General features: G+C 42.5%; 10 protein-coding genes across 13 annotated transcripts; 5 read left to right on the forward strand and 5 right to left on the reverse strand.

The window, feature by feature from the left end:
* The first annotated feature begins 5,967 nt into the window (after window positions 1–5,967).
* On the forward strand, window positions 5,968–10,937 carry LOC104456751 (caffeoylshikimate esterase). Its single transcript, XM_010071608.3, has 8 exons — window positions 5,968–6,312; window positions 6,479–6,572; window positions 6,700–6,732; window positions 8,944–9,090; window positions 9,187–9,317; window positions 9,448–9,585; window positions 9,701–9,799; window positions 10,276–10,937. Exons 1-8 carry the CDS (start codon window positions 6,283–6,285, stop codon window positions 10,672–10,674), a joined length of 1,071 nt encoding a protein of 356 aa, XP_010069910.1. The 5' UTR covers window positions 5,968–6,282; the 3' UTR covers window positions 10,675–10,937.
* A 1,137-nt stretch (window positions 10,938–12,074) lies between these two features.
* LOC104456752 (small nuclear ribonucleoprotein Sm D2) lies at window positions 12,075–16,926 on the forward strand. 2 transcript variants are annotated; one of them, XM_010071609.3, is made up of 6 exons: window positions 12,075–12,227; window positions 12,407–12,436; window positions 15,055–15,079; window positions 15,663–15,740; window positions 16,411–16,515; window positions 16,602–16,926. In XM_010071609.3, exons 2-6 carry the CDS (start codon window positions 12,432–12,434, stop codon window positions 16,716–16,718), a joined length of 330 nt encoding a protein of 109 aa, XP_010069911.1. In that variant the 5' UTR covers window positions 12,075–12,227; window positions 12,407–12,431; the 3' UTR covers window positions 16,719–16,926. The 2 variants fall into 2 exon arrangements, with proteins under 2 accessions (XP_010069911.1, XP_010069912.1); XM_010071610.3 differs by having other exon boundaries at window positions 12,085–12,227; window positions 12,347–12,436.
* Window positions 16,927–18,197: 1,271 nt separating this feature from the next.
* LOC104456753 (UDP-glucuronic acid decarboxylase 2) lies at window positions 18,198–22,473 on the reverse strand. Its single transcript, XM_010071611.3, has 7 exons — window positions 21,584–22,473; window positions 21,299–21,446; window positions 20,585–20,664; window positions 20,321–20,404; window positions 19,971–20,045; window positions 18,851–18,943; window positions 18,198–18,683 (listed from the first exon to the last, which is right to left on the reverse strand). The coding sequence occupies exons 1-7, from the start codon at window positions 22,208–22,210 to the stop codon at window positions 18,459–18,461; spliced, it is 1,332 nt and encodes a 443-aa protein (XP_010069913.1). The 5' UTR covers window positions 22,211–22,473; the 3' UTR covers window positions 18,198–18,458.
* A 12,291-nt stretch (window positions 22,474–34,764) lies between these two features.
* Window positions 34,765–37,276, reverse strand: LOC104456756 (transcription factor AS1). Its single transcript, XM_010071612.3, has 2 exons — window positions 36,911–37,276; window positions 34,765–35,668 (listed from the first exon to the last, which is right to left on the reverse strand). Exon 2 carries the CDS (start codon window positions 35,617–35,619, stop codon window positions 34,996–34,998), a length of 624 nt encoding a protein of 207 aa, XP_010069914.2. The 5' UTR covers window positions 35,620–35,668; window positions 36,911–37,276; the 3' UTR covers window positions 34,765–34,995.
* Window positions 37,277–39,038: 1,762 nt separating this feature from the next.
* LOC104456757 (pectinesterase inhibitor 6) lies at window positions 39,039–39,992 on the reverse strand. Its single transcript, XM_010071613.3, has one exon. It carries the CDS (start codon window positions 39,867–39,869, stop codon window positions 39,288–39,290), a length of 582 nt encoding a protein of 193 aa, XP_010069915.2. The 5' UTR covers window positions 39,870–39,992; the 3' UTR covers window positions 39,039–39,287.
* Window positions 39,993–41,096: 1,104 nt separating this feature from the next.
* Window positions 41,097–43,719, reverse strand: LOC104456758 (mitochondrial zinc maintenance protein 1, mitochondrial). Its single transcript, XM_010071614.3, has 2 exons — window positions 43,408–43,719; window positions 41,097–41,469 (listed from the first exon to the last, which is right to left on the reverse strand). Exons 1-2 carry the CDS (start codon window positions 43,646–43,648, stop codon window positions 41,393–41,395), a joined length of 318 nt encoding a protein of 105 aa, XP_010069916.3. The 5' UTR covers window positions 43,649–43,719; the 3' UTR covers window positions 41,097–41,392.
* Window positions 43,720–47,972: 4,253 nt separating this feature from the next.
* LOC104456759 (phytochrome A-associated F-box protein) lies at window positions 47,973–49,552 on the reverse strand. Its single transcript, XM_010071616.3, has one exon. It carries the CDS (start codon window positions 49,315–49,317, stop codon window positions 48,286–48,288), a length of 1,032 nt encoding a protein of 343 aa, XP_010069918.2. The 5' UTR covers window positions 49,318–49,552; the 3' UTR covers window positions 47,973–48,285.
* A 673-nt stretch (window positions 49,553–50,225) lies between these two features.
* On the forward strand, window positions 50,226–53,786 carry LOC104456760 (pentatricopeptide repeat-containing protein At1g09220, mitochondrial). 3 transcript variants are annotated; one of them, XM_039300668.1, is made up of 6 exons: window positions 50,226–51,892; window positions 52,010–52,076; window positions 52,603–52,663; window positions 52,810–53,009; window positions 53,121–53,216; window positions 53,383–53,786. In XM_039300668.1, the coding sequence occupies exon 1, from the start codon at window positions 50,310–50,312 to the stop codon at window positions 51,858–51,860; it is 1,551 nt and encodes a 516-aa protein (XP_039156602.1). In that variant the 5' UTR covers window positions 50,226–50,309; the 3' UTR covers window positions 51,861–51,892; window positions 52,010–52,076; window positions 52,603–52,663; window positions 52,810–53,009; window positions 53,121–53,216; window positions 53,383–53,786. The 3 variants fall into 3 exon arrangements, with proteins under 3 accessions (XP_039156602.1, XP_039156600.1, XP_039156601.1); XM_039300666.1 differs by having other exon boundaries at window positions 52,010–52,663; XM_039300667.1 differs by lacking the exon at window positions 52,603–52,663.
* Window positions 52,038–57,933, forward strand: LOC120287008 (pentatricopeptide repeat-containing protein At1g09220, mitochondrial-like). The gene is made up of 7 exons (XM_039299637.1): window positions 52,038–52,076; window positions 52,188–52,268; window positions 52,603–52,663; window positions 52,747–52,813; window positions 53,121–53,216; window positions 53,383–53,446; window positions 56,663–57,933. The coding sequence occupies exons 1-7, from the start codon at window positions 52,038–52,040 to the stop codon at window positions 57,920–57,922; spliced, it is 1,668 nt and encodes a 555-aa protein (XP_039155571.1). The 3' UTR covers window positions 57,923–57,933.
* Window positions 57,934–61,236: 3,303 nt separating this feature from the next.
* Window positions 61,237–65,163, forward strand: LOC108954886 (blue-light photoreceptor PHR2-like). The gene is made up of 4 exons (XM_039299427.1): window positions 61,237–62,590; window positions 63,132–63,331; window positions 64,462–64,557; window positions 64,723–65,163. Exons 1-4 carry the CDS (start codon window positions 61,415–61,417, stop codon window positions 64,793–64,795), a joined length of 1,545 nt encoding a protein of 514 aa, XP_039155361.1. The 5' UTR covers window positions 61,237–61,414; the 3' UTR covers window positions 64,796–65,163.
* The last annotated feature ends 3,179 nt before the right edge of the window (window positions 65,164–68,342 follow it).

A 68,342-nucleotide genomic window follows, 5' to 3' on the forward strand; every position in this document is an offset into this window, starting at 1 on the left:
AGTGAAGGTTGTAGATTTCTCTCCTCTCCGTGATTGCACCATAGCTTCTAAGTTTTGCCTAACAATTCAAAGATTGTATTATAAATTGGAATAAAGTTTATAAATTATTTATGTCATTTTATCAATTATCAAGGAATGGATTTCAGACATCATTGCATTATGTTGATCACTTCACTTGGGGATCTCCTTTGCAAATGATGTGCTCTCCTGTTAACTCGGGGCTTTAGCCAATGTACGGAGGAAGGGGAACCATGGAATGAAGAAAGGTTAGCGGGGATCGTTGAGCAGGAGTAAAAGTGCATCGGTCGCAATAAATTATCTTGTCCGCTGGCAGTTGGAACTGCCTGGAATTATGGTCGATTGCACCATTCACACTACGAACTACATCGCGTCAGATTTACATCACTTGATGCGAGGACACTGGCTGTGAAATAAATGATATTTTCATGGATATGTATGTATCCTCGCGAATTTGATATAAGGAGCCCAGAAAGAAATACTAGATTCCAAGATTGTAGATGTCAATGTTTACAGGATGTACTTTTTGTCTAATTGGACGGGGGAATTGGTTTATAAGCGCTTTGGCAGGTCCATCTAGACGACTCTTTTCCGCGTCTTTGATAGGACTATGGTGCGTTTGGTATAGCTTTGTAAATGGATTTTGAATGTAATGCAAATATTGAAAGTTAAAATTATTTGGGAAAATACAAATTGTGTTTGATTAAAACATCTTTGCAAATGGATTATTTTAAGTTGCATGCGTGTTTGTTAAAAAAACTTTTGTAATGGGCTTTGATAGTCTATATATTATTATTTCTTTTTTTGAAAAATGACCAAACCTTTTGTTGGACCAGCGAAGGGCTACAATCATTGGCTAGCTAGATTTGGGGTCAACGGCCATCAATCAAGGTCGCCCGATGTCGGGGACCTTTGGCAAGGGTCGTGTGACTCGACCGATGGCTACTGGTGCTAGATCTGGCTCATTGGTGATCGTAGCCCTTCATCAGTCCGACAAAGGGTTTGGTCTTTTCATAATTAAAAATAATAATAATGAAGGACGAGATTGGAATTTTGAAAAATTGGTGATGATAGTTTTGGAAGAAAAAAAGAGTTTTAGTATTTGACCAAATACTGAAAACTCAAAGCTAGTCTCTACTAATATTGGGCTTTAACTTTTTCAATACTAATTTTGGAGTGAAAGTTCATTCAAAATGGTTGCTAAAAGGTTTATTATATCCCTAAGGAACTTTGGAGGTTGAGACCCCATTGAAAATACCAAACACACTCTACACTAAAACTCAAATGCTGAAAATGTGCAAAAACTAGCTAGCCCGCGTGACGTTCATTCGGATGAACCTGGTGAACAAGAAAGGTATATGTGCTGCATCATCTTATGCCGTTGATCATGTCGGTTCTTATTAGATAACATTATCATTGTCGACTGATTTTCTTAATCGACTTTCACCCGGCGATCAATTACAATCTTCTCTTGTGGTCAAATGAGTTATGACATTGAAACAAACATATTCCTTGCTTGCCCCATCGCATGGGCTATGATCTGTTAGTACAAATATAATTGGATTTGGTACAACTGATCGTGAAATTACTCGAGGATCTTTGATGAAAATCGCTGATTTTTGTTGGGTTTTCAGGCATCATGTTTATTACACGAATAAGTTATTTCCACCCAACAGCCGAAAGTTTACGTGCCGCCATATTCCGGTTTGATGCTTCTAGTGAAGTCCATTAAAGAATGAGTCAAAGAATTGACATCACACAATGAGGAGGACCGATGTTCTTGTCTAATTCCAGTCAAGAGAATAAATGGCAATGAAAAATAGAACGATTGAAAATATAAATAATTTTTTTTTTTGTCAATCCTATTCTATTCCCTACTCTACACTCACTCTCAGACTTTTACTCTGTTTCGTGCAGGGTATAGGAGTCGAAACCCACTCTTGAAACTTACGCATCCCTACCCCATCCCCCTGAGAAGGTGGAGATTTGAACTTTTCACCTCCTCCTTCCATGTTGGAAGGGTGGCCATTGGGGCGAATCACAATGGTTAAAATATAAATAATATGAAGTAGCAAAGATCAAAGACAAGAGGAGGGGAAATTTAGGGGGGAAAAGAGGAAGAACTTCATAGAAAGCAAATGTTAATATCATTGATAAAATAGTGCAATGAAAGCACCCATGGAGCACCTATTAAGCAATCAAATGAGAAAATGCAGTAATCTTCAATAGACTAACCGAGTGAAATTTGGGATCGGTTGGGTAACACTTCTGTTTTGGGGAACAATTTCTTTTCAAAAAAGTTTTTTTTTTCTATTTTTATTATTGGGAACAATTTTTGAGTAAAATAAGATGTTTGGTAACTACAACAAATATTTATTCTTGGAATAAAAAATAATAGGAATGGGTTTAGTACGATCAACAAATTTTTGTATTTTTTTTGCTTCTTATTCACGGACGGCCAAACTTCGACCGCCGCTCACCTACTGCCTATCGCCACCACCCGATCACCGCCCACAGCCCATCGGCTGCTGGAGGCGGACAAGTGGCCGTGAGAGGGGCGGCGGCCGGTGGGTTGTGGGTGGTGGTCGGGCGACAGCGGTGAGCAATTTGAAGATGGCGATGGTTGACGCTGGCAGTCGGCGGCGGTCAGCAAGCGGTGTAGGTGACCAACAGTTGGAGGACGGTGGTGGCCGGTGGCAGTCACTGGCGATGGCGACACCGGTCAACGGCTAGCAGTTGACTGTGGCCCCAGGTGGTCGAAGGTGGCCTGCGGTGGCTGCGGCAAGAGATAAGAACAAAAGAAAAATAAAAAAAGAAAATTAGCTTATTTCTAGAAATTGTTCCCATGAACAAGAAGATACTTTTTTTTTTTCTTGTTTTTGTTCTAAATCTATTCTCTTGCTACTTTTCTATCCTAGGAAATAGAAATATAAGTTGGCGTTATCAAACAGATTTTTGTTCTTTTTTTTTATTTGTGCCAGGGAATAAAAGAACAAAAAAACGAAGGAACATAAATGTTTCCAAAGAGGCCCTTGGTTTCCCAACCTTCCTTTTGCAAATTTTCAGACTTAGTGAAATTTGGCTCAAATGCTTTTAGAATAAGAATCTAGTCTTTGCATGGTGTAATATGAGCCTTTACACACTTAAACAACTTCAGTGGATATTTGGATTAAGTTTTGTTATCATCAAAATCACTTGGAGAGATTATCCAATGGACTTGAATGGAGGAGTTGGCTAGTTTCCTTTTTAAAATTTTATGGAACCACTATTAATTGTTTTAAAAGTTTAAATTATTATATGAAAAAGCAATATAATATTTAAATACTCTTTCACCTATTACTTATAGGTCCAGTTCTGATTAACCATGACTACTGCTTGGTTAAAGGTACATGTGCAAATTGGGATTGCTTGCAAGTGGTTGATAGGTCACTATTTGCCATTCATTGGAAAAGGATACTAAAGGATACTAGAAATACCATAACCTCTCTATAAGACTTTCACTTTAATGTCGAAACTTTTCAATAATCATATAGTGCAATTTTGGTAAATAATAATAATTATCATAATTATTATTAAGTGCCATCATCCATTTGAGACATTGAAAATCTGACCTAGCAATATTCTATTTTCTTTTCTTTTTTGACAAACGTGGCTCACCAGCATAACAAGTCAACATCATTAAAAAAAAAAAAAAATCGATGTCCTTTGATGCATGATTACCTCAAATTCAGCCTCTTCTTCAAAACCTTGCCTCACGATCCATGATCTATGACAAAGTCAGCCTCTTCTTCAAAGCCTAACTCACAATCGAGGATTTGGGGCAAAATTAGTGCCAAGAATTTGCAATGGAGGTATGCTGCTTCATTTTTGGGATTTCTTTTTTTTCGGAATTGAAAATATAACACTAGGTTTTGAGGGTGGATAGTAATAAAGATGAAGCGATGAGAGTAAATAAGGAGCCGGAGGCAAGGGAGTCAACGAGCTGCTAGAGCTCGAGGAAGCGGATGTGGAGGCCGAAGGAGGCGTCGATGAAGGCGGCGGAGCTGCGGTGGGAACAAGAGGAGATGACGGTGGTGATGTCGAAAGGGGGAGGAGGAATGGCTTGCATTTATAAGGTGGAGGTGGAGCTGCAAAAACCGCTTCTACCTTCGATTTGGACCGGGTTGGTCCCATTGGAGAAGAATCGTGACTTCCTGTGAGCTTAAGCTTTCAAGAGCCGTGATTTGTCTATTTTGGCATTAGAAAGAGAAAAAAGGAAGTCTCGGACTTCCTATTTCATAATAAGTCCATGTCGATATTAAAAATTTATATACAAAGTTATATAGAACAAATTATCAGAACTTAGGCTCCGTTCGTTTCGCGGAAAATAACTTCCAGAAAAATATTTTCCGAAATTTCTGGTGTTCAGATGGGCGGAAAATCACGGTCAAGGAAAACATTTTCCGGTCAACGGAAAATCCCTTCTTGACATCTTGGAAAATGATTTCCTCTTTTGAAAAAAGGAAATCATTTTCCCGGCCTCTCGCCTCTCGCACAAGCTCTCGCGCGATTTCCTTCCTTCAGTTCTCATTCTCTCTCTCTCTCTCTTGCTCTCCCTACTGCAATGGCTTCGACGACGTCCTTCTCCGGGATTAGCCTCCGCCCTCCCCGACCGCTCCTGCCCGCCTGCTCCGGCCGGGGTGCCGCCGCCGCCGCCGCACTCCGCTTCCCCGGCGGCTCGAAGCCGCTCGAGAGGATCCGGCTCAAGAGGGAGCATCGCGGCGGCGCCGAAAGGCTCGCGGGGAGCCCGCCGTCCAGGCCGCTCGTCATGTGGTGGCGAGCCGTGAGTTCGTCGGATCGGCGGCGGAGCTCGCGGCTCGCTAGATCTAGCGGCAGAGCTCGGGCTCCCGATCCAGGCGAGCTCGAGCTTTGTCATTAGATCTGGTGAGCTCGGGTGAGATCAGCCGAGCCTCGAGCTCGCCGGATCTAGCGGCGGAGCTCGCGGCTCGCCGGATCTGGCGGCGGAGCTCGCGGCTCACCGGATTCAGGCGAGCTCGAGCTCTGTTGCCAGATCCGACGAGCTCGGATGAGATCGGCCGAGCCTCGAGCTCGCCGGATTTGGCCAGGGTCTTGGTTGTTTGGGCGGCCGGCCATCGTCAAGCGGGAAGGAGGTGGCGGCGGCGGAAGGAGGAGGAAGAAGGAGGAAGGAGGCGACGGCGGAGGAAGGAGGAGGAAGAAGGAGGAGGAAGGAGGAAGGAAAAGAATAATAAATAATAAATAATAAAAATTTCGATTTTTAAAAATATAAATAAATAAAATAAATTTTGTGGTCAATTAAAAATATTAAAATTTAATTTTTGATAATTTTTCCTAAACAATTAAATGAGCTAACGAACGGCGGAAAATATTTTCCACTTAAATTTTAGATTTTGGCCGAAGACCGGAAAATAGAGTCATTTTCCTGGAAAATGATTTCTAGGAAAATGTTTTCCGAAAACATGATATTTTCCGCGAAACGAACGGAGCCTTATTGTTGGATGTATTTAAGTAGTCATTTTTCTACCGGCATGATATCAAAATAATCGCTCAAAAAATTTTTAACACAAAAATGAAAGTACCGTACAAAAGTTTCGATATTCTTAATATCATTTTGCCATTGCATAGAAATGGCATGAAAATTACTGTTACCAACGAATTGAGCGTTCTCATTATCGGTCCGTTCTCATTATCGGTCCGTTTTCAATATTTAATGACGGACCCTCACCTCATTTAATAAAACAGTTTTTGCAAGGATTCCGAGGTAGCTATTGCTTTCTTCTTTTCTTTTTCCCAATTAAATGAGGTCAAGACAGATAGAGAGAGAGAGCCCATATATATTGGGATACGTGAGATAAGGATGGCGGGACCCCGACGGGATAATGATTTTTAGACTTCGCTCGGTCGCGACCCCCATAACCCAAAATCTCATATAATCTTCCCCCCCGGTACGACAAGCGCCATCACCCTCCCCATTTCTCCACACCCACCACCTCCTTTCTCTCTCTCTAGATTCTCTGCCTGCGTGCGTCTATCTAACCAGCTTTACCTCCCCACGAAGTTCCCATTTACTTTTTCCTTCTTGGGCAAAAAAGCACTTATTGATATCTCTCTCCTTCCAGCCTCTGAAATCGCTCATCCAAGACCCTGCTGAGAGGAGTTCCCAGCTCGGTCCTCGTCGCCCCTGCATTTTAACATCGGCCGCTCGATCCGCTGGACTGACATAATCTTTATGTTACTTGCTCGCACATGAAGATGAAGGAGATTGTGTACCAGGAGGTAATATACATATATGCCCGCTTCATCGCCGACTTTCTTCGTTGTTTTCTTGCATTTAACCGTGTCCCATGTGGTGCAACGTTGGCATTTTCGGGACTAACTTTGTGAGCTGATGCGAGTCGTGTTTGTGATGAAATGTGGTGGGGTGGTGCGCCCGCGCGTGCAGGAGTACATAGAGAACGCCAGAGGGGTTCAGCTCTTCACCTGTGGCTGGTGGCTATGCTCGTCCTCCCCGAAAGCACTGGTTTTCATTTGCCACGGTCTCTCTCTCTCTCTCTCTCTCTCTCTCTCTCTCTCCCTGTGTTTGTGCCCTTGCCTGTGAAATTTGGTTGGTGGGGTTCGATGGAGTGGATCAAATAAAGGCGTGTCATTTAATGGTCTTTGCAGGTTATGGCATGGAGTGCAGTGGCTTCATGAGAGGTAATTTAATGTGAATGGTCGCTGATCAGAAGACCTTTCTTCCCTTTTCCTCACGGAAACTTTCTTCCCTCTTCTCTCTCTGCTTGAGCTTTTTCTTTCTCTGTTGATGATTTAGCTTGTTTAGACGATCCATATGTCTGCATATCTCTGTTGATCCTTAGAAAAAATCTGGTGCGGTTGTTCTACGCGCACGACCTTTTGGTCCTAGCTGGAGACAGATTCTCCGGAGGGGAGATGGATGTCGGTGAATGTCTGAACACGTCGCTATGTTTACCACCCTGGCCTTGGTAACCTTTCGTAATTTCGATACTAGCCCTAGCCCTAGCCCTGGCAAGCCTGCTAGAATCAACATATAATTATAACCTCGTTGGCCACGGAAAGGAAAACGCAATAAAATTGTCTTGTTCTTATCTAGACATTTCGTTTCGTTTGATTTGCTTTATGATCTAGGACTGCCATTGTAGCTTCGACTAGACCACAGCCTACCCCTTGACACGTCAAAGGAAAATGTCTTAATCCGTACCCAAATAAAGAATTTTGTTCACGAGTATTCTACAATTATTAAGTAATTAAATGGGAAAGAATTACAGTTATGAGGGGATTGTTATGCATAATGAATGCTCTATCAGTAAAAAAACGTTCAAGCAAATTCGAGAATAGTCGATGCGACCCGATTGGTCTTAATTGGTTCGAGAATCAACGATCTTAATTGGGTCCATCTTTAGTCATAGTCAAGAGGGAGGGGAGAACCAACCACTCCCCCTTTCTCCTCCTGGAGAAAAGGATGGTTTGTTGACTGTCGGCCAACTCCCTTAATCATCCACGACCACAATTTTCGGTTTGGCCATCCGTCGTACGATGTTTGTTCACCCACATTGCTCATCGGCCTCTTAGATTTCTTCAAAAAGAAAGGTCTGATTGAAAAGTCAAGATCAGCGTGTGCACGTTTAGGTTGAGTTACCATTGATTATTCGATAAGCCCGTCGATATGTCGTTTTTATCCGGTTCAATTATTGGAATCAACTCATTTTCCTACTTTTTACGGTTCATTCAAGTCCCTTGCGTCATGCTGGGTATGGCTTGGGCCACTAGAAGAATAGTCTCTCGAATGTACCTCGGTCGCCGTGTGTCTCGATTGATGTCCACTGTTGTAGCATTCAAAACTGCCTTTCTAGGTTCATCTCCTCAGACATCTCCTTCACCAAAACCGAACAGATGTGATAGGATATGTTATCTTCCTCCGTGGCATGTTTGGTGGGGCTTTTGAGGTTGAAAACGAGAAGGGTCTATGATTGGTGCCCTCATCTTATATTCCTCATCCTTTTTCTGGTCCTGCTCTGCCTTTCTCCCGGGCATGGGCATGGGCATGGGCGCTGGTTGTCCTGTTCTTTCTCATCCCATTATTGAATGGACTATATACTTTTTCCTGCCATCATTCTGTCACTTTGTTCATCATCAGCCTCATCCAATTCAGAGCTTTTTTTGTTGTACTCTACCTCATAATTTAGACGAACCCAATTGGCCTTAGCGATCCGAACCTAACTGGGACTTTTTATTCTGTCCAACGTCGCTTGAAGATGATCATATTCACGAGCCGACTGGTTATAGAAGTTCCCCCTTGACTTTTGAGATGGAAATGTAAGTACAGACTAATTGGGACGGTGCGGGTGGACAAATTGAGCACTCCCTGTTCAACTGATCTTCTGTATTAAGCTATTCATGTAGCTGAACTGGGCTGGTCTAATTCAGTTCAATTTTAAATACAGTGCAACGAAATTGGTCGACTACTTAAATCAGAGGAAACTCATATTTTGGCCATTCAATTGCATAAGAAAGTTCCCCCTTGAGTTTTGAGATGGAAATGTAAGTATAGACTAATACGGATGGTGCGGGTGGACAGATCAAGCACTCCCTGGTTAACTGATCTTCTGTATTAAGCTATTCATGTAGCTGAACTGGGCTGGTCTAATTCCATTCAATGTTAAATACAGTGCAACGAAATTTGTTGACTACTTAATCAGAGGAAACTCATATCTTGGCCATTCAATTGCATAAGAAAGCATACTGCAGATGTTAATTAAATAGGTGGTTTTCTCTTTCGTTTCTGTTTGGAGATATGTGGATTGTAATGTACACTGCAAGTGATCTGAAATAGAGATGCTGTTCTGGAGCTCAATCCATTCTGCGTGGTTTTGGTTAAATGATTGATAGAATGCGGAACGAGATTGGCCAGAGCAGGATACGGGGTGTTCGGGATCGACTATGAGGGTCATGGCCGTTCCATGGGAGCCCGATGTTACATCAAGAAGTTTGAGAACATAGTCAATGACTGCGACGATTTCTTCAAGTCCGTTTGCGGTAAAGGCACAATCGCTTACCACTCGGTTCTGTTTGAATGAGGCCTAACGCAATGCGTCCTCCTCAACTTTGGCCAAATCTGTGACGTTGTTTCAGCTCAAGATGAGTACAGAGGCAAGAGCAGGTTCCTGTATGGAGAGTCCATGGGAGGAGCCGTCGCGCTGCTTCTACACAAGAAAGACCCCGCCTTTTGGACCGGCGCCCTTCTTGTGGCACCTATGTGCAAGGTAACGACAAGTGCTCGCGTGGATGACCATTATAACTTGAATCCAATCATGCAAGTATCGGGTTTCTCATTGATTCGGCCAATCTGACATGGTGACGCCTCTCTTGTTTCGGCGACATTAAAATGTGCAGATATCAGAGAAGGTGAAGCCGCACCCAGTGGTAGTGAACCTGCTCACGAGGGTGGAAGAGATAATCCCGAAATGGAAGATAGTCCCAACAAAGGATGTCATCGATTCCGCCTTCAAGGACCCTATCAAGCGAGAACAGGTCGATACCATTGCCTACTTCCACTCCTGCTCACTGATTTTTTTTTTTTTTTTTTTTTGGTTCGGTCGAGCGGATCGGCAGTGACATATGCTTGTGATTCCAATGACGATCGCAGGTGAGAAGCAACAAGTTGATATATCAAGACAAGCCACGGCTGAAAACAGCATTGGAGATGCTCAGAGCCAGCATGAGACTTGAAGACACCTTACATGAGGTAACATCTAACATTTTCAATTTCGCTGCAGTCTCATCATACTTAGTATGTCTCTCTTTCTAAGTCATCCATAACAGATAAACAGAAGTTTAGAATCATTTCCGCTGAATTTGGACATTCTGCGCATTCATTTCCAGGAGGCGCTAGCCAACATTTGATTAGATAGATTGACTTCTGGCTTCGAAATGTAGAATGAAACCTCGATACGTTCGTGTCTAATTTGTAAGCAGGACATTTTCAGACTCGTTCTGATGTTAATCAAGATTTTGAAAACAAGATGCACTCCGAACGGTAGACATGTCCACCTCTCGTTATGTCAATAAGACCCAAGTTTTCGCAGGTTGCGGTTTCAGAGAACCTCACGAAATATGTCGCGGTATATCGGCTTGAAATAGCGATGTTGAGTGCGCACAACTGCCTTCTCTGTTGCTGCTCGAGCTTTGATTTGGGTTGGTGATTGACTCTTTGCGATGCAGGTGACTCTGCCGTTCTTCGTGCTGCATGGGGAAGCGGACGTGGTGACGGACCCGGAAGTGAGCAAGGCCTTGTACGAGCAGGCCAGCAGCAGGGACAAGACCATCCGGCTCTACCCGGGCATGTGGCACGGCCTCACCTCCGGCGAGCCCGATGACAACATCGACATCGTCTTCTCCGACATCATCGCCTGGCTCGACAGGCGCTGCAACACGGACACCGACATGGATTCCTTCCCTGCAAAGCCCGTCCTTCCATCGAGCAACAACGGCTTCATCGAGAGATTCGTGACATCCTCGCCGGCAGCAGCTGTGATGATGAATGGCAAGCAGAGGCAGCGGAACAGGAGTTACTTGTGCGGATTGAAGGGACGGCGCTCGTTCCAGCACTCCGCCATGTGATCTTGGTCCGAAACTCCGGTGCTCGGACAGAGAGACTTGCAAAGATGTTCACAGAAATGTTTTTCGTGCGAAACCCGATCCGGCTTCTCCAGATGCGACTCAACTTTCGTTGGTGATGTTAACGAATAATTGAGGTTGTATGATCTTGATGAAAACTTGGAAAGCTTTCTATCGGGTCATCGGTGAAGTAGCATGAATTCTTCGTAACTGATTGAGTTTACACATAATTTCCAAAGTTTGACCCATGTGACATTTCCTTACAAGAAGAGTTTTAGTAAGATGTAGTTTAGTTTTGCGGTAGAATCGGAAAATCGAACCAGTGAGAACCGATCTGATTCTAAATTTTAAGGTGACTCGGTTCGGTTTCACTCTTTTAAGAACTGCTGATTCCTAGTTCTCGAGAGAACCGAACCGTAACTGCGAACATCCAGGCGAACATCCAGGTCGATCGCTTTTGAAGAATCCTTCAGATCATTTTCATCTGGCATTTGGCGGTGCACTTTTAGACCAAATTGGGGTGGATAAAACGTGGGATAGCTTATTTGGACTATAATGTCCGGTTTTTTTGGTTGCTAACCGGAGCGGTCAAAGAACCGATGAGCGGGTTAACTGGATCGGTCAACCTCAAACATGCACGCCAAACTCCCACCTAATTGAGCTATAAGAGCTTTTGTTTACACGTTAAAGCCCGAACCAGAAGCCGCACCGACTCTTTGCCTAGGTCCAGGATTAGATCATTCAACGGAAAACGGAAACTTTTCCCGTGAAGGAAATGGATTTGATCCCTTATGTGGCCCCGTTAATTGGAGGAGCAAGATGAACACAAATGTTAACATATCGGGTTTGTGACTAAAAGTGTGGTCCTCATTATAAAAAAAAGGGCCATAACTTTTAATTCCTATCTTGTTAATCCACCTCAAGTACCCTTTAGAAAAAAGTTATCTAGCTATCTTTCTTAGCATCAGTCGAAATAACATAAATTCTAAACTTCCCTTTCTTTTCTCTAGGCAAAAATTTTGGAATTCTCCCAAATTTTCGTTCGAATTTACACAACTTCTAATTTTCTTAGATCCTTTAAATAGAGTCGGCAATTGTTAAATGAAGGTGGTGGTAGGACATGTATCGTATCATTTTTTAGCAAAATTCAACCGGTCATGCACGCTTAGTCACAATTTACTCATCAGTCATTACTTAGGTTCTTACGATCTAAATAGTATAAAATGTTTATGCCATAAGCTTATGGTTGAAATTCAATTCTTCAGAGCGTTTGCTTCGGGTCGGGCTCGAAAGGCCCAAACCCGTCCCAAATCGGGCCCAATTAGCTGCTTCGCCCTCCAAGGTAGGAGCAGTTGTCCGCCGTCGGATTCCATCACTGCCTACCTCCATCCACTGTACACGTGCACAGCATCTAAAACCCTCCGATTTCAATTTTCTTCTTCGCCTGGGCTTTTCGCACTAGCTCTTCTTCTGCTGCAGTAGCCTCTCCTCTCCACCGCCTCGTCGGAGATCGAAAGCTCCCCCAAGAACCTCTGCGCAAAACCCTAGCCGCGGCGGTGATCTCTCTCTCTCTCTCTCTTTCTCTCTTTCTCTCTTTCTCTCTTTCTCTGTCTGTACGTACCTTGGCCTTGCCATTGGGTTTCGAAAGATCTGATTTTTTTTTCTTTTGTTTTAGCTTCGTTGAGTCTTTCGTGCCGTCGAAAAACCCTAACTCCCGCTCTCCTCTCCTCTGCAGGTGCGCTCTGTTTTCCTGAGCCAACATGAGGTACGTCCACCTTCCTGCTGCTTTTTTCCTCCGTCTCGGTTTCGCGATCTTCGATTGTTTTCGTTCGCAGCCGTTTTGTCGCCTGAAACCCTAGTGCGCTTGCGGTTGAGGGTTTAGAGAGGGCACGGTCAGTCGGCGAATGGTTTCTGTCGCTCAGGGAGCTTGTGTTTTTGAGAACGTAGAGCTGTGACTAAATTGAATTATTTGCCGGCGCTGCGTGTTCTTTCTTCCCGGATAGTTTACTGCGTTTTGTAAACTTTTGAGTCTTTATTTTGAAATTCTCGCTTGCTCAAGAGCCTTGACTGAGTAGCAATGTTGTGGTAGCCGCTGATGGCGCCTGTGTTTGCCGATTTGCTGACTGGAGGGGCTTAGTAAAGGAAATTGTGAGATGTGTTTTGGGAATATATGCTTTGGGAGTGAGAGTATGTCTGTGCAAGGGAGAACACTATCAGGATGAAATTATAGGTGAAAAGTGACTCCATTCAAATACGTGCATCATTGGTGTCGAGGTCCAGTAGTCTTCTAGAACTTGATTTTGTCTGTTTAGTGGTTATCATAGGTTTACTTTGCTTACCAAGTTCTTGTCACCTGCTGAGATATGGACGAGCTAATGTGCATAGATTGAAAAATAGAGGGTGGAGTAAGGGACTCCTGCTTGTTTGTCATGAACCGGAGTTTCGTTTGTGGATCCATCCACAAAAGCTTAATCTGAAAGTTCAAGGCTATGGATTCATTTTTCTCTTTGTTGTCAAATCTGCAATGTCATCATCCCTTGACACTTTGTGTTTTGGGCAAGCACATATACACGTGGGTGCACCTACCTCCTTTTGACCTGGTACAGATCAATTAGTCCATTTCGTTAGTAAACCAGTCCAGTCCCCTATATCGTTGAATAAGATGGATACTAAGACTTCAAAGATATTTTTCCTGCATAATTCATTCCACCCTGTGTCAGTTTTTATTCCCAGTCAGCCATCTCATTTCTCCTGTGAAGTTCTCTGTCGGTGGCATTAAAAAGTTCTTCATGTGCAGTAATGAATTATATTGCTGATTTCCTCTTTTGAGGGCACTTGCCCTATTTGTCAGCTGTCATGATTCCGATCTTCTTCCTAGGGGTGGAAATTCATGTTTGCCAGCTGTGTTTGTGTAACATTCTATGTAAGGGTATACTAGAACAGGTCACCAAACCTAACAATGATTAGTGTGCTTACCGGTGAAACATCAATACGACCTGAAAATTTTCAATACATTTATAACAAATATAGATTGCACACTCGTTAAGTTAATTAAAATCTCAATCATGAATAATATGGAAATACAAGTCTTTTAACTAATTATATTCAAATGGGTCATAGACAGGTTGTGTCAATAACTGTCAACAACTCATTAATTTAAACGGATGGGTTGATTTTGTGCTTCTTCCTCCTTTTTTTGTGTGGGATGGGGGAGGGATTTGGGGGTGTTGCACTCATTAGTTGTTTGTAATTCCTAATTTGGGGGTATCTGCCTATTGATGAACTAGTGGTGATTGGTTCCCGGTCCAGTTCAGTTCCACCTAGGAACCTGGAACTAGGCCATCACGACCTGGAATCAGACTGGTCCGGTTCCCTAGTGGGTAAATGGAACCAGTGAGGAAGAACACTGCAGGAGAGTATGCCTGGTGGTGATCGTTTTAGTTTCTGTGATTAAAATGACCAATTTTGGAGGCAAAGAACTTTGACCATTTTTAGCTTCACGCCAAATGAGTTTGCCTCATTTCAGTTCCTCCATCACGCATAAGCCAAAAATTAAGGAAAAGATGCCAGAAATGCAAACTTAAGATTGACAAGAAAAGAAGGGGAAAATACATCGGTTTGAGGGTTGTACATCTGTTTGAGTCTCCAGACCTTAGATAGTGGATGGACTTAATCAGAGCACGCAACTGCCGCTTCGTTGATAAAGAAGGGGTGGAGAGTCAGTCTCGAGATGAGACCACGGGAGGGAGGCATTGAGCTTGAGAGAAGGTGGCGTCGTCGGAGAGCTGAGCGAGAGCCGAGAGGGACTGAGAGTTGAGACGAAAGAGAGGGAAAGAGGCATGAGTTGAGAGGCAAGATGCGAGAGGGAAAGAGGAGGCAGAGAAGGGATTAGGGTTTATTTAGTAAAGTGTTCTTTAAGAAATAAAATAAAAGTAAAAGAAATAAATTGGTGACCCCCCCCCCCTCTTTCTTTCTCCCAGGGGAACTGGGAACCAGATCAAAATAGTTCCATAAATTGGAATAGGAATCAGACTGCCACCCTTGGCAATCGCCTAGAACCAGCCGGTTTGGCGGTTCCTGGTTCCAGTGGATCTTCATTCACACCCATATGACAACTGCTATTTGCTCAATTTCCTTTTAAAGCAGTAGCATTTTCTTGTAGTAGTATGATCTCAATGAAGTCCCCCTTTTATTAGGATTTAGGGTTCCTTCACTTGTTTCTTATTTTTTGTCAACTATAGATGTTCCTCTCTGTCATCTTTTGCATTTTTGTGAAAGGGTAGTGATCTATTTGTTATCAAATTTTTTCTACCTCGTGAATTTTGTAGTAGTAATCAAGGATGGTTGTTGACACATTGTTTTTCCTGCTTTCTGCTCTTGCAGTAGAGCAATGGAGGAAGATCCCACTGTAAGCAATCTTACAAATCTCTGTTATCTCATGCTTTTTGATTCAACTTGTCTGTTCTGCTATCCTTTGAGGATTTTCTGATTACTGTAAAATGCTTCTGCACTGAAATTGTTTATGAGGCGATTTTGCGATCTACGTCAATAGTAAATAATGAGTCGTGACAGGATTCATGTGTACTGTGAACTGCACATTTGTCAGATTGAATACTTGTTGGAAATCATGAGCTTTATCTTCATGCTGTTTTCCAGTGAGATAATTTGTACGTGCATTATAATTCCATTTAATGGATATAACTGGAGATCTGCAAGAAAACATAAGTTCATAATCTCCCCTTCTTCTGAATGTTTAAAGGAATGTGTGGACGTCAGCCTGACAGAGTTTTAAAACTTGTTGCTGTTACTAGAATTTGGTTATGATATGATGATTTGGTGTTGAGCACACTGTGAGGGGAAAACTTAAAACTGTTTCATCTCAGTATTTACATTTGTTGTTTTAAATGTGTTTGATTTGACTTTTGGGTGTACTTGTTATTATGAATATAATTTCATAATGACTGAGATCTTATCTATACCTTCTGGTACAGGCTACCAAGAATGAGGAAGAGGAATTTAACACAGGCCCACTGTCAGTGCTGATGATGAGTGTCAAGAACAATACACAGGTACGATATCTTAGTGGCCTCACGTCAGTACTTCATCGACATGTGATGTTTTCATAGACTTGATATTTTTTACCAAATAGTAAGGAGTACTGATAAGTAAACATAGCTAAACATTTTATTGGAGAATCTTTTGTACAGCAACTAGGATGGTAGAGAACCTAATCTTGTGAGGCTGAAATACAATTTCATTTTTTTTTCTTTCAGCAAGAAGGACGCTAAGGTAAGTGGTAGTTGCACATGGATTAAGTAAGAGGACTGTACTTTGGAATCATGATAGAGTACTGATCAGTAAACATAGCTAAACATTTTAATGGAGAATCTTTTGTGAGTCAACTAGGATTGTAGAGAACCTAATCTTGTGAGACTGGAACACAGTTTTCTTTTATCTTTTTTCAGCAAGAAGTACGCCAAGGTAAGTGGTAGTTGCACATGGATTAAGTAGGACTGTCCTTCAGAATCATGATAGTTTCCGATTACTAGGTAATATAGTGCGCGTAAATCCTGGTGTTATTGATCTGGGAAGCACCTTGAAGATCTGTTTGGGTTCATCAATCTATTAATTGTACGACAAACAAAATTCTTGGAGTGAATGAGTTAAAATTCATCAATCTGATGCCCGCAGCACCGATGTGGCTTTGAGTAAGTTTTTGATGATTCATTGTCTTTTCAGGTGCTCATAAATTGCCGGAACAATAAGAAGCTCCTGGGTCGCGTGAGAGCTTTTGATCGGCACTGCAACATGGTTCTTGAAAATGTTAGGGAGATGTGGACTGAGGTTGTCTTTCCCTGTCAATTAATTTATTATCTGTTTTATCCTTTTCAAGCTGTTAAATTTACTCATTTATTGTTCATCAATTTCAGGTGCCAAAGACAGGCAAAGGTAAGAAGAAAGCCATGCCTGTCAACAAAGATAGGTTCATCAGCAAAATGTTCCTGCGAGGAGACTCTGTTATCATTGTTCTGAGGAATCCAAAATGAGGTTTAGCAGATATTTCTTGATCTCCCGGCACTGCAGCGGCTGTGATAGTAGTTTTTGAACTTTTATTACCTTGAAGTAGTGCTTTTAATGTGTTGGAGAGAGTGTTTTCATCGGTGTAATTCTTGCGACGAGGTTGGTAGTCTCTGACTTTCTGATGTACAATGAAATGCTTATCGCTCTAAACCATCAATCATCTCATTTTCGATATTGTGCCTTTGTTTGTTTTAAGCTCCTCTGGCTGCGTTCATGGTTCCGTAATCTTAGCTTCACTCTTGGGCCTTGTTTGATAACATGTCAAACAATGCGACAAACAAGACCTGATTTCATTATTTTGTTCTCTGGAATAAAATTTCTGGGGAAAGATTTAGAAATAGAATCAAGAAATTAAAAAAAAAATTTATTTTTGAGAACAATTTTAAAATCAAGTTCAAATTGTTTTTTTTCCCTCTGTTCTTTCTTTTTCTCTTCCTCTCCTTCTTGCCAGAGGTCTGGTGAGATTGAGCCTTGCTAGTTATCGGCCAGTCATTGGTGAGGGTCAACCTTGCGGCTGATGATCGCTAAAGGGAGAAAAGGAAAAAAGATAAAAGATAAAAATGTCATAATTTTTTTTTAAATTTTAAGTCTTAAAAAAATTTGAGGTAGTATAAAATGTGTTTTTATTTCGGAAATATAAAATTTGTGCTGTTATCAAATACCTTTGAATATCTAGAAACAGAATCAGAAAAAATTATTTCTGAATAAAAATTATTTTGAAAATATGATGCTTATCAAACACATCCTAGTTTGTTAGTTTGTTTTTTAGTTGTGTAGTCAGCATCGTTCAGTGTTTCCATTGGAGGTTCTGATGTCATTGGATTTGGTCCGGCGGGCTTGTTCATGCATCCCAAGTTGGACAAAGTTGGTGCAAATAGTGGGGAGATTCACTCGAAACTTCACTTTTTCTTACAAGGCTTGGCTATGGCAGTTCACTTGAAACTTGATCCCTTGGCCGTTGAGGGTCCATTGGCCCGAGAATCCTAACGTCAACAGACTAATAATTGCACGAGTAAGGTCCAAACATGGGACCATCCTCTTAGATGGTCGCATGAACCTTTTAGTCGAGTGAGGCACATCAACGGCAGGATTCGCAGTATCCGGCCGAATCTATTAGTTGCAGGCAAAAAGTTTTCTTTTCCGATTCATTTTGGGACCAGAAGTTACTTCTGGCTTCCTAGTCATTCAAGTCGAGTTCCTAACATTTGAAACTTTGCGGGAATTCGGTTACAAGTTTGCAATAACAGGTTTCCTGCTTAGAAGATTGTAAAGTGCATGACAACAATGTATTCTATTTCGGGTCATTGCAAAATGGAAAGAATTTAAGATGGAGAAGTAACAGGAAACTCGGTCATATATTGCTGAAGCTGAAGAGAAATACAGGACTAGCTGTCTCATGGTGTTCCTCAGATGCGCAAGGGAAGGGCCAAAGAGGGGAAAACAAAGAAAAGAATTTAGAAACTTCATCTCTATTAGTCCACGGTTGATAATGACATGAAAATTACAAAGGAGGTAAATATATTGAATCGAGATTATGCATCTAAAAAGCTAGTTCCATAGAGAACGTAAAAGACTCTTGTGCTTCTCTACCGTCTGTGCCGGTACTGAAGATTTCTAGGTCCAGGGGAAGTTCCAGCGTGTCGTCCCACGCGATTTCTCTCAATCCTTCCCCTACCATCTCATTTCACTGTATAATGTGCTCCGACCTAAGAAGACGAACTGCCAGATGCGACTCCTTCCTTGTGGTCTCCGAAGACGCGCTGCCTGAAGTCCGATACCATAAGAGGCAGACCCTTGCGGAGCGCAACCTTAGGCTCCCAACCAAGCAACTCCTTGGCCTTTGTGATATCGGGCTTCCTCTTGTGTGGGTCGTCTTCTGTGTTTGGCTTGAACTCGATCTTTGCATTCGGATCGATTGTCTCCTTCACCACCTGCCAGCGTATGAATGACAAAACTATCATGTCATGTTCCATTTCGAGAACCAGCAAATCTTATTTGATTTTCTACAATCTCATATGCAGCTGATGTAACATCGCGGGCAGATAAGTAGTGAAAACATTGCCTTAAGGATGTTGTAGGAGAATTGTTCACACTTTACCTCAGCAAGTTCAAGCATGGTGAATTCACCAGGATTGCCGAGATTGAAAGGTCCCACATGCTCGCCTTCCATCAGACGCATCAGACCCTCAACCTATTGTCACATACAGCACATTGTAGAACGAGAGATTACTGCTAAGTTAGTAGATAAATAAGGTACGCTCGTGTTTTATACAGTAGCAATCAAGATGCAATGCCAATGCAAACAAATCCACATATCACCTAACTAATTTTCCATCAGCAAACATCATCTTTTGCCCATTTTGGAATTGTAACTTAGTTTATTGATCGAGTTTTTCAAGAGTAGCGCAGTGTCTGTTCTGCCAATGCCAGAGGCAGTTGATAGCATGAAGATAACTTCAGATAACAGACAACGCACAGAGAAATTTTGTTTCTCAGAATGTCAAAAATGCTGAAAGAAATACAAAGATCCCCACCCTCATTTATGAACGTACGGTTGGCACCGCATGCCGAAAGCACCCATTCGACTAAATGTTAGGTAACCACGGGACGCCGAAACGACCTAACCATATCTGATCAGCAATCAATATATGTGGTCCAAAGTTGTCCTTATAAAACTAAAAGTGGCCCAAATAGAACCATAGCAGTGAACCAAGTCACATGTAGGTTCCGTGCCACAGACCAAGTCAAGCAGAAAATGAAGTATAAAAGGTACTGCCCGAGGTCAAGGAAACAAAAATGCAAGAAATTTGCAGATTCTCCATGGTAAAAAGAAAATGACTTTACATCCTGCTGCGGTTTCACGGTTTTTGTTAATGGGTACACTCAATTATAGCGCATTCTGGACATATTCAATCACATACCATGTGCTTGCACGCTACTTGTCGTGGCTTTTACATGGGGCAAACACGTGAGGAAAAAAGGACAAGCATGTCTCAGTTTTTATTTTTCGGTCCGAATGTCCCTCTCAGTTACCTTTCATCAGCAAACCAGATTTGAAAATTCAAATAAAAGAGAAAAGAAGAAAGAAAGAAGTAAAAGAAAGTGCCTTTTGAGATCTGGAAAAGTAAAGAGGGTCGAGTTTGTTGACCGACACGAGCACAGAAAAATTCCAAGTTGATCGATGAGATTAAATTAAACTGAGAATGACCCGTGCTTACCAAGTCAGAAACGTATTGGAAGCTCCTTGTCTGCTTCCCGTCCCCATAGACGGTCATCGGTTCCTTCCTCAATGCCTGCATCATTGCCGCAAATCATGATTTTCCACGCATATTCCGCTCAAAATACACACACCCATCAGCATCAAACTCTCTCTCTCTCTCTCTTTCCCAAGCGCGACGTCGATGCTTCCAACCCAAAAAACAAGGCCGATCCCCAAAAAGCTCCAACTTTTACCGAACAAATACGCGTTCGCACGAACCCAATTGGAAGCTTTTTCATTCTACTTGTCCAGCGCGTTAAATAAACCAAAAAGGAAAAGTGGGGGAAAGGAGGAAAAAGAAGGGAGTACCTGAGCAACGAAGTTACTGACGACACGACCGTCATCAATGCACATGCGAGGGCCGTACGTGTTGAAGATCCTGGCAATTCTCACCTATACACAGACACACATAGATATGCATTGGATTTGGACCCCTCTTCCCTCAATTCCATAAAATTATACTGAATTTTACAAAAAATCAACATCTGGGGTGGACCCATTTTCTCATGGTTTTTTTATTTTTCTTTCTACAGTGACCGAAGGAGAATAAATTTTTTTTTTTAATCGTTTTACCTCGACACTGGCTCCTCGGTGGTAGTCCATGGTCAACGTCTCGGCAGTCCGCTTTCCCTCGTCGTAGCAGCTTCGGACACCTGTCTCGCCCCAACAACCAAAAACAAACTTCTGTCAGATCTCTCCCCATCTGGCCCCACCTGCCTGCCCAACTCTGACCCCCTGATTTAATCTCGGCCGTCCGGCTCTCGGACCACAGGTGGCCCACCTACACCTTCTCAGATCTCTCCCCTTCTCTCTCCGTGTCAAGTTCAAGGCTTTAACTAATAACCATGTTCTACAGGTTAAACTTCGACAGACCCAGATGGGACTTCTTCAAAGGACTAAAAAGAAATTTCTCGTATCCCAAATGGAGAGTTGAGCTTCGAAAACCAGATCCATCGACTCGAAAGCTAAGAACCTAATGACAGCTAATGATTCAGAGTTCAGACAGACGAAAAAGAATTGAACTTGTAATGAACCCTTTTTTCCATTTAGGACAGAGAGAAGGAATCTCATGACCATAATGACTTCCCCCCTCAATTCAGCTCGTTACGACAAATTTTCGTTATCAGCTAAAGATGAACCGTAATCGGCACAAGTGGGTAAATTGGCCCCAAAAGACAAAATTAGCAGGAATGGTAATACTAAATACTTTGGAATCATGGGCCGCTTCGACGGCCGCCGAACTCAGAACCCCGATGTAAGAGAGAGAAGGAGAGGGAGAGGGAGTACCGATGGGATTGACATTGCCCCAGTAAGTCTCGACCTGAGGGTGCTGCAGCGGATCTCCGTACACCTCGCTCGTGCTGGTCAGCAGGAATCGCGCCCCGACCCGCTTCGCCAACCCGAGCATATTCAGCGTCCCGACCACGTTCGTCTTGTAAGATCACGGAATTAAGGACTCCAAACTCACCCGAGATGCAGGAATTCGACAACCCCAAATAACAAAATTCAAAATTCAAACTTTCGAAAAGGGTAAATCGTCGGAAAAGGGGAGGTTAGGATTGGAAAGGATATGATAGTCTTGACGGGATTGAACTTGTAGTGGACCGGCGACGCCGGGCAGGCCAGGTGGTAGATCTGGTCGACCTCCAGGAGGAGCGGCTCCACGACGTCGTGGCGGATCAGCTCGAACCGGGGGTTCCCGAAGTGGTGCATCACGTTCTCCTTCCGCCCCGTGAAGAAGTTGTCGACGACGATGACGCTGTCGCCCCTGGCCATCAGCCGGTCCACCAGGTGCGATCCGACGAACCCGGCTCCGCCCGTCACCACGATCCGCAGCCCCTTCCGCTTCAGGCCGAGGGGCACCTTCCCGCTCACCGACCCGAACCCGGCGCGCTGCTGGTACAACGCGCGCTCGCTCTCGAACCGGTCGAAGCCGCCACCGTAGCGGGCCACGTGGGCGCCGGGGATCGGGTCGTAGGGCCCGGATCCGTACCCGGGGCGGGCCGATGGGCCGCCGGGGAAGACGGTGAAGAGGACGGTGGCGATGGCAATGCCGACGAGGACGAAGAGGAGGCGCTGCTCCCGGAGCAGGTAGCGGATCGCGCGGGCCACGGGGAGCCACGGCTTGTCGGGCTTCGGCGAGTACGCGTCCGTCACCGGCTGCGCGCCGTGCCCCCGGTAGGTCAGCTCCGACCCCATCCCGATTCCGGCCGTCCCTCCCTCTCTCTCTCTTCCTCGTGCGCTCCCGTCCGTCTTCGTTCTCTCGAGCTTTTCTCCGTCCTCTCTCTTCTCCCTCCCTTCCTTCCGGTGCCGATCTCAGGGACGATCGGAGGCCGGAGATTTCGAGATCGGAACGAGAGAAACGAAGGATGATTTGCAGAGAGAGAGAGAGAGAATTCGGGTCGGGTCGGGTTCGCCGGAAAACTATTCTCCGGCGAGGGGCGGTTCTGAGGCAAGCTCCTTCCTCGTATTTAAGCAGCTCGGGCCGGGTAAAGAAGGGCCGGAGTTGGGTTTATTTACGGAAAATGACATTGCCACGTTTTGAAAAGTAAACGGTTGCATTTCTTTTTCCATTTTGGTTTTTTTTTTTTGGGGTGGCGGTGCTGTGATTTAATTAGTTAAGTTGAAATTTTAAGGTGGAAGATTAATTAATTAATTAATTAATTAATTTATTTATTAAAAAACATTTAATTTTGATAATTTTTATTTTTAATTTGCCCATATTGGTTATAAGTTTGCTTCCAAGTTGGGGGTGGGGGTGGAGCTGTGACGTGCTAGTGATGGTTAGCTTTTTTGAGATTTTGTTTGAATCTTCCTCCCTCTTCGGTAAAAGTTCATAATTGGAAACTTGACATTAATCGCTATCGATGGGACTGGGTTTTTTATTCCCATTCGTAACTTTGATCGCTACACCTACTTATTACCTTTTATAAAAGGACAATAAAAGAGGAAAAATATAAATAAATAAATACCAATGAGCATCACATGGTACGCACACTACAAAAACCCTTGCATCTGTACAATAATAAAGACGGGAATCCAAGGAACGTAACCAACGTCCTTGGTTTTTTCGCTCATGAAACGTTCTGGTTAGTTTCGTCTTGCTAGATTCTCACCATTCTTGGATGTTTGCGCACTCATTGCCAAAAAGAAATTATAAATTTGGATGTTTAATCTAATTTTAAACTTTTAAATTTAATCAATTTAATTCAAAACCTTATAACATTTTTTCAATATAGTTCTTTTTTTTTTTTTTGGTAAAGGTTTTTCAATATAGTTGTTTCAGCCAATTTTAGTCATAAATCACCACTAGACATGCTAGTTATCCTATGTGACACGATCAACACAGATATGAAATTTTTTCTTAAATTTCTTTTAAAATATAAAATTAAAAAAAAAATTCAGTATTTTTTTTTTTTCTAAATCATAAGAATTGTCCATATCGACATCAATCGTGCCATATAAAATGACTAATGTTAACATTAGCAATTTCTGGTCAATATTAATAGGAAGAATTACATTACTAGATTGGCATTCGTATAATAAATTTAGGTCTTTTTTCGAGAATTATTTCCCTTTTGCCTGCACTTTCCTTCCAAGGGGATACAAGCTCAATGGAAACACAAAGGTCACGTGAAATACGAATGCAAATCGCCAGGCACGCTTGCCTTCTTGCGGACGAGCTTTAGGTACTGGATTTCTTAGGAGCGTTGCCCATTTATCAGCAGGAAAAAAGAGCACTCGCGATTGCCTTTACGCGATTCATGTGACGAGGATTCGATTGCGCGAGTCGATCCGCATGAGAATTGTCTACGAACTTCCGTCTTCAGTCGGGTAGAAGCGTTTGAACGTTGCAGCGGTTTCATTTCTCAGGCTATGCAACCGTCTGTCATTCATGCTATTTTCCCCCCTCCCTAAATTGTCGAAGTGCGGTCACGGAACCGAACCCGCAACGTCACGAAAAAAGGCAAGATATTCAAGAGTGCTACAGAGCATGTGAATCCGACGTATCTCCTTTCTTACATCATGTGAGTCTCACGTGAGGCTCAGTGAAATTAAAGGCTTAGATGCATTGAGCTCACATTCACCCAGATCATATAAGAAATTTTTTCATGGGGCGACTTGGTGAAACTATATAGCCAAAGTTATGGACAACATGAGCTTTATATGACGTCTTGATGTGAGATTTGGACCTTGAAATTCTCCCATGAAAAAAATGGGGAAAAGGAGTACACGTGAGCTCACAACTCGTACGCATATAGTCGACACCGCTTTTGTCAATTCAACGCAAAATCTGTCTTCCTTCGAACAAGCAAAGTTTCGTAAAACTTTGGTACCTAATCGAGTTATCAAACATATCCTCGAGGCAGAAGAAAGCAAAGCCAAAAAAACAAAAGTTAAACCCAATATTTACTCTGATAGGATCATATTACTATTTTCGGGTTTCTGGTTCGGTTCAATTTTTATTTTTTTTTCATTTTAACCCGGTCGGATCCGCAGGTATTCTTAAACTGATTTAAGAGGGAAACAGAAATGCCATGGTCTTTCAAGAACTTTTAAATACTGTGGTAAAGTAAAAGCTTTCTTACGAATTCAAAAGAAAAAATTGATGCCATTAATATAAACAAAAAGAGGGCCGCTCGGTTCAACTGAGAAACCAAATTAAAAAAAAAAAATTCGAAGGGAGGGGAATAAGGATATAATGATGATTAGTCCGCCATAATCAAACACGTTTGGCAGCATCCCTTTTGAATAATAATGAAATTGTCTTATAGGTTGAATCCATGGGTCCGCAAGTTGGCCATACATATATAAAATAATAAAATAATAACAATTAGGTTAACAAAAAATATCATTACCACGACAAGCCTTGCATCCCATATGGAAGTTTCCAAAACTAATCTCTAACCATCTGGCCGACGAAAATCGTGATTTTGGCTTTGCATCCATCCCTCATCATCAGGCTGCGCAAGCAAAAACTTCAGTACACCCACTCTGAATAAACAATAAGAACGACCCCATCTCTCACCTACTTGGCTCGTGGGACACCCTAATTTGCTCTCCTAATGGCTCTCAACCCATCGATCTCGATCCAAAAATATTAAAAAAATAAAAAAAAAATTAGGCTAACCGAGCCTACTATATGCTCATAGACATGTCGGTCGCTGTAAAAAAAGTCCTAGGTCCTGCCAAAAACGAAATGGGGCTAAGGTAGTATGTCACCATCGCGGCATTAACCATCTTTTGATATTCCCGTTTCAAGCACCAAAGCGGGGCAATCTCTGGTCATTATCGGATATCAACCCCCAATCATCATTCTAACTACCCAATTATTAGTGTTCATCGATGACGCTGGGAGACCGGTTCGCCAGGCTTGGACAGAAAGATTTCTCAATATTCTAATCGAAGGTTTCGACCTTGCCAAGCCGGATTGCAAGAGTAGGAATGAACTTCGATTAGGGTTGTCCTCTAAATTGGAATTTAAAACGCAGTTTCTGTTAGTTCTCCGCCATGTGAATGAGTCTGCTTTCGATTGGAATCCAGCGGGAGAGGAAAAATGATCATTTTAGTGGCTTTCAATGGAAGTCAAGGTTTACTTTGTCAAATGATAATGATAGATAGTTTATAAAGAATAAACAAAAACGGAACCTTCCCTACCAGTAGGTGACCCCGAAGGAACCGCCCCCGGCAATTGCCCATATCGAAATCGACCAAACCGAAAGTTCTGTCTAACTTGGTGGCGAAAGCATGGAGTGATTCCGAATCTCGTTTGCATTAATTTGACTTGGCCGATGTGCACACCGCTTTGAGTATTTCGGTTTGTTAGAATCCATCATTAGGCATGTGGATCAGTCTTGTTCTAATTTGGAACTGGAATGTACTAATCTAGCTAATTCCGAATGATTTCCGATTTCAAAAATTTGGAATCAAGAATAACCAGTGTGGTTCTTAGTTCCACTTGAAGAGCCGAACCGACGGATTGATCAAATTTTTAATTTTAATTATTTTTTATTGTAACACAAACTCTAACTAGTAAATTATCTTCTTCTTTTATTATGGGGAATTTCCTAGTTATAAGAATAAAATAAACATGAATAAAATCATTGGTATTTCACAAACTAGTTAATCAATCCAGTTAAATTCAGTTTTAAGATGGGAACTGGCCACCTTGAAAGTTGGAACCAATCACCCCTATCCATCGTCACTCTCCCTTGGACCTCTTTTAGCTTTTCTTTGTTTAAATTTTTCGTTTTTAAAATATGTAAATTGATTTTTAAAATTACAAGAAGCTTTCCTTTTATCTTTTCTTTTTTGGAATAAAATAATTATAATCTGGTTTACCGGGAGAATGCAAAAGGGTTGCTGCTTTTGATGAAAAGTCTTTTGGGCGTGTGTATTACGTCATCATCACTTTTTCGACCACAAGGCAAACCATATACTAATACTCGCGACGCATTCATTGTATTACCTTTTCATACTATGAAGGAAAGGATTTGACCTTGCACGTGTTCTTCTTGATTGAGCATCCATCAATATTTTGTGCAAGGGTCCACTTGCCCCGAGGGAAAAGAGGGAAAGAAAAGGTCCACCTAATAAAAACTTAGTAATCCTCATTTAAGACAAGATTAAGCTCGAGCCTATTTGAATTTCACAAAGCAGCGTGGCAAATTGTGACTTTATATAACCTCAATTCCCTCAAATTTCGTGAAATTTATTTATGGGGTGGATACTGGACCAACCCATTTGATAGTGAATTTCATTCTCCCTCTTTCTTTCTTTTTTTCTTTTTTTCAATAGAGTGAATTCATTTTGTTAAGAGACAGGTTGGGGACGTATATTTGGGAATTAACTTATAACTTTTCTTGCCAGTACAAGTACAACCCCAGCCCTAGGAATTATGAAATGATATTTTTTTGATGTCAGACATTATATAGTGCAATGATTGGTTTGATAAAGCATCGGCATTGCACAGGAGGGGGTGGACCATCTCAGGTCCGAAAACATCGTATTATTATTACCTCCCGGGCCACCCATGAGACTTCGACATCGACCGGAGACAAGTGGACAAATAGACACTAGACTCCAAAGACATTCAATTAAATATTTTCCCTGTCTCTAAATTTTTCCTCTTTCTTTCTTTCAATAATTTTCAACAAGGTCCATTGTTCTATATATCTCATGGTACAGAATATTTATCTTGAAGGCCAATACCCAATCACCGCATGCCATGATGGCTCCATCTTGTAAAGCATCAAGTCTCGAGTCCAATGAGAATTCTCTTTTCTCGAACAATTCGTATAAATAAGACCCACTCTCAAATGGTCACTTGAATACTTTTTTTGGAGAAGTTAGTTTATATTCTACGAAATTCTCATGTAAACTCTCTGTCACTCGGGACCCCTTCAGTTGTTCCAAAAACATGTAGGACAAGCTGGCTCAACTCGGTTACAATCCTTTTTCCTTCACGGTTTTTTGGCCAGATCTTTGTTTTCCCGGTTCAATCCGGTTTTGGCTTTGTTTAGGCCTATTACCTCAAGTTAAAGCTCTAAGCCCACTGCTGTCCATGTCAGTGGGGAAGACTAAACAGCAAAGATCTGTCATCTTCTCCCTCGGTCTGGTCTTTAGAGTCGGCCCCAAGTGGAAGAGAGAGAGAGAGAGAACGACATCTTCAGTCGCACGTCGCAGGAGCATTGCTTTAGAAGCGACGTTGACCCTCCTCCTTCCCCCACGTTGCGCTTTACCAATTCCCACGTTTCCACACCAACCCCATAAAACCACATGATCAGTAGTAGATCTAATCCCGTCGGTCCGAAGAACACACAGCGGGCAATTCAATGATCAAACAGCGCATTATTGCACAAATAATTGGTGCGCCAAGCGATCGTCTGAATTAGAGAACAAGGGAGGGAACGTGCATTTGACGACGTTCCCTTTTATTTCACGACGAACGGGCGGTACTTTTATTGACTGGATTATCACGTAAATCTCACTGTCGGCTGAATAATGGTTGACTTTGCCCCCATTGATTATGGTAGCTGGCCGTTGTCAGATCGGTGTATCCGTTCCTAACATACACGTGCGGTGGAAGAGGATCAGCTTTGCAATCCCAGCTTTCCGACATATCTCGGTATCTCCCCCGGAAGAACTTCTAGTGCCATCATAATCGCCGTTCTCAATTTTGTGGATTCAAGTATGGATAGATCGTCAGACCACAAGAAGAAAGTATGAAGAGATTGATGTACTTTAATCCATGGACATGTTTAGTACTTGGTCAGTATAATAAGAAGTTATGCCTTTGTCGTTTGTGCCCCCATTTACTAAATCTGGATCAGGGATATATTATATTCCGTGAGAGACTAAATTGATAAGCTTTTATGCTGCGTTTAATTAGGTTCTTTTGAGGTAAACCTTTAAGCAAATGCAAATGGTTTTAGATCAAAGGGGTTCTCAAAATGCAAATTATCTTCAATAAAGTGTAATTTAAAATTGTATTGAAAAGCAACTTTACTTTCAACATTGTCTGGAAAAGTTATACTTCAAGAATTTTACAATTAAATTTTTTAAAAGAACTCAAATCCTTTGCTAGCATTCGATGAAACACCTAAGTCAGTAGAGAGCCAAATCTGGCTCTTGCGGCCTTCACTTGAGGCCATGCAACCCTTGCTTGGGGTCATGTGACCTCAAGTGAGACTCGCTAACACTAGATCTAGCTCATCGATAGTCAGATCTGGCGTCGCGCGAGGCATTTACGGTGAGGGCAAGTTTGAAATTTTGAAAATTTAGCAACGGCATAACAAAAAGAAAAAAATAATGCATTAATATTTCTGAAATGCTAAAGTCCAAAGTTCCTATAGACCTACCTTGTGCTAAGGCATTTTAGAGGACTTTGAAAATATAATACATTGCCCCAAAACTTTAAAAAAAAATGGTCAAACGCCTTAGCATTTTGGCAGGTCTTTAGAGTCCGAAAGACTCATGGGAAAGCCCTTCCCAAACGCAGCCTCTTCGTGAGCGCCGGTTGCTATGTGAACATTCACGGCTTGGTCCAGGAGTTTTCACATCGATCATGCTGGGCGTACGTGGGGCGTGCGTCATTTGTGGCTTGGTCTTCATGTCCAAGACATCGTGCGACAATTTCTTCCTGGTCGGCAATATCCGTACAGCTTCTTCACATTGATTCCAATTAGATTGGTCATCGTCAAGACTTTGGAGACGGTGGGAAATAGCCGAGTGATGCTGTTACAACATACTCTCCTTTGATTTATTTCTATCATGGTCTCAAAATTTTCTTCTGCTTGATGTACTCTCTAACGTAACAAAAGTGAATGGCGCAATCTGGTGCTCTTTTTTTTTTTTTTTTTTTTTTTTTGGTAAGGAATCTGGTGCTCTTTTTATGACAAAAAAAATAAAAAATTCCGGTTCTCTTTGCATAGCGCCGACCATCAACTCTGCGGCGATCGCACACTACCCCACCATACCGCCATCATCACCTCTGGAGTCATTGCTATAAGGCTTGCCATCAAGCGGATTTCGAGACTGCCCGTTGAAGTTGCCCGTCCTTAGATCGGACGTCACGACTCCGCGGTCGGACATGGAGATGGTGTTCATGCGGTGGCGATGATGGCATACGCGTTTGTGGTGGTGTAGTTCGTGCTAGGCTGCTAGCTACGATGCCGGTGGTGGTCAGGTTGAGTCTGGTGGCAGCGGCGGTGTTATTCAAGTGTGGCGGCTGGGGTGGCTGTTTTGCTCACGTGGGTTGAGCATGAGGATTGGTGCTATTTGCCTAAATAGCAAGACCTGCACAAAACAATAATTGCTCTTTTTATCTGACCTCCATGTTATTCTCTCCAATGTCAAGAGAAAATATTTGGTGGTATCAAAGCGCCAGGTCAGCTGCGGACATAGTGCATTTATCCAATTGGACCACTCACGATCTCATATGTGGCAAAGTATCGTAATTCAATAAAGAATAACCTGCAAAAGCTGAAGATAGGAATCATAAATGAAGGGCGACTTCATTTAAAAAATTTGGGGGGGCCCTGGCAAGGGCGAGGCGCTGAGGAGAGGAAGGGGAGGCGAGAGCAAGAAGATGAAGGTAAATCTGGGGAAGGAGCATTCGAGACGAGGAGGGAACAAAGCTGTGATGTTAATCACTCTCTTGAAAAAAAAAGTGGGTTGAAGGGGGAGAGAGAAAGCCGAGCGGCCACATTAAATATTTTAACAAAGCTGCCATGCATTTATGATCTCCATGAGTTGTCCCCGACTGGATAAATGCGCGCCGCGTATCAAACAAAGCACCATACATTTACGTCCTTCCTTCCCTGGCTTTCGTTCGTGGTTCAATTTTGAACGAGACTTTCGATCAATGGTCATCCCCAAGGGACTTGGACTTGGATGTGTCGAGACAAAACGGACAGCTAAACACACATGATGTCATGATGTGGGAGTCATTTTCACTAGTATTAGCTTTCCTAGCCTTAGAAGAGCCATCAAATGACTTGACGTATAGCCTTCGAGAAATGCGTCCATCGACCATTCCCATCGATTTCCGGCCCCAGAAAGAGACTTCCCCAGCGGAATTTTCTCCTTTGACAGCATGCGAAGCGATAAAGAGAGCAGAGCAGGAACCTAACTTCCCATGGTTCGCCTCCATTAATGACTGCGCCTGATGCGTTTTCCTTGTCGCCTCTACAATATTTGAGCGACGGATGTCCGTGGAGAGTTTGATTCTCACATCAGCTCTTTCCCAATACGCATCATTTTCAGAGAAAAAGGGAGCTCTTCGAGGCTGACCACGCTATATATATTAGCAGTTAGGCATGAAGTTTGGCATGGACTTTGGGGTGGTCATCGCAATGACATCGATCGCGGTGATAAAACGCCCGCCATCCACGGGTTTACTATTCAAACCAATTCCCCCCACATAATGTCAAAAGAAAGATTAATATACATGTCATTGAACCAAAAGAGTCCTAATCATGACCTAATAGAAACCCACTGCATCACCTGGTATATGTAAATCAAAGAATTTGGTTAGGTTCATTCCAGTAGACCAAACCCGTTTCGCTACTAGAAAACTAAGGACCACACTTGATGCCACTTGAAATTCTATACCAACAACTTTACCAATAGAACGGATCCACAGGATATTTGTTGTCACTAGAAATTGCTTCTTGAGTGGGCGGAAACCACTAGGCTAAGAGAAAAAAAGCCACATTTCATGGAGATGCTATTGGATAACTCAATCAAGCGCTAAGAAATCAAAATTAAAACATTCAATATCTGATGAGATTAAATCACATTTAGTAACATCAACTAATTTCTAGAAGAAATAACTAATGTCCATCCTTATCGGTGTTTAAAAGGTGTTGTGGGTATCATTTATCATCTACAGAATTCCTAAACATGAAACCATTCGAACCATAGCAAACTCACACGGGCTCTTCAAATTTGTGAAAATTTCAAAAAAATGTTCTAGGTCCATTGCACTTGAGCTAATTTAATCATAATTTTTTTGACGATTTATCATTATAATTATTCCAATCAATTTTGATTGAAAAATGCTAATGTGATAATTTAGTTAGCATCGACCACCATCATATGTAAAGTGATTGGCATTGATGTAGATAATTAAAAAAATTCTAAATTTATTTAATTTTTTTTTCCTTTCCTAATGGCTAGTCTTAGGTGATGGCCACAACCCCAATAAAGGTAATAAATAAATAAATAAATAATCAAATTAGAAAAATTGAATTTAAAAAAAATTAAAAAATTATACACTTTAATGCCGGCAATACCAAGTAAAACAATTGATGTCTATGTCAGCGAATTTGGTTCAAAATTGCCTAGATAAACTCTATTGGCAAATTATCAAAATGTTTAGAAATAAATTGGCTAAATTAAAAGGTTCATGATATAATTAACACAAATGCAATAGATTTAATTTTTTTGCAAAATTTCACCTCCAAACCCATTGGTGGTGGGCTCATGGACAAGCATATGGGTTCGAATCAAACCCACAAGAACTTTAGTGGCCCTTTGACGATTTGGGAGAACCTAGTCATGAGCTAATTTCATCTGATTTAGTGCTTCAGTGGATTTTTCCCTTTGAGGTTAAAAATTTTGGGAGAACCAAAAATAGAAAAATCATGAGCTAATTTCATCTGATTTATAGCTTGAGATCATCCACCAAGTCACTATCTCCCAACATCAAGCTTCAGGGGAAGGTACAAACTTTGCTCAGATCGATAAGGATCGTGATGAGCTCATTCTAATTGATATTATCTGGGGTTTCTTTCCATGGCATAAAGCATCAACTGTGTGTAAAAATAGTAGTAATTCTGAAAATTCCAAGTTGCAACTCGATCTAGTTTTCCCTTCATGATTTAGCGACATTCGGCTCGGGTCAAGTGTCCCTGGGCTTGAATGGCATGAAATCTCAATTCAGCATCGATTGGATACCAGACGATGATGTTCTTCTCCGTATCTAACTTCCACGGCGCTTTGCACATGTCAAACCCCGCGCCACATCGCTTACATTCCCTTGGTTTCGCTCGCGATTCCATTTGAACGAGACTCGCCCTTCGATGGTTGGTCCATCGGTGACTCGACACACGACTTTTGAGAAACGTGTCCATCGATCATTCCCACCGATTTCCGCCCTAGAAAGAGACGTCTCCAGCGGAGGTCATGTTGACGAAACGAAGAAATGAAAGCAAGGCAGGCGCCTAATTTCCCACGGTTTGCCTCCATCAACGCCCGCGCCTGATGCGTCTGTCCCGTCGCCCATACAAAACTAGAGCGACACATGTCCGCGGAGAGTTGATTCCGACACCAGCCCTTTCTAAATTCACATCATTTTCAGAGGAGAAAAGAGCTCTTTCGAGGCTGACCACGCTTGTATTTAGCTGTTAGGCAAGGAATTTGGAGAGACGTCATTGGAACGACATTAATTGCGGTGAAAAGAACCCCGCTAATTACGGTACATTATTCAGACCATTATCCCCCCATCGTCAAAAGATCGATTGATACGTTCCATGATAGACACAGTGGCATTTAATCAACGGAGCCTTAATCGTGACCCAACCAAAAGCCCGCCGCATCATCTAGTATATACGTAAATCAGTCTTCCAATAGTCATTATATAGTGCGCCAAATCTGTTTCGATACAATAAGATTAAGAAACACACACAAACTCCGTTTATTTTACGAAATAAATAATTTAAAAAATATTTTCATTAAAGTAATTGTTTATATTGCCTAAACTAGTTGGTAATAACATATTTTCATGAACGATGATTTTTTTTTTCATTCATTTTTATAAGTAATCATCTTAGAAAAATATTTTCTAAATTTTTAATTTTTCATGAAATAAATACACCATAGATGCCACTTATAATTCTATACCAACACTTTAGCAAAAGAGTAGATCCACACTAGATATCACATCTCATGGATATGCTATTCAATCACTCAATCAAAAGCTAAGAAAACAAATTAAGACACTCCATATCTAATGTGATTAAGCACGTCTGGTGACATTAACTAATTTCTAGAAGGCATAACTAGTGTCCATCCTTAATTGTGCTTAAAAGTTGTTTTGGGTATCGATTATCATCGACAAATTTCCTAGGCATGAAACCATTCGAATCACAACAATCTCACATGGGCTATTCAAATTTCAAACCCATTTTGTGGGCTCTTAGACAAGCATGTGGGTCATTCACTAGAACCAACAATGGAACTTAAGAAAACTTGCTTTGTATTGCAGAAGTAGTGGATGTTTGGTACACGTTTTGTTTCCCTATCGGCGGACGAGATCGCCCGCCTCAAACCGACATAATGTCGTCTACCATCTACCGACATAAATTTTGTTCTTTTGTTGGGTCATTCACTAAACCAACAATGGAAAAATTCGTTTGGTAACGTCAAGTAATTTCAAACAAAAATTCTCCATAAATAAAAAGTAGTCGGAGAATAGATTTGAAACGAAACAAAAAGTATAAAAAAGTAACTTCTTAATCTCGAGACCAATTCTTAAAAATAAGTTATTTATTTTTTTTTTTTCTTCTTTGCCAATCGCCACCCCTAGTTGTCACCTACCACCGACGGCCAACCGTCGTAGCTCATTAGCCGACCGCCACTATCACTACCAGCCGACTACAATCACCAACTATTGCCAATGATCATTGATGTCGCGGCCACCAACAATGACCGTCGACGTTGATGCAGCCAGTGTCGGCGCCAACCAGTGGCAGAGAGTGGTGACGTCAGCTGTCATTGGCAACGCTCGCGCAGTGACAATCGGCTACTATCGACAGCAACAGTAAGGAAGAATAAAAACAAATTATAAAAAATTCTACATTACAAATTATTTTGTAATTCGTACTAAATATATTCTGTTCTTTTTCCATTCCAAGAATATAAATTTTGTATATTTACCAAACACGTTTTTACTAAGAAATTATTCGGGAATAGAAATAAATAAAAAAAGAGATTATTTTTAAAAAGAAATTATTTTTTTACTAAGAAATTATTCGAGGGAATAGAAAGCAAAAAAAAGAGATTATTTTTAAAATAAATTATTTTTCGAAACAAAAGCATTGCCAAATGGATCCTAAGAGGTCCCGAGGACTCTGGAGAACCTTTAGCATGAGCTGGCTAGTTTCATCTGATTTTTTAGCATATGATGTCATCCAGCAAAGTCACAGTCTAGCAACTTCTAGCATCAGGGGAAGGTACAAACGTCCCTCAGATCAATAAGGGTCACGACAAGCATCCAATTTCACAGCCCACCACGATACTTTCTGACTGAAATAAGATGCAACATGTTCATACCTGAAGTCAGGACGGGCATCAATTTCCAATGATTCAAAGCCTAAACAAAGGATTCACCATATAACAACTACAATCAAACAGTGTCTTTGACATGGAAAGAGGAGGGGGTATTGCAGCTAAGCAAGCCTAATGTACTTAAAATTTCCTCAGCGCCCGCTTGGCTCGGCGATCCTTGGCCGGTACCCGATTTGCTCGACGAACTTTGAAAGCCGGACGTGCTTCCCAGCCCACTGGTCAGCCAGCTTCTGCTCTTTAGCCTCCGCTTCCCTCCGGAGACCCGCCAGCTGCTCCCTGTATTCCGCCTCGATCCTCTCCAAGCTCACCTTCTGCTCCTCCCTGAGGGCGTTGATCTTCGCCTCAATCTCCTCCACTTTCTCCCTCCTCCGCCGGGCCCGCTCTGACTCCAGCTGCATCTCCGTCCTCCTCATCCCCCACGCTGCCTCCTTCCTGTGGGCCGCCATGGCGCGCTGTACTTCCTCCAGCTCCCTCGAGCACTCCACGAGCTCAGAGAACAGTGCATTCTCTCCAGAGGCGGGGCCAGGCCCACGAGAGAGGGAGTTAGCTAGAGTCAAAGAGGAAGCATGGGGTTGGAGCCACGGGATTGGAGTGGCGGCGACTGTTGAAGGAGAGAGGCTCAGGGTGACAGATGGGGAGGGCGGCCTGAGGGTCGGATTCTCGTTGGAGTTGGAGAGCCATGGAGGAAGTAGAGTCGGGGAGGGGGCGGGAGGATTGTTATTGGCATGAAGATATCCACCATTCGAAGTCGCCATCCCTTACAGCTTTAATAGAGCAGTTGAATCCTCAATGTACAGGCAGCCACTGATCAACATTGAAGATGAAAAGTTTGTCACACAAAATCGACATTGTTTATGACGAATCGAGCAAACGAAGAAAAAGCAGGTCTCGAAATAAGAGAATTTTTCCAATGGTTTCAGAATTATTGCATATACAAGCTGACTGAACTTGAGGCACTTCAATTATCAAAAAATACATTGCTCTGTTACCATAAGATCGATCTTTCTTATGGTCTCACTGATCTTACTATGTTGAGGGCATTTAACATGGCTTCCTCGTCCTTTGCGATCTATTAGGCCTTATAATTCGTACCAGAAAATAGTTCTGTAGTTCTCTGTGTCATCTCTACAACTCGGTCACCTTTGAATTTGTTATATATGCAATCAATTATCATAGTATAACATAAAAGTGACCTGAATGTTAGGATAAGTGGAATTATATAGGTTATGACTAGTGAGCAGCAATAAGAGCAAATTCATGATACTCACTTGTTTATCGAGCAAAAGAAAGGGAAAAGGTTTGTTTAACAGGCCGAATTCTCATCTAACACTTTCTTCATGAAAATGCTTTATCTTAGAAAAGATCCATTGTCCCTTATCTTCTTTTTTGTTCTTTGGACAAAAAAGAAGGTTTCTTTAATCTTGAAAATCACTTACCCTGTCAATCATGTGTGTAGAAATAAATTTTCTACAGGCAGCTTGAACTCTAGGCAATTCACATGTAAATCAAATTCACGCACTAGGAAGCTTTTCGTTTATCTTTTTCCAAGCAGACAAATACTACGAGAGGTTTTTGAAGATCATTGCAACTTTTTGTCTCTTCCTACAGTTCTATCACTCTTGTCTCGAAGACTCTGGCACTGTCATCATTCATCAGCACCTCCAAATAAAACAGGAATTAATCATGAAGTTCTTGGCGCAGAGAGAGAGAGACAGAGAGAGAGAGAGAGAGAGAGAGAGATTGAAGAAGCTCAAGTACAGACAGTAGGGAGAGCACATAAGAGACTTGTTAGAGCAAGACATGAGAGCATCTATAACACAACACATTACACATGCAGGCTACACGCATGAAACAGCAAACGGGGAAACGAGGAAAAAGAATCTTCTCAAAACTCCCAAACTCGTCTCTTTTCTTCAAGAAAGAGGGAGAAAAGGAAGAGCAGAACCATAACTGCAGCAAAAGAAACTGGACTGACGTTCGGAAAAATAGGGAAAACATAAACGGTGGTGAAAGCAAAGACTGCAGGAGCAATTAATAGGGTCTTACGCAGATGCCCATGTCCAGCTCAACGTCGATGAAGATCGCGAGGAAGAGATCGGTGCGAAATCTGGAACGAAGTAACAAGGGGAATGAACGAAACTGGGCTCGATGGAGGGAGGGAAAGCAGAAAGAAAGAGAGAGAGGGTGTGGGGGTCTGGTTTGGTTTTAGGGGTATGTGATGAAACGAAGCAACGGGGAAGAAAAAGCAGTGGCCAGCGAAGGATAGAGAGAGAGAAAGAGGGAGAGAGAGAGTGGAGGAGTCCGCGTTTCGCGGCACAAAGAGACGAGGGTGAGGGCGACTTCACCTTCGGCTCTGCCATTTCTGCGACCACTGCTCCCGAACAGAACTCTCGCTCTCTCTTTCTCTCTCTCTCCCCTTCTCGTGCAGGTGTCAGTGATGTGTTACATCCATTCTCTCTCTCTCTCGATCGACCTCTTTTGTTTTCATTTACCTTTTTCCGCCCCTCAGGACAGTTCGCATGGTCGCTCGTGCTGCCCATTTCTCACTTCGTGTGCGTTTTTTTTGTCTTTCCACGAGAATTTTACTCCTGCGCCGGGTAATCAATGCCCTCTCTTTCTACATCGTCCTAGGCGTTCCCATTACTTGAAAGCATTCGAACGAACGACCGAATCACCTTAACAAAGCCTTCACCCATTTTACATTAGTCAAAAGTTTTTCTTCCGAATAGATTCACCTTATACATCGTCTTCTTTCACGTGCCCATAAACGTTAAACGAAACATTATCGTCTCCACCATGTGCACCGTCTGCGGATGTTAAACTTTGGGAAAATTTCCTTTGAATATCACCAAACGCGCACTGATCTAAATTTACTGTCTGTCCTTGGAAGTCTAATAAAGGAAAATGAAGAAAGAAGGAGAGAGAGAGAGGATGGGGGGAGGAGGAAGGTGACAAGGTAGTACCATGGCTATGCCAGCAGCCATGCTTGCCCGACTGCATAATGCGTCCATGGATCATGCCTACCTCCTATGCAATCAAAAAAGTAGTCATAAAGTGCATGTTTTTGTACTTTCTTACGATCTAATTATTTACGTTGAAATATGATATCACATTGATTGACAGTAAGTTCTAAATACTCATTATATTTATATGATCTCTTTTTATTTATTTGTTTAAATTTATGGGTTGGACTTTCTAACATGATATCAGAATCAGTTATTCTTTATGCGAATGTTTAAAATTTCACGTGAATGTGTGTAGTCAAAATTCATGTGCAATTCGTAATCCTACTTGCATGTGAGTGAGGGTGTTGAAATATGATCCCACATCGATTAACAATGAGTCCTAATTTCATGTGGTCTTTATATTGATGCGGCCTTCCTCCACTTATTAGTTTAAGTTTTTAAGTTAATTTTTTAACAATTTAGATACAAGTGATGATATTTATATAATCTGCAATCATTAGGTGACCTACTACTCCCATAAAAAAATAATTTTTTTATTATGAAATTTTCAGCAAGAACCTGTTTATTTGACGAAAAATGAATAATTTAAAAAATACTTTAAAAAAAAATTGTTGCTAGCCCATATAAAATTGTTTTCGTTAAGTGTTACCTAGCTTTGAGCTTTTAATGCATCTTTGGAGACGTTCGATATTTGACATTCAATGGTGAAGCGACGGTAAACTACTACATGTTTGAGGAATAGAAATTAGTTGGGCTTGCGAGTTGTCTTGGAACGCAACGCAAATCTGCACGCGCAAAGTTGTCGCCTGTCCTACTGGAAGAGACATGGAGAACACGATCGAGCCAGTGGATGGGACGACCCCAATTACAGATGACAGCGGCCGGGGGCGAAGGGCTTGTAAAGGGGATGGAGCAAAGGTGGCGACGGAGGAAGCGGCGGTCGTCGGGCTGCTTAGGTAAGAAGAAAGGGACAAAAGGATAGGACGCAAATTTCTACGGGTCGGAATCGGATTGACGTTGCGGATTAGAAAGCTCTCTCTCTCTCTCTCTCTCTCTCTCTGGTGGATGGACGAAAGGGTTGTCGGCCAAATAGTCGTCCTTGCGATATGGCACCAAAAAGTCCCGACATTATCTCATGGCGAAAAGTGCCTTCCTCTCTTGTCGTGGGATAGATAGCGAGCGCTTTCAGCAAAAGCATTACCAAGTCAAGAGGACTAAACACTTATGCAAAGGATACTGTTACCAATACATTTCGAACGAGGTAATGCTAACGTAGCACACCCATCCAGCCCATACTAACGATGAACCTCGAGCAGGCCGAGTTCGATTCTCGAACCCCACCCCGTCGCGTCACCATATTTCTCTTTATGTATAGCTACTACGCTTAGTTTATCTAGGTGAACAATATGATTTGAGGACTAACATAAACCTTTCCACGGGATTTTACAGGTTTCTGTTTAGGCAGGTTCACCGGTGGATGCAAGCTTGTTGGCAAGAGCCAGGGCGTTGCTGGTGTAGTACGTGACCCTCTGGACCCTGTTGTGGATCGCCCTCACCGCTCGGCCTCCCGTCTGCCCTTCGAACCCATCCAAGCAGGTGTCCTCGTCGGTCAGCGCGGCGCTCATCCACGTCAGGAGATCGCTCATCCGGTCGTTGAAGTCGTTCCTGGTCAACATCCTTAGCAACCCGAGCGACTTGTGGAGGTTGTCTACGGCGTCCTGGAAGCACTCCAGGCAGTCCGAGAGGGCGGCTCTGTTCCTCCCTCTCAACGACCTGGAAGTGTACACCTTCTCCAAGTACCGGCCGGCGTTCTTGACCTCGCTCAGCGACACGGAGACCCCGGCCCTCGCCCACCTGCTGGGGCTCCTCTTGGCACTGCCCGAGAACGATGCCAGCGACCGGACGCAGAGCTCACGGTATTGCGTCACGCTGCACGCTTCTTGGACATAGCTGGGTCCACGACCCCGCGCGGCGACGTTAGTAAGCCAAAGCAACAACAGGAGCGCGACGAGGTTACTCATCACACTGGCCACTGTCATCCTATACGGATTCGGTTTCGGACCACGTCTTGATTGTGGCAGAAACCAAAGCGTGACAACACCGTATAGTATCGCCGAGTGAGGTGTGATGAGTGATGTGAGATTGAATATTTGCGGGGAAGGTGCATCCTTTTATAAGGGGCTGAAGGCTTACCTGGAAAGTTGGGACTTCTTGACAGATGGGTTTTGTATACGGATGAGCAAGAGGGTGGTGTGTGAGTGCAATAAAGAGGGGGAGGGAGAGAAAGATAGAGGTGAGCTGAAAATAGTAGATACAGGTTTAAGTATAACTGATGGACATGTGAATGGGCAGGTGAGCTTCTCATGAACTTTGGGGATAAGGAGATCCGTCAGGGATCTTCTTTCATATGGAGAAATCAGGTGCCAGCAATTCCAGAAATATTAGCATGAAATCAGATCGAGTGGGCAACATGTGATAGCGATATGCATCGACTCATGGATTGCGATGCTCTTTTTATTGAATCTTCACTTCCTATTCTTGGTAAAATGTTCGGGTGACGATGGCGGACATTCAACAAGTCGAAAAATCGATGACAACATTGTCAAGGCAATGGGTAAACATTTCGCTGGGTGAATATGTCTAGTAAGTTCAAGTCGGATTCGCATTAATCCATGACTCAATCCGCTCAGAAGGCCAGTGCTATCAGTCCTGTTGCTCTTTCTTTTCTCTGTTTTTCTTTTATTTTATTTTTGGTCAGGGCACTCTAAAACAGTCACGCAATAATGGCGAGCGTATGCCAGGTTCCATATTAGAAGGTACAGGTGAATCGTGACATTTCCGTAACGAATGATGTATAGTATATGCTTTTGTGGGTATACGGTTGGCTACTTTCCTGACAGATTGCTTGTCCGAGATGCTAAACACAGTACTCTCCACGTCGTTTTTACACATTCTGAACTCATGCGTGTGAGACTTCATCACTATGTGATAGCTCGTGCGGCCAAGGAACACACAGAAGTCACCGCTGGTGTGAAGTGACAGACCTTCTGAATAAGAACGCAAATCAAACTTGCATACAATAAAGGACCAGTTTTAGAGCTCAGTGAGCTTTATAGTTGTGCGCCTGTGACTCATCTGAAGAGCCGGTCTGGGCGTTTGGCGTGCTTAAAGAAGCTCATCCAACCACTCCAGTCTCCAAATTTAATGGCATGGAGCGGCTGCCACGTCTGGAAAAAACCCAATTCATCCCGCATCAAGCTTCACTATTTAAAATGGTTTAACAGGGCGCTTGCAATCTTTATGAAACATCAATCATAAGGTCCAATAGTGCGATCATTCAGTGGAAAACAAGCTAGTACTTCATCACAAGACGAGCCCCACGGGTCTACATAAAGTTCTTGAAATCACTCAAGCCCTACAAAAAGAGAAGGCTCTCCTACAAAACATACAGGGGTTACAAGTTGCATTGATCTTCCAGTGTCATGAAATTTATTAAATATCATCTCCTTAAAAAAATTCAAGTTGGGTGTTAATGTCCTTATGAGAATGAAATTCTTTCTCCTTATACTTTCTCCCGCAAGAGTTCTTCCGAAGGAATTTCCAGGGTTGCCCCAGCATGCTCTTTGGAAGGTTTCACCACTGCGACAAACAAAAAATTAGTAAGTGGTTACACTTTCACATATGCAACTTTTTAAACTTCACTTTCTTTGCGATGTTTCTAATTCTGGAGAGTGGGTAGACAAACTTTAGATTAGATACTAGAAGAATCACACAAAAAAAGAGAAACAATGAGTAGACCACCAAATACGGATTGCTCAGCTCAAATTGAGGGGGAGAATACCAAAAGCAAGTACTACAATCTTCTTTATTCGTACAAAAGAGAACAATCCATACAATTCCTCGTCAATAGGCAAACAATACTGCTGTTGTGAGATGGTAAATGGCCAATCTCAGCTTTTTTGAATCTGACTTAAAGCATCGTATTTGAAAAATCTTGTCCTCAACTCATATCTTTGTTTAACCAATTACTCATGGCAATCACTAAATTTTTTTTTATCAAGTACAGGGATTCTCTCAGTTTAGGGGATGATTTAACATTCTGTTTACTCCTTTTTTGAAAGGACGTCACATCTACTTCTCAGCATGCATAGTTCATGTTCATCTAATCCACTATACATGAAATCCCCCAGTCTCCAAATCATAAAAATCCTAGATCTCCAGATCCTCCCTCATGCACTAGTCCAAGTACATCAAATCCACCAACTATCTCCAAATCATAAAAATCCTTACTCTCCAGATCCACTCCCTCCTCCCTCCCTCCCTCATGCAATAGTTTAACTACATCTAATCCACCAACCATGAAATCCCCTAATCTCCAAATCATAAAAATCCTTACTTTCCAGATCTGCTCCCTCCCTCCCTCTCTCTCTCTGTGGGAGGTCTTCATTGATAACTGAAATCTGTCAGGCATTCTATGATCTAGAATCTGAGGGCTAGGTAGATACAGAAAAGATGGCGCTCTCGATGACCCTGGCTGGAGCAAAGAGGCATCATTGACATGGTGGCTTGAGGATTGGCGGGTCTGCGGTGCTGGAAAGCTAATCCGAGGTGGGGTTGTGGCTGCCAGAGAGATGAAGAGAGGGTTGAGTAGCTGTAGGTTGGGTTTTTCTGTGCTTAGTTAATACATGTAAGTCCAAGACTCTAGTTCTAACAAATCTAGATACACTCTAGTCTTTAAATATGTATTACCCAGCTCACAGTGGAAGATGGGCAGGTGCGCCCTTTAAAATGTTTAACTTTACTGAATCCACCAACATGACAGATGAAAGATCTGGCTTTCTATCTTTGCATTGTTCCAATGGTCTTCCTTTTTCCCCTTCTGCTCATTTAATTACATTTTCTTTGCTTTCTATCTTAGCATTGGACAGATAAAGCAAACATTACCATCCCACGACCAAATGGCTACAAGCCACTGTCTCTGGAATATCGTCAAGCATAAGTGGAAATGCTTTTTGTTGAAAAAGAAATTACTCCTATAGTTCCAAGAGCATCCTAACCATGTAGCCGACATGGTGAAGGCAAACATTGAGGTGTGGGTGTGTGGAAGCTATTAAGGTCTTGCATGTTAGCAGATACAGACGCATGAGCGAGTAATTGTTGCAGCTAATCTGTCTCGCTATTCATAAATCGTTGCAGTTTTCTGCGTATGTAGAAGACTCCAATGCTCAAAAGAACGCGATATCGACAAGTCGAAGAAAATGAAGAACTGCACATGTAAGAATGGCCTAATTGGAAAAATCATCCCTAGTGTCTATCAACTCGTTTTCTATCGATTTCGAAGACAAAAGGAGCGATCTTCCGAAGCGATATCCAACAACAGTCAGCATTTGATGCGAAATCTATGGTTCACGGCATAATTCAACGAAGATCGTAAACAGATAATGACCAGAGCCACACGAGCATTTCATCGAACGCGTGGACGGCACAACCGAACGAGATTCAAAACAGCCAAGAAAACCGAAGGGGGCTCGCGTCACGGATTCACAGTCGCGAGAGGGAAGAGCCGAGGAGCCGTACCGTAAGCGCCGTTGGAATCGAGCTTGGCCTGGACGATCATGGTGGAGATGAAGCGAGAGGCCTCGCGGGCGTCGTCGAGGAGGCGGCGGATGTCGGCCTCGGAGGCGACGTGGCGGTTCGCCTCGAACTTGCCCCGGATCTCCGCCGCCGACTCCGACAGCATCAGGGCGTCTCCGGGGAACGTCCGCCGCGTGGCTCGCAGCAGAGCCCGGTACGCGCTCAGCGCTTCTCCTCGCAGCATCTCTCTCTCTCTCTCTCGCTCGACGCTCGAAGACTCTGCCCCCCACACGAACTCCGACGGAGGCTTTCCTGGTTGTGGGTAGTAGCTCTGCATACCAAAACGGTGTCGTCGGCTCTGATTTATGTGTTATTTTATTTAATAATTAGATAAAAAAATTAGGGTTAATATCTTAAAAAACCCCAAACTGTTACACCTGTGACAAATTTACCCAAAACTATTTTTTGACCACAAAACCCCAAACCTGGTACATATATGACAGATCTACCCTCCATTAACACGTTCGATTTTTAGTTAATTTTCTTTGACGTGGTTGCCGGCGTGGTAAGCCATGTGGAAATTCATAAGTTTAATACCATTAAAAATCCCAAACTTGTATATTTATGACAAATTTACCCCAAACTGGTATATTTATGACAAATTTACCCCAAACTGATATATTTACGACAAATTTACTCTAAATTAATTTTTTTGATCATAAAAAACCTAAATTGGTACACGTGCGGCACATTTACCATCTTTCAATTTTCCCAAATTTGACTGAGTTGTGATGTCCAATCAATTTTATTTTCTGGATTACTCTAACATTGCCTTCATATCATTAATACTTGATTTTTTTTTATTAGAATCATTATTAGAAAACTATTCAAATGCTACTAAATGTGCACTTCATTCTTGTGCCGGGAAAATGCCCATTAACTAAAAGATGGACAGATCGCTTGCGCACATATACAAAAGAATCACACTCAAAGCACACCTGAAATTAGCGACAAACATAAGTGATTTTGGTTCCGGCATTTCAACGAGCATGTGATGTACGCGTCACTCATACCATTCACATGCAAGTTCCATGTTAAAATTTTGACACTTATGATTCAAGGTAGGAAAGATTACGTAACGCTAATAAGGACCAGCAAAGTAGGACCAGCAAAGTAAGAGTGATATGTCAGCGTACAAATAGATTGCGGACAAGTAGTAAACCATGTGGGGCTGAGATATATAAACATAAAGCCAAGTTTGTCACAAACCAAAAACGAGTGAAGCAATCACAATATGTGCACTTCTTTTGTATATGTGTGCAAGCGATCTGTCCATCTTTTAGTTAATGGGCATCCTCTTGACACAAGAATGAAGTGCACATTTGGTAGTTTTTGAATATTTTCTAATAATGATTCCAATAAAAAGAAAAAAAATTAGGTATTAATGATATGGAGGCAATGTTAGAGTAATCCAGAAAATAAAATTGATTGTACATCACAACTCAGTCAAATTTGGAAAAATTGAAAGATGGTAAATGTGCCGCACGTGTACCAATTTAGGTTTTTTATGATCGGAAAAATTAATTAGAGTAAATTTGTCGTAAATATATCAGCTTTGGGTAAATTTGTCATAAATATACCAGTTTGAGGTTTTTAATGGTATTAAACTTATCAATTTTCACATTGTTTGCCACGTCAGCAACCACGTCAGCAAAATTAACGGAAAAAATCGAACGGAAGCTAACGGAGGGTAGATCTGTCATATATGTACCAGTTTGGGGTTTTTTATGGTCTAAAAAAATAGTTTTGGGTAAATTTGTCATAGGTGTACCAGTTTGGGGTTTTTTAAGATATTAACCCAAAAAATTATTTATTTTCGAAAACGATTATTTATAATGTACACCTAAGTAAGATCTCAAGACCTCTAATAAAATCGACTTTATTTTATTTTATGCAAAATGCTAACATAAGGTATAACTTTTGGCGTCTTTATAAAATACGGACAAAATCCTAAATAAGGGCTTGAGGTGCATTTGTTTTTTTAAATAAGATTTCGAAGTGAATTTTGTTTTAAATAAGGATTTAAATAAAGATGTGAAGTGATTATATCACTTTCAAGAAAAGGCCTAACCTTTCAAATCGAAAGGCATTTTTGTTTATTACTTTAAAAAATGTGGCTTAACCTCTTGGATCAAATTGCATTTTCGTCTTTTACTTTTAAAATGTTCTCCGTCGATCATGACAAAGGTTGTCAAGCTTCAGTGAGGGCCACACTCACCTGAGTTGACGCTAGTAGGGGCTACAGGTGAGGGCCGCCTTGCCTGAGGTGAGCGGGCAACTTTTGCTAGCCATTGACAACAATAGCTGAGGGAGGAAAGAGGAAAAAGGAAAAAAAAAAATATAAAATTATAATTTTTTTTACCAAAATACCCATTCTCTTATGGTTGGAATAGTCACTGGTCGGCCAAAGACTCTTATTTGAGACGATTTAGCCACTTAAAGTTCTTATTTGAGATGGTTTGACTACTTTAGGCCACTCTTTGAAACAAAGCCCACTTTAGACTCATATTTGAGAAAACAAAGGCATTTTAGACACTTATTTGAAATTTTCCCTAATATGAACTTAAATGCATATATGACTAACTAATATTGTTTCAATAATACTCCTTAATACTTCATTTCAGCGAAAAACAAATAAAGACCCCTTCATTATTTTTCTTATTCAAAAATTGGTTTATTCAACAATGTTCCTTTCTATGTGGGATAATAGCAAATATGACGGCCGTGCTTCCAATCGCCGAGGGTGCAACCTCGCTGTACATGCGGCGGCGAGGTTGCCACCCTTCTAATCGCGTGCGGGGTGCCTTCCCTCGCTTTGTACACAACAGCAAGAGTTGCCATTCTCGTCATCTCGAGCGACCTTCGCCAGCAAATTTTTTTTAAATTTTTAGGCAATATCGCCTGCAATTTGCGAGGCAATATGACAACTCACGCCCCTCTCTTTCCCTCTCTCACTCCTGTGACTGTGATTGCATGTGAAACAACAAAGTCGACGACACTGTTGCTCGAGCGTGGTCTTTTTTTTTTTTTTTTGTCAGTCCTACTCTATTCCTAATCTAACTCTCACTCTCAGACTTTTACTTGTTTCCTTACAAGGCGTGAAAATCGAAACCCATTCCTGAAATTAATTCGTTCCCTCCCCAACCCTCTGAGAAGGTGGGGATTTGAACTTCCTACTTTTCTCTTTCATGTTGAAAGGGTGGCTACTGGGGTTGTTGAGCGTGGCCTTTAACAGCAACTTAATTGCTAGGTTGGCATCTCAAACAGGAAAATCGTCTTTGGACAAACAAACACAACAATTCAAGGACTCGATTGCAAAAACAGAAAGGTTCAAGAGCAGCATCAAGCAATCGAAAGAAGTTCCAAGCACCTCTTTTGACATCATCTCTTCATGACCATCCTTGGCCAACAAGAAAATCAGACTTACATCAACAAGGCACTCACTACACCACCTCCTCGGATCTGCTCAAAACAGTTAAACACCAAAGAGCACAGAGTTCCTCGGTCTCTGCAACCACTCCCTTGAAATATACCGCGACGAGTGCGAAGAAGATGTTGTGAAGACACTACAGTTGCAGGGTTCATTGAATAACATGGAAGCAATAGCTTTCTGTAGAAAATAAACGTCTTCTAAAAAAACCGCCAGATCTTTACTCAAAATCATCAAGAATCAGACTGGAAATCGTGACAACAAAGGTACAACCTCTGCAGCAGAAAAGCGTATCCTTATTTTTGTAGCTCCATGCATTAATCTTACATTGCAAAGTCCCAGATCGCATTATATCATAATGAGTTAACATGAAACTCCCACAAAACAGTGCAATGCTGCTGTAGCTTCATAACCAAGATCACACGCGCTAGAAGCCCAGCAGTATGCCTCTAAAGAGAGACATTGAATCTATGATCACCAACAAAACCATCCATGTTCTCTATCCGACAAGCGAACCGAATCACCCCTAGCTAATAACCATAATCTTCTTAAGCTTGAATTTGTCAAGCTATAAACCCTTAGGCGCAGGCGTTGCCTTTGAACACATCAAAATTTCTCATTGCGCAGTGAGCTCTCCACCAGTTGATTCTAGCTAGGAAAAGAGCGTACAACTCAGTAGATCAGGCAAATCAGCAGTATGGACATAGAAGCAAGACCATCCTTGGCCAACAACAAATCCAACCCACAACTGTGATTCTTTTTCTCTGCTTTCATCTTGGATGAAAGAGCAAATTCATATCTAAGAGGCATTCTTTTTAGATTCAGGAAACAGGAAACGCTCAATAGTTTTCCCTAGTACCAGAGAATACTGTAAGCTTCTTCCATTTCTCCAATCACAACCTTGAACCAAAACACGCAATTGCTAAGGCAGTAATGTGAAAATTATCCATAGTACAGAGGTTCGGTTAACAACATGGAAGTGACAACATTCAGCAGAAAATACATACCTTTCAAAACCCATGTACTCTATAGAAACAATCATCGACAATTAGAGGTGAGATCGTGAGAATAAACATAGAACTTCCGAACCAGCAGAGCCTATACTTATATGTGTGCATATGAGCATTGATCACTAAAATTGAGAACTTCCAGACTCATTGTCACTGTAATTAACCCACCAACTTGTAAAACAACAGCAATGCTGCTATAAATTCAAACCACAGACACTAGAAGCCTGGTCATACCAATCAAACTGACAATAAGAAGATCAAACTGCAACAGACATGATCAATCATACACAAGCAAACACAAATCAGCTAAGTACTGCTAAACAGCAATACAATATCTTAGACATTAAGGCCGGAATAGAGACCAACACAGGACGGTTGCCATCAAGTATAAAGTGGCAACTCGGTCCACGCCCCGGAGACATGTCCATTCTCACAGACATAAGCTCGAACAACCGGCTCGCCATCGTCATGGAACCCGTAGATCCGCTTCAAGCAGAAGGCAGAGTGCAAGTCCCAAGTCTCCTTGCACGAGCAGAAGGCACAATTCAAGTCGATCCTGCTCCTATTCCCGTCGTTTATCGTCCTCCAAACCATCGACCGCTTGAAATTCTTGAACACCCCACGGAAGAGCATGTAATTCCTCTTCTCCTCGACGTGGACGCACCCAGGCCAGTCGCAGATGTACAGGCAGTCTCCTCGGAACCGGCTCGCAAGCAGCTTATTCCCTTGTTCCCGGCACAAATTCCAAACCCCAGGTGCCAAATGCGACCGCATCGGCCGCCAAATCTTCCTCCTCTTGCAGGCATTGATATTTCCATCCTCCTTCACGTCACCTCTTTCCACAGCCACATCCTCATCCTCATCCTCATCCCCATCCCCCAATTGCACACCCTTTTGGGACTCGGACGTATCGTAAACAGTATCAAAGTACAGATCATCGTACAGAGACCAAGAACAACTATCGACGGGTTCTGGATTCTCACGGCAATTACGGGGGGAGGCGGCGGGGGCGGTGGCGGCGGCGGAGGAGGAGGAGGAAGAGTCGGGTTGGGGGCGATCCGATCTGGGAAAATCCTCGTTGGGGCCGAGCTCGCGCTCGAGGCCGAAGTCGGAGTTCTCGAGGAGGACGCCGGCGTGGCGGAGGCCGGGGCAGCAGACGGCGAGCCTGTGGAGGGAGGACCAGCCGCCGGGGGGCAAGGAGGCGGAGGCGGCGTCGTTGGCGTCGGCGAGGTCGGCGACGACGGAGGGGATGTTGGCGCAGCACTTGGCCTTCCAGCAGACGTTGCGGACCAGGGAGGAGAACTTGGTGCAGACGCAGGCGAGGCGGGCCCAGTGCCGGGGGTCGTCCTCGAGCTTGGAGAAGATGTTGAGGACGACGTCGTCGGAGAGGCTCGAGAACAGGGCGTCCGCCATCTGGGTTCCTTGGTTTTTCTCTCTGAGGTGGTCGGCTCCGGCGGCTCTTGATGGGTATTGCCACCGGCGGCTTTGCTTCCCGAAAGAGAAGATCTTGTTCTCTTTTAGCGCACAGAGAGGGAGAGAGAGAAGGGATGAAAACGAATTAAAGGTTGGATTTTTGTGCAAGCCTCTCTCTCTCTCTCTCTCTCTGAGATGCTCTGTGGCTAGAGTTCTAGTCAGCAAGACAATCACGGCTGTGCTGTCTTCTCTAGCCTAGGGAATACATTAGGTACCGCGTTGCACTGTAATCTGTCATCCGGATCTTATCTCTCCAGTTGCTCTTTATTTAATTTGCCAAATCAAGGCCTTTTTCCATAGGTTAACAATGTTCGTGCACTGTAATATGTTTCTCCAATCGCTGTTTGTTTAATTTGCCAAATCAAGGTCCTTTTGCGTATGTTAAGAATGTTTGAGCCAAGAAATCAGGGAGGCCCACAACTTTGAAGAAGCTAGATGGGAGAAATTACGACGCACTTGAGGCGATTTTAAGCCGTCCCACGTATTTAAAAAAATGCATCCTGTTAAAGAAGGGATAAATTAAAGCCAATGGCTAAGCATCGGACCCCAAACAAGCAACTTTCAATTCTAGTCGAGTCGAGTGAGGTATAGATACGTGATAATTTACTTCATTTATCGTGGCATGTTCTTATTTTGAAATCCATCGTGCCCTTTCGTTTTTAGCGAGATTCGCATGAAATCCGCACATGGAACCCACAAAATGAACCCGCGAAATAGACAAAATGGACGGGGCGTGATGGGATCGGGATCAATTTTGCCCAAGAGACTTTCACCTAAAGTAAAGATAGATCCACTTGCTTCGCCAGTCGGTACAGAAGGCTGCGACAACGAACGACAGCCACATGTATTCGAAGAGAGCACGCAAACGGCATTGTTCCCTCTTGGCTCTTACCAGCGCCAGCATCGCACGTGCGGCGCGGCCGACATTTCGAATGAGGTTCCTTTCCCTCCTCTGCTCCACATCCCCGGCGCCCGCGAGAGCCAAACGAACGCTCGAGATCGCTCCCGCGCCCCTCCGTCGCCGCCGCCGCTCGTCTTCCGCCGGAGCTCCTGCCGTTCCACTCCCCCGAGAGCGGAGGCGAGAAGCGTTGCAGAACGGGCTGTTCTCTCTGTTGCGGAGGCACGGCGGGAGCCGCCGGGTCGCGCTGCAGGTCCACGGTCGCGTCGTCGCTTCTGGGTTGCTTCTCCGAGACCTGTCTTCCTCGTCTACGGCGACGCTTCTCTTTAACGCCCTCCTGCGTTGTTACGCTCTCGATCGGTTGCCTCTGGAAGCTTTCTTGCTCTACAAAGACGTCCAAAGCGGCAGTCTTTCCGCCTCCTCCTCTGTTTCCTTCAATAGCTTCACGTACACTTTCCTTCTCAACTCTTGCGTCGGCTTGGGCTGCACCGTTCCGGGAGTTCAGCTCCATGGGCTGACTCTGAAGCTGGGTTTCGAGTCCCATGTCTATGTACAGACGGCTTTGGTTTATATGTACGTGGCTTGTGGGTCTGTAGGTGAGGGGGGAAAAGTGTTCGACTGTATGCCTGTGAGAAACCCCGTTACGTGGAACGTCTTGATCAGTGGTTTGACGAAATGGGGTCGCCTTGACCTTGCTCGTTCGCTCTTTGAGGAGATGCCCGTGCGGACCGTTGTTTCCTGGACTGCAATAATTGATGGTTACACACGAATGAATCGGCCTAATGAAGCCATTCATTTGTTCAGAAAAATGGTTACGGATGATGGTATTGCTCCGTCTGAGATAACTATGCTGACCATCTTTCCAGCCATTGCCAACATTGGGTCTGTGAAAGTTTGCCAATCTGCTCACTGCTATGGTGAGAAAATAGGATTTAATTCATCCGATATTCGTGTTGCGAATTCCCTTATTGATTTGTATTCCAAATGTGGATGCATTATGAGTGCATGGAAATTCTTTGAGGAGATAACTGATGCAAGGAAAAATTTGGTATCCTGGACATCAATAATATCTGCATTTGCAATGCATGGTATGGGAGAGGAAGCTGCTCAGGGTTTTGACAGAATGGAGATTGGGGGTTTGAAGCCGAATCAAGTGACTTTTTTGAGCGTTCTGAATGCTTTTAGTCATGGAGGGTTGGTTGAAGAAGGGTTAAGATTTTTTGAGAGGATGGTTAACGTCTATCAACTTGTGCCGGAAACTAAGCACTATGGAAGTTTGGTAGACATGCTAGGAAGGGCAGGGAGGCTGAAGGAAGCGGAAAAAGTCGCTCTGGAGGTTCCTAGAGAGATTGCCAATGTTGTCATATGGAGGACACTTCTAGGTGCCTGCAGCTTCCATGGTGATGTCGAGATGGCTGAGCGGGCCACCGAGAGGATATTGGAGATAGAGAGAGGATATGGAGGGGATTATGTGCTTATGTACAATGTCTTTGCTGGTGCTGGAAGGTTTAACGATGCTGAGAGGTTGAGACAATTGATGGATCAAGCCACTGCGTCCAAAGTTCCAGGGCATAGTTTGGTCTAACTCATGCAGGGATTGAGAAAGGTGAAGGCAAGGTAGACAATCTGTTAGTTCCACACTTTACAGCTTTCCGTTGTTATTGCTGCTTAGCATGCTTGTTCAATGCAGTGGTTTTTGATGGATATATAATATTTCTTATATCTCGTGTACAGGTTGGTGTAGGATCTTTGATTGGAAGGAATGAGGACTGAATTGCAACCTACTCTTGAGCTAATGCAGGTAAATCTCCCATTTGTCCTTCGAAAATTAAGTTGCTTTGGGCTTGTGTTGTCTAATTTTTTGTTGATTTCATTCATCTCCAAGTTTGATTGACTATGTACTTCCTTGAAGGACACTAACATGTTTCTATCATCTGTTTACAATAATTATGCTGGGTTGAACTTTTCTAGAACTGGGGATGCTAGGTTCCAGGTCTGTCTCTTTTGCTTAGTGAAAATCATCTCCTTTCGGTAATTCATCATGTATGATTTGAAACATTGACAGGTTCGTCGAGATTGATCTTGGCCTCTGCATAGCATAGCGTAGCGTTCCTCTTGAACAGTTCATTGCATTGTCCTTTCGAGTAGATTTCTGTCTTTGAGATGCTTAGTTTGAGCAGGTTGTATAGCTGGTAATGTGTTGCTGAGTGGAGCAAATGCCTCAGGAGCAAAATTTGGTTGGATCTTCTGGTTGTTGCTTATATGATTATATAATTCAAGCTTGAGCACTTTTGTCTTGTTCTTATGTGCTCTTTGCGCTGTCTCAGTTGAAGAAAGATGTATTAGAAATGGATGTGACGACAAGAGGGAAGCTTAACCATAGTGTCTGTGAGTTTTTTTTTTTTTTTTCCTTTCTGGTCGGTCACTAAACTTTGGTATCAGTACTCGGTGAATCATTTGGTAATCTCTAGATCGAATTCGTTATATTTTGATCTTGGGCATCAGCGCGACGGTAGCCGTTTACATGTATGCAGGATGGTAAAGCGCCTGTTATCATATGAGGCGAGACCGACGCTCTTCAGAGGCTAAAAAAATTAGCCACTGAGTACCAAGCTGAGCTAGACAAGTATTTCATCTATGGAGCCACCATTTCTAGCAAGATGTCTTCGTGGCTGAGCAATGGATGTATCTCTCCGCGTGCCATGTTGGAGGAGCTAAAGAAAACTGCCTCCAAGTAAGTGTCTAACCCGATTAAATTTTTGGTCTTGTTTAGCTGTGGTCTTAGGTCAGATAAATCTCAGTGATATGATGAGTACTCACTGCAATTGAATTACTTGATGGACAGCCTAATCTCTGGTGCCTCCAAGAAAGACGATGGTGGCTCATCTAGCACTGGATCTAACTGGTTGATGCATGAGCTGTTGTGGAGGGATTTCTTCAGGTAACAATCTTGGAAGATCTCGATTCTAGTATGGACTGAGTTGTGTTGTGGATCCTGCACCTGTCAATCTTTTTAATGCTTCTGTGATGGGAAACTTATCATCAAAAGGTTGTAACTATACACTTACTGCCTTACTGAAATTGTTCAATTGCTGGGTTACTTTCAGATTCATCACCAAGAAGTACAGTTCACCAGTGCAACTGGAGTTTCCGGCTTGCACAGGTGCTCTTGTTTGAGTGGAGAAGGGTCGTGGAGGTTGAGATGACGATCTGCCTTGGGGATTAAAAAGTTTTATGCTGTCACTATCGCGAGCTGTAGCTCTTAGATGTTTTTGAGTAGAGGCTTCTACAAGATAGGTGGTGGTGGTTGTGGTGGTGGTGGTGGTGGTTGTTGTGATCTTGCTGCAAATAAGCTGGTGGAAGCATGAACTAATTTCCTTGGTCAATATATGGTCCGCGTGAGCCCGAGAATTTCCCACATGTCTGTGTTTCATTTTGTGACGACTGCTTTCTTTTTGTCTTTCCCAGTTTATAGATCCATACTGTGAAAATTATCGGTGCTTCACTGCAAGATCTGTCTATTTCGTGGCCTTTGCTAAATGATAAGATCTTCACTTCACGTTATTCTAAAGGAAGATGATCATAATTCGGATTTCGAGACCGCAACTGTTCTGTCGTTAAGACCGGTAAAATTACCTGCACACAGGGCTTGAATTGGAAGAGATGAGGTACCCTTTTGCATGCTAGAAGCCGTAATGCAGTTCCAAACAAATACTAAAAACTTTCAGTTACCGACGAATTTAGAAAAAGTTGCTTTGTGGGTGTTGCTGTGCCGAGGCACTTGCTAACGTTGCAAATAAATCCCAGTGACTACTCAACTCTCGACGATGACACGAGATGGCCGGTGCACTGATCATTCCAGAACTCTGGTGCGATATCATTTGTCATGCATGTATCTCCGGTTTGCGTTATGGGCATCAATCGTGGCTTTGCACGGTACATAGAATCGAATTGTTTAAGGGGGTGTGCGGGATCGAATCACACGGTACAATCTCGAATGCTTACCTATCGGTCGCAAAAAGGACGTGCAATCAGGACCCTAACGAACATTCTGCCCCACGCTGGAGATGGGGGCTGGCTCTAGGGTCCGGGCCATCTACTATTGATCCTTGCCCTTCAATGAGAAGGGGCAGGGCACGGCATGTCCCTCAATCTCATGTTCAGCCTAATATTTGAGGGACGTACTATTTTGATTCAATCTATCGTGACATCCTAAATGATCTCATGTTTGGTTAATCTTTGATGCAACATGAATATGTTGAAGGAAAGAAGGGTCAATCAATATCACATGACAGGGTGTGACACATTTAACTTGAAATCGATGCATATTGCAATGTCTTCGCTGGGTTTTACCTTAGGACAATAACATCCAAAGAACTTGAGTAATTGAAACAAATATTATTACTCGACATGAATCGCAAATCCTAATATGGACAGCTAATTTTCATTCATCGTACGGGGTTGGTGATTATATTATAATGACAAATGCCTTCCTAGATTGAGGTTTTTTGCCATAAACAATGAGGTGGAATAACCTTTACTTATAGCCTTTCGTTTATATTTGTGTTTTCAAATTGATATTTGACTTCCATTTAACTAAACATCTTAGAACTTTACGAACTTTGCACTCTGCTTTTCCACAGAATTTTCAAATGAAAAAAAAAAAAAAAACCTTAGCTTGAAGATTGAAAACGTGATTAAAAAAATGCCAAGTAACTCTTCCAAGATTACATGTTTCGAAAGGTTTGAAATTATTTTGATATCGTCAATTCAAATGCCACAAAATAGATAAAAAAAAAAATGTGAAAGTTACATAATTTGTTCGGCTTTAAGCCAACTCAATAAACCCCATTATAATTTCTCATTAAGGTAAAACATAGTTTTCGTTTGTGAAAAAAAGGTACGACTAAATTTAGAACGACTTTAAAATTTTAATATCGATACTTCTGAATATGCCCGCGCCCTGTAAACGTGAAAAAGAAAAAGTTAAAGTTAACATAACATCCTTCCATATTATGTGATCGATTTTTACAATTAGTGAAGATAATATTTATCTTTTTCTACCTTTCTCATTGATGGTTTCTTGTCTTTGGCCAATTCCTTTCAGTAACAATATCAATGTTATGATTTATGGGGTAACTTATGCTCTTGGTCCTCGTAATTTGCGAAGATGGATTGTGAAACCTAATTTAGATAGGCTTGAACAAGAAATGAGGATGCCTTCATTGCAATGGTATAGTTAATACCAACAAGATTCTAATTGGGCCAACTTGTATGTGCAGGCGTCATCTATCAATAATTTGTCTAAGTAATACATTTTTCATTAGATTTCAAATGGAAATGTGATGAACGGTAATTAAATTTTTGTCGAAGAATAATGAAAGGATTAGTTTCTCTTGTCCATCTATAATATCAAGGATTAGTCATTTCGGCCCTTGCTTTGTGCAAGGATTCATTTGGTCGTTATGACAAAAATACTAGGATTGAAATTGGACATCTCTAAAAGCACGTGGACCAAAAACATAATTAATCCATAGTCAAAAATAATATAAGGACTAGGATTGGTGCATGATAAAATGTAGGATGGAAAAATGAATTCCCCTAAAGATATTTAAACCTCTTTGTGCTGTCTATTTACAAGTTATTTGTCAAAAAGTTTAGAGACCAAATTGCACATTGAACTAAAATTCAGGAACTATTTGTGTCATTTTCCTGGCGGTCATCTGACAGATTGGTGCTTCTCGTGCACGAGCTACAACCGTTAAAAGTTATCTGGGAGAGGAGCAGCCATTGCAAAATTGGGGAAAAGGAAAGGGCTTTTTTTTTTTTCCTTCTTTTGGGCATGAAAAACACTTTCATTTAATCAGAAGAGGTTCGGGAATACACTCGTGGGCCTGGGAACTTAGGGCGCACATAATAAAATTTCTACTTCTCTATTTCTTTGTTTCTCTGTTTCTCGGAACAGGTTTGAAAGCAATGCATTTAGTAAAACAATTTGATTTTTCTATTTAAGACAGATTTTTATTCCAAAAATAGATTAGAAGAATAAATCGAAGTTAAAATTTTTAACACTCAAATTTTGAAATAGAAATTGAAATCGATTTACAGTGAAATCGATTTTTTTGTTTCAAATTTTGTCATGCGCATTTTAGTGAATCCCAAAGACCCGAGGGGAGGGCGTAAAGGACTCAGTTATTCGATAGGCTATTTCTTCTTTGGGCTTTAACAACCCAATCAGCTACTCTATTTGCTTCTCCACTAATATGGACCGTGTTTAGCTTTGAATAGGGCCTGCGAAGTTGATGGGCTTCGCTGATAAAAGCAAGTGGACTTCCCGCCTGGTCTAACTGGTCTGTTTCTATATCTGAGTCTTCTCTCCGAGACCAGTCTTCCTCGTCTACAGCGACGCTTCTCTTCAACGCCCTCCTGCGTTGTTACGCTCTCGATCGGTTCCCTCTAGAAGCTATCTTGCTCTACAAAGACGTCCAAAGCGGCAGTCTTTCTGCCTCCTCCTCTGTTTCCTTCAATAGCTTCACGTACACTTTCCTTCTCAACTCTTGCGTTGGCTTGGGCTGCACCTTTCCGGGAGTTCAGCTCCATGGGCTGACTCTGAAGCTGGGTTTCGAGTCCCATGTCTATGTGCAGACGGCTCTGGTTTATATGTACGTGGCTTGTGGGTCTGTAGTTGAGGTGGGGAAAGTGTTCGATTGTATGCCTGTGAGAAACCCCGTTACGTGGAACGTCTTGATCAGTGGTTTGACGAAATGGGGTCGCCTTGACCTTGCTCGTTCGCTCTCTGAGGAGATGCCCGTGCGGACTGTTGTTTCCTGGATTGCAATAATTGATGGCTACACACGAACGAATCGGCCTCATGAAGCCATTCATTTGTTTAGAAACATGGTTATGAGCATGCTGACCATCTTTCCAGCCATTGCCAACATTGGGTCTGTGAAAGTTTGCCAATCTGCTCACTGCTATGGTGAGAAAAGAGGATTTAATTCAATCGATATTCATGTTGCGAATTCCCTTATTGATTTGTATTCCGAATGTGGATGCATTATGAGCGCATGGAAATTCTTCGAGGAGATAACGGATGCAAGGAAAAATTTGGTATCCTGGACATCAATAACATCTGCATTTGCAATGCATGGTATGGGAGAGGAAGCTGCTCAGAGTTTTGACAGAATGGAGATTGGGGGTTTGAAGCCGAATCAAGTGACTTTCTTGAGCGTTCTGAATGCTTTTAGTCATGGAGGGTTGGTTGAAGAAGGGTTAACATTTTTTCAGAAGATGGTTAATGTCTATCAACTTGTGCCCGACATTAAGCACTATGGAAGTTTGGTAGACATGCTAGGAAGGGCAGGGAGGCTGAAGGAAGCGGAAAAAGTCGCTCTGGAGGTTCCTAGAGAGATTGCCAATGTTGTCATATGGAGGACACTTCTAGGTGCCTGCAGCTTCCATGGTGATGTTGAGATGGCTGAGAGGGCCACCAAGAGGATATTGGAGATAGAGAGAGGATATGGAGGGGATTATTTGCTTATGTACAATGTCTTTGCTGGTGCTGGAAGGTTTAACGATGCTGCAAGGTTGAGGCAATTGATGGATCAAGTCACTGCGTCCAAAGTTCCAGGGCATAGTTTAGTCTAACTCATGCAGGGGTTGAGAAAGGTGAAGGCAACGTAGACAATTTGTTAATTTCACACTTTATAGCTCTCCACTGTTATTGCTGCTTAGCATGCTTGTTCTATGTGATGGTTTTTGAAGGATATGAAATATTTCTTATATCTTGTGTACAGGTTGATGTAGGATCTCTGATTCAAAGGAATGAGGAGGTGCTGAACTGCAACCTACTCTTGAGCTGAGCTAATGCAGGTAAATCTCCCAATTGTCCTTCAAAAACTAAGTCGCTTTGCGCTTGTGTTGTTTGCATTTTTGTAGATTTCGTTCATCTCCAAGTTGGATTGGCTATATACTTCTTTCAAGGGACACCAACATGATTATATCATCTGTTTACAATAATTACGCTGGGTTTAACTTTTCTAGAACCAGAGATGCTAGGTTCCAGTTCATTCTCGTGCAAGCCAACTTGATGGTGAAATTTATATTATTAGTAGTCCAATGTACCCTTGAATCACTTTGTCTATATGGTCTAGTGTTGTCAAAGCCTCAAAGGTGAAAGGCATTAGGACCCAAAATACCCCAGGCGAAAAAGCACGGAGAAAGTGCTCACCGAAGTTGCTACGCAAGCAAGGACAATAACTCAAATAGTGAATTTGTGAGAAACACAGTACATAGGGGCTTGAATACTGGGAGTCCTTTAAGATCTTGCACAATCCAACTGTAGTTTGAATGTCTTCTCCCCCCTACCCCTGGATGTCTTCTTGTGGCCAAGCCATATTTCAATTTGCTCTGTTGCATTTTTGTGTTCTCTTGTCTCACTATATTTTTTTTTGCTTATTCTGTTGAGAGGAATTTTTTGAAACCGATGCAAGCTGTAGTTTTTAGATATGGTTCTATAGCTCAACTGGCATGAGTTTGCATTGATACCAAAATTCAATAGCTACTTATGGAAGTGTTCTATTTTGTATTCGGGGGAAAGAATGAAGGGGCAAGCTTTCTTGACATTTCAATAAGTTGAACTTGCTCATCATGCTTTGACATGACTCCCGAATGCTTTTCCTATTTACATCTGCGAGGAACGTGCAGTGATGCATCATAGGACCAATTCCTCGGCATATATAGTATGCTCAATCTATCAAACTTTGAAAGCTCCTGCATCATGCCTTAGGATTTGGTGGACAGCTGTGGGCGTTGATACACTGCTCTGTATCTTGAAAGGATTCCATCCATCATAAACAAATTGTCCATTGTAATTTTTTTAATCACACTAGTCTTGCAAGTTCTTCCAGATATGCTTTTTAAGTTTCCAATTCTATAATTTGCATGGTGGTGTGGAAACTGATAACCTTCCCATGAAAAAATGGTCATTCCCACAAAGGCATATTCTTGCACCACTGATTTAGATGTCAAATATGGCTGATCTTTGAACCTCTTGTGCTGTCTATTTATAGTTATTTGTTGAAAAAGACTGTACATTCTGGTTCATGTGTAAGAATGTCTTTCCACTCATCGCTTTTCATTGACTTGTTTATACCCTTGCAGGAAAAATCCTATGAATTTGGAAGGTACTCCAATTTTTTTACACACAAATAAAAAGGAAGAAAGTCCATCGAGATGTGTACCATCTGAACCAGCAAGAATCAGACTGCAACAAATCAATCTGAACCAGCAAGAATCAGACTGCAACATGATTTGTTATCATCAGAAGGTGATAGGAACTTGTTTTCAATCTAAACTAAATCTGAATCAGCACTTATAAATCAGAGTTTTCTTCCCCAGACTTAGTAAGTCACATTCCTTCTATTTGCTCATGAATTTGTTTGGCATACTCTCATGAGGTCGAGCATAAATTAAGTTTTGCAAAGGTCGAGACATCATCTGTGCTCATAAAACCTGTGTCCAGCGAGCGGTCATATGCAGTTTCTTAGATCAATATCAATGCACCACCCTCACAGTCAAACCAGAACAGCTTCTGAGCTTTTATTGCATGAAATTCTTGGCCTCTGGGTTTGATTCTAGAACGCTTGACCTCTCGCCGGACTTTGTCCGGATGTTCTTATCAAGAAGTCGTGGTTTCTTTCGTCTTTGTCGGGGACGAGACGTTACAGATACTGTTAACACTAAAAATTGACTTCATGGGCTGCCGTTAAAAGCAAGAGGGTTGGGAAAAGGCGAGTTACCGATGCGCTTGGTGTCAACAACATACAACCGCCTCATGGATGATGCGATACTGTTACCAAAGGACATGCCGACCGTTGTGGGAATAATTTGATTTTGAAATGGTAACCACTAGGGCAGTTGCTCGCTCTATCTGGCTATTAATAGCCAAGGAGAAGTTGTAAAGGAGGCGAAAACAATTGAAACAACGCACTTGTTATTTCTGCTCTCAGTGTTTTATTATCTTTTATCGTATATTTACTTTCGAGTATTTTTACTTTATTTCCTTTTCAAGTAATTTTTTTCATTAAACCCGTTACTCTTTTTTTTTTCCGAGCCGACTCAATACATAAAAAGTCGAAGAGCCAAATTTCAATGAAATATATTTGCTCTGACATTATTGACCGCGAAACAGATACATGCTCCCACATGGGCGGAGCACTGGACAACAGAGATCGACGCCATTTGGCCCATCGATTGCGGCTTGAAAAGAAAAGAAGGAAAGCGGAAACAAAGGGTGGAAAGCGCGAGGGCTTTAGCTGGAATCCACCGAGGTTAAGAGTTTGTAGCGACCGCATTGATAGGGCAGACCATCCTATGTACGCTTGTCTGTGGAGGCGTCGCGCGATGGAGAGCCATGTTGCGCGCATCAGTCCATGGTAATCACGGCTCGCATGTGATGTGGGATCTAAAAATGCAAATGCGGACCATGCTTATGGTATTTTTCCTGAGAGGTCAAACTGAATCCTTAATTTTCTTAACTAAACAAGTCATTAAAATTTAGGTGTCAATATGATTTTATTGTTACACGTTACTTTTTGGTTGTGACCATACTCCTCTTCATACGCTATCCTCACTTATCACATACAATAGCAATATTAATTCAATTCAACCGCCAGAAGAGGACTAGGGTATAATCTGATTAATCTCTCAACTCGATCATTATATTGACAATCTCGTCATTCCTGGCCGAGCAATCGAATGTAATTTATTAACGCGATGACGTTCATGACGTCCCATATCAAAATCATAATAGCACACGGCCTCGTGAACTTAGCGCGCCAAGGCATCAACTCCTCTCACACACGCGCCAATCACGCGTATTTGGACAGGCTGATTTCGCCGCCGACACCCCCTGTCTAAGGGGTAAAGACAGACATGTTCCTACGTTGGGATACCAGGTCTACCTTCTATTTTCTCTGTTTCTTTCTGCGCAACAGTCTTCCTCCACCGCCAGAAGAGGACTAGGGTTCTAACAGACTTCTCTCACCTATTCCTTTCACATTCCCGATCGCATCCTCATTTCTTTCCATCCAATTCCCAGTCCGCTTATCCTTCTCAGTGAGGATCCACTCTCCAGCCATGGACTCCCCCATCCAACTCACCGAGAATTCCCAAGAGAACGCCGCCCCCGAGGAGCAGACCCACCAGCTCGCCGTCGCTCCCGTCGCTGTTCCTCCCTTCGCCACCGCCTCCTTCTCCTACTTCACCGCCGTCCAGCACGCCACCCATTCCTTCCGGCAGCTCCGGAGCTCGTCTTTGTTCTCCTCCCCCCGGCCCACCCAGGCCGCCAGCGGCCGAGTCCCCACTCAGGCCTCCTCTCTCGCCCACCTCTCCCTCTCCGCCTCCGCCTCCACCGCCTCCCCTGCCAGGATCTCCTGCGGCTCTACCATCTCCGCCAACCCCCTCCAGAGACCCCTCACCCTCCGCCCCCACCGCGCCCTCGACCTCCGCTGCGCCCGGCTCCTCCCCTCCCCTAGGTGGCCGATGTCCTTCTCGTTGGACTTCTCCGCCACCCTCTCGCTCTCCATCATACCTCCGAAGATCTCCTTCGATTGCAACGTCTCCGGCAATGCCGACCCGGGCCCCTTCGGCCCCAGCCACCTCTCCACCTCCGGCCCCGACCCATCCCTCGACCCCCACCCGCACCGCCGGCCCCAGCCACCGCGCCTCCATCGTCTGGTTCCGCGACGACCTCCGCGTCCACGACAACGAGTGCCTCAACGCCGCCACGATGAGTCCATGTCCGTCCTCCACGTCTACTGTTTTGACCCCCGCTGCTGCCGCGTGTTTTTGCCGAGGATCCTCGTCTCTATCTTCCAGTCCGTCTCCGACCTCCGCCGCCGCCTGCGGGACCGCGGCTCGGACCTCGTGGTCAGGGTGGGTCACGCCGAGAAGGTGCTCGCCGAGATGGCCATTGCCGTTGGGGCCGAGGCTGTTTACGTCCACCGCAACGTGTGGTCGTGGCCGAATGAGAAGTTTAATGAGTGGGTCGAGGCCGCGATGAAGGAGGAGGGGATGGAGGTGAAGTACTTCTGGGGGAACTCGCTGTTCCACATCGACGACCTGCCGTTCAAGTTGGAGGACATGCCGGAGGAGTACCACATTTTCAAGGAGAGAGTGCAGGGGGTGGAGGTGAGGAAGCCGATCGCTGTGTTGGACCAGCTGAAGGGATTACCCAAGAGGGGCCACGTGGAGCCCGGAGAGATGCCTTCCTTGAAGGACCTGGGTGTGACTCCTACTGCCTCCATGGCGCAGGTCTGTCTTTTTGCTTAGCGAAATTGATCTCCTTTCGGTAATTCTTGTACGATTTGAAAAGTTGACAGGTTCGTTGAGATTGATCTTGGCCTCTTCACGGCATAGCGTGGCGTTCCTCTTGAACAGTCCATTGCACTGTCCATTCGAGTAGATTCTGTCTTTGAGATGCTTTTTCTAAACAGGTCGAAGCTGGTAATGTGTCACTGAGTGGAGTAGATGCCTCCGATCCAAAATTTGCTTGGATCTTCTGGTTGTTGCTTATATGATTATATAATTTAAGCCGGAGCACTTTTATCTTAGGTGATCTTGCGCTGTCTACGTGGAAGAAAGATGTAATAGAAATGGATGTGACGACAGAGGGGGAAGCTTATCTACAGTGGCTGTTAGTTTTTCTGTTTTTTTTTTTTTTTTTTTTTGTCAATCGCTAAACATAGGTATTAGTACTTGATGAATCATTTGGAAATCACTAGAACGAATTGGTTATATTTTGATTTTGGTTTCTTGGGTATCAGCACGATGGTAGCCATTTACATGTATGCAGGATGTTGAGGCGCCTCCTGAGGTTGGAGGTGAGAGCGGAGCTCTTCAGTGGCTTAAGAAATTCGCCGCGCAGTACCAAGCACAGCAAAACGAGGGGTTCCACATTGATAAGATCTTTGTTGACGAACTTATTCGCGAGATCTGGGGGTTTATGACCAGAGGATGCCTCTCTCTGCGTGTCCTGTTTGAGGAGCTAAAGGAGTAAGCGTCTTACCAGATTAAATTTATGTCTCGTTTGGCTGTGGTCTTAGGTCAGATAAATCTCAGTGATATGATGACTACTCATTGCAATTGAATTAGGGAAAATTTCAAATAAGGGCTTAAAGTGGAGCCGTTTTCTCAAATAAAGGTCTAGAGTGAACATTGTCTCAAAAATGGGTCTGAATTTGTCAAATTTATCTCGAGCCCCAATTTGTCGGCTAGTCAAATTTCCTCCGGTAGAGTTATTCCAGCGATTAGATCATGGGCAATTTTGTCCAAATATTGTAACTAGGTAAAAAATAGGTAAATCAAAGATCCCAAATTGGATTCTAGAGCTCTTCACGGATTTTTTTTTTTTTTTCCCACATCGCTCTTCAATTCTCAATGCTAGTTTCTCTCTCTAAATTTTCTGCCAACCAAATCTAAGAGAATCCTCTTTGCTCTTGAATTCTCTCTATAGATTTTTCTCTCAATTAAATCAGAAAGATCCCAAATTGGTTTTGTCCAAAACATTCTATTTTGATCCAAATTAAAGAAGTTAGGGTTGTTCTAACATGAATCCTCTCCCCTCTGTGTCCCGAGCCTCTCCTTGGCCTCTCTTGCCACTTCTCCAAGCTTCTTAGCTTGATAGCAGCAGCAGTTTCTCCAGAAAAAAAGGTGAAAAGAGGCTCGAAAGGAAGTCTTTGAAGGAAAGAGAAGCATGTCTTTGAAGAATTCATTTGCTTTCCAAAGCAAATCAAAACCAACTATTTTTTGCGAAGCGTATTGTAGAAGAATTCTTTGCTGACCGAAGTATCAAGAAAACAGGAATTTTTTTGGTGTGGTTACTAGTTAGGATCACTCAAACACACATGGTTTGCCAATTTGAAGAAGCGCTGGAGGAGCATCAATTTGGGATCTTTGATTTAACTATTTTTAACCTAGTGACAAAATTTTCCATGCTCTGATCACCAAAATAAGTCTACCAGTGAAAATTCGGCTAGCCGGTGAGTTGGGACCCTCATTTGAGACAAATTTGATCATTTCAAACTCATTTTTGAGACAATATCCATTTTGAGCTCTTATTTGAAAAATCAACTCTACTTTAGGCATTTATTTAAAATTTTCCCTTTGAATTACTTGATTGACAGCGCAATCTCTGCTGCCTCCAAGAACGATGATGGTGGCTCATCTAGCACTGTATTTAACCAGTTCATGGATTTTCTGTTGGTGCTCGATTACTCGAGGTAACAATCTTGGAAGATCTCGATTCTAGTCTAGACTGATTCGTGCTATAGATCCTACACCTGTCATTATTTAATGCTTCTTTTAAGGGAAACTAATGACCGAAAGGGTCGTAAATTTACACTTACTGCCTTACTGAAATCGTTCAATTGCTGGGTTACTTTCAGATTCAATTGGCTCAAGAGGTGCGTTTCGCCAGTGAAACAGGGGGCTCTGGCTGGCACAGGTGCTCTCGTTTGAGCAGAGAAAGATTGTGGAGGTTGAGATGATGATCTGCCTTGGGGATTAAAAAGTTCGATGCTATCGTCTATTGCGAGATGCTCTTAGATGTTTTCGAGTTGAGGCTTCTACAAGATGGTGGTGGTGGTGGTTGTTGTGATCTTGCCGCAAATGAACTGGTGGAAACAACTCATTTCCCTTCTATTATATGGACGGCATCAGCCCGATGATTTCCTATATGCCTGTGTCTTTCGTTACGTGGCCTCTGCTTTCTTTTTACCTTTCTCAGTTTATTGATCCATACTGTGAAATTTTTTTGTGCTTCACTGAACTCTGGTGCGGTATCATTTGTTAGGCATTGTATGTTCCGTTTGCATTATGGGCTTCAATCGTGGGTTTGCACGGTACACAAAATCGAATTGTTTGAGGGGGTGTGCGGAATCGAATCACTCAATACGATCTCGAACGCTTGCCCATCGATCGCAAAAGGGACGTGCAATGGTCCTTAACGATCACTCCGCCCCACGCCGAGGATGAGGGGCTAGCTTTGGGGTCCGGACCATCTACTATTGACCCTTGCCCTTCATTGAGAAGGGGCAGGGCACCGCATGTTCCTCGGTCTCGTGTTTGGCCTAATATTTGAGGGAGGTAGTATTTTGATCCAAACCGTGATGACATCTTAAATGGTCTCGTGTTTGGACTAGAGGTGGCAATTTTTGATGCTACATGAATAAGTTTCATGGAAAAAAGGCTAAATCCAATATCATATGATGTTTATTTTGAAACTGACGCACATTGATATGTTTTCGCCCGGTTTTATTGAGGTGACCATATTAAAAACCTTTTGATGATAATGTCTAAAGAATGTGAGTAGTCAAAACAAATATGATTACTTGACATGAATCATAAACCCTGGTGTGGACGGTTAATCTCCACTCATCATATGGGGTTGGTGATTATATTGTATTAATGACAATCACCTTCCTAGTTTGAAATCTCTGTCATAAGCAATGAACTGGAATAAACTTTACGTGTAGCCTCTTGTTTATATTTTTGTTTTCAAATTGATATTTGACTTTCATTTAACTAGACATGACTTTGCGTTTTGCTTTCTCTGCAGAATTTTGAGATATATATATAAACAAAAACTTAGTTTGAAGAAAACGTGATTAAAAAAATGCCAAGTAACTCGTCCACAATTACATGTTTCGAAGGGTTTCAAATTATTTTGACACTGTCAATTCAAATGCTAGAAAATAGATTAAAAAAGGGCAAATTACTTATTTTGTTCGGCGTTAAGCCAACCAAATAAACCCCATTATAATTTATCATTAAAGTAAAACATATTTTTTGTTTGTGAAAATAGGTACGAATACATTTATAGCAACTTTAAAACTTAAATATAGATACTCTTGAAGACGTATGTCCCCACAAAATGTAAAAAAGAAAAAAGTTAAAGTTAATGGAACATCCTTTTGTATCTATGTGATCGACTTTTACAATTAGTGAAGATAATAGTTATCTCTCTCTACCTTTTTTATTGATGATTTCTTCTCTTTGGCCAATTCCTTTTCAGCAGCAATATCAATGCTATGACAGATGGGGTAACTTATGCTCTTGACCTTGTAATTTGCAAAGATGCGCTGTGAGCTCTAAATTAAATAGGCTTGAACTGGAAATTAGGATGCCTTCATTGCTACTGGTATAATTGATACTAACACGATTCCAATTGGATCAACTTGTACGTGCAGGCAACATCTATGAGTAATTTGTCTAAGTTAGACATATTTTATTAAATTTCAAATGGAAATGCGATGAATAATACTTAAATTTTTGTCAAAGAATAATGGAAGGATTTATTTCTTTTGTCCATCTATAATATCAAGGATTAGTTATTTCGGCCCTTGTTGTGGGCAAGGATTCATTTGATCGTTATGACAATAAGCTAGGATTGAAATTGGACATCTCTAAAAGTACGTGGACCAAAAACGTAATTAATCCATAGTCGGAAAAATAATACGAGGACAAGGATTGATACATAATAAAATATAGGATGGTTCGACCAAAAAAAGTATAGGATGGAAAACTGAATTATCAGCGGGTCCTCGGGCATGAGGTCCGGGTCTATGTGCTACATCGTTCCCTGCCCTTCCCTCGCCGTGGATTCCATCTTACGCGTCGGCACAGTGAGTGTCTTCCCGACTCTCGCTCGATCTTCTTTTTCCCTTGCCGCGAACAACTCGTGACGAGCAAGGTTAAGATTAGAGAAAGCTCTATTCATAGATCGCAAAAGAGAGAAGAAGTTTTGATTCCGAATGTCTTCTCGAGTCACTTTCGGGCCAGCGTGAACGACTAATATATTTCACCTGTTTGAATAACATTAGGCACCAATGCTTTTTGGTCCATACGATGCTCGAAAAATGGGTGTGTATGGCTTCGATTAAGAGCCCATTTTGTTGCAGCCTTCAAAATTTCGTCTTGTCGCCATTCCATTTGCTTCTCCCACTCTTTTCTGGTAATCTTGTGCAGGCCTTTTCTGGGATACCTCGGGCATATTTTTTTGGCATGGAAGTTGATTTATCATAATTTATTGTCATGTATTAGCTCGCTTTTTGCTGAATGGCTATTATGCAATTGTGTCGATGGGATTGGCAGGTGAAATCGGTCGGCAAGTTCAGCTTCCAATGCCGTAAAATTCCCCCGGTTGCATTTTGGACAGGCACGAGCATCGTGTTCTCTTTATGAATTGAACGAATGAGATTGCGAATTTTTTTTGACATTTGTATTGCTCATCTGGAAATGGGAAGAGAAGAGCATTGTTTCTGTCTTTTGCAAGCTCATGGCATTGAGTAATGTTTAGGGGCAAAATGTTCCTCACTCATAATCGCTACATCCTTGCAGGTCGATGTGATTGCATCAGATTAGGAGATATGCGGATGTTGTGATCACTATCTGCTGTCCTGCAGGGTTATACTTTGATATGTCAACTAGGATTCCTAAAAATGAACGAATTTGTATAATGGGGCTCTCTTCGAATTAGATGCCTCTTTTGCTTAAAAAAAAAGAAGAAAAAACAGAAGTGCATCCTTCAGACTAGTGGAGAACAGTGATGCATGCCCTTTTTTTTTTTTTTTTTAATTATTTTACTCTGCAGACCTTGAGGGAAGCCTCCTGAATTAAATTGATCTGATACCTGCTTTAGCTTATTCATGCTCTCATGTGACTAGCTTTATCTTTCCTAACACTTGGTGATTGACTTTGATCTTGCTCGTATACATTTTCAGTAGCTGGAATTTCATTTTCAGTTTAATGACCATGTTTCAACCAGCTTCTCATTTTGATATTTTCTTTTGATTCTGTGAATAAAAGATTCGATTTTTCTCAACCTTATGCTCATAATCTTGTTTGTTAGGACTGGTTACTGGAGTTTTTACAGCGACACGCTGTGGAATACAAAGGTACAGAAGGGGGGATGATTGGGTTAGTATCGTGGCAACATGTTTTCCTGTTTTGGAGCTGATATTAAAATTGAAGAAACTACGCAGTTATGACGACTTAAGTTCTGTTG

Source organism: Eucalyptus grandis, chromosome 8 (assembly GCF_016545825.1).
Source record: "Eucalyptus grandis isolate ANBG69807.140 chromosome 8, ASM1654582v1, whole genome shotgun sequence".
NCBI classification, from domain to species: Eukaryota; Viridiplantae; Streptophyta; class Magnoliopsida; order Myrtales; family Myrtaceae; genus Eucalyptus; species Eucalyptus grandis.

Coding starts and splice junctions, on each gene's coding strand:
- LOC104456751 (XM_010071608.3), top strand. CDS start 6,283: ATGAAGATGAAGGAGATTGTGTACCAGGAG. Junction 9,091..9,186: donor TTTCTTCAAGTCCGTTTGCG/GTAAAGGCACAA, acceptor ACGTTGTTTCAG/CTCAAGATGAGTACAGAGGC. Junction 9,586..9,700: donor ACCCTATCAAGCGAGAACAG/GTCGATACCATT, acceptor TGACGATCGCAG/GTGAGAAGCAACAAGTTGAT.
- LOC104456752 (XM_010071609.3), top strand. Junction 15,080..15,662: donor CAATGGAGGAAGATCCCACT/GTAAGCAATCTT, acceptor CTTCTGGTACAG/GCTACCAAGAATGAGGAAGA. Junction 16,516..16,601: donor TTAGGGAGATGTGGACTGAG/GTTGTCTTTCCC, acceptor CATCAATTTCAG/GTGCCAAAGACAGGCAAAGG.
- LOC104456753 (XM_010071611.3), bottom strand. CDS start 22,210: ATGGGGTCGGAGCTGACCTACCGGGGGCACGGCGCGCAGCCGGTGACG. Junction 20,405..20,584: donor ACCGAGGAGCCAGTGTCGAG/GTAAAACGATTA, acceptor GTCTGTGTATAG/GTGAGAATTGCCAGGATCTT. Junction 18,944..19,970: donor TCCAATACGTTTCTGACTTG/GTAAGCACGGGT, acceptor ATGTGACAATAG/GTTGAGGGTCTGATGCGTCT.
- LOC104456756 (XM_010071612.3), bottom strand. CDS start 35,619: ATGGCGACTTCGAATGGTGGATATCTTCATGCCAATAACAATCCTCCC.
- LOC104456757 (XM_010071613.3), bottom strand. CDS start 39,869: ATGACAGTGGCCAGTGTGATGAGTAACCTCGTCGCGCTCCTGTTGTTG.
- LOC104456758 (XM_010071614.3), bottom strand. CDS start 43,648: ATGCTGCGAGGAGAAGCGCTGAGCGCGTACCGGGCTCTGCTGCGAGCC. Junction 41,470..43,407: donor CGATTCCAACGGCGCTTACG/GTACGGCTCCTC, acceptor TGTTTGTCGCAG/TGGTGAAACCTTCCAAAGAG.
- LOC104456759 (XM_010071616.3), bottom strand. CDS start 49,317: ATGGCGGACGCCCTGTTCTCGAGCCTCTCCGACGACGTCGTCCTCAAC.
- LOC104456760 (XM_039300666.1), top strand. CDS start 50,310: ATGAGGTTCCTTTCCCTCCTCTGCTCCACATCCCCGGCGCCCGCGAGA.
- LOC120287008 (XM_039299637.1), top strand. CDS start 52,038: ATGAGGACTGAATTGCAACCTACTCTTGAGCTAATGCAG. Junction 52,814..53,120: donor GTTTACATGTATGCAGGATG/GTAAAGCGCCTG, acceptor CTTGATGGACAG/CCTAATCTCTGGTGCCTCCA. Junction 53,447..56,662: donor CGGCTTGCACAGGTGCTCTT/GTTTGAGTGGAG, acceptor CTCCGAGACCAG/TCTTCCTCGTCTACAGCGAC.
- LOC108954886 (XM_039299427.1), top strand. CDS start 61,415: ATGGACTCCCCCATCCAACTCACCGAGAATTCCCAAGAGAACGCCGCC. Junction 62,591..63,131: donor CTACTGCCTCCATGGCGCAG/GTCTGTCTTTTT, acceptor ACATGTATGCAG/GATGTTGAGGCGCCTCCTGA. Junction 64,558..64,722: donor TTGGTGCTCGATTACTCGAG/GTAACAATCTTG, acceptor GGTTACTTTCAG/ATTCAATTGGCTCAAGAGGT.